The following is a 72,089-nucleotide window of genomic DNA, read 5'->3' as shown; positions in this document are numbered from 1 at the left end:
TAAAATTAAGTTTTTATCTTACTTTAATAAGCTCTATATTTTTAGCTTGTTTATTTTGTTGTATATGTTAGTAAGTGTACTTTAAACATAGTTATTTATTTATTTCATGATTTGTTTTTTTATTTTATAATTCTTTGAAAAAATATAAAATATATTTACAATTAAATAACACGCTACAAATTGATTTGTAACGCTTACGCTGCAAATTAATTTGTTAAGAGTATTGGGTAAAGAGCTCTCGCACCAAAACTTTAAATATTAAGACAAAAAAGTTTAATTCTTAAGTGTTCCTTTTTTTCTTTTTTAATATCACATACAGTTTTATGCAGTTATTTTAAAGTTCACCAATAGAGGCGATAATAATATTAGTTCATACTAATGGATAAAAATAATTGCGCACGGCAGTGTTGGTTTGCATAGTTGCATACATTTTAAAGTGTTCAAGTAAAGGTGCAAGGGAGTGTTATGTCAAACTATTGAGTATTTTTGAAAGTGTACGAATAGAAGAAAAAGGTAGTACAATATTTCACAAATGCATATTTTTTAAAGTGTAAGAATAGTTGCGAAGACCCGTATTAGTGGCGAATAAACTTAAGTAAGTTTAATGATGAATAAACAAGTAATTTTTAACTCTCAAAATAACTTACTAGACACAAAATTAAATTTGTAAAACAAGCATTTTAATTATCCTAATAAAATTTAAAGTTTTTAAAATAAATAATAATACATACATACATACATACATACATACATACATACATACATACATACATACATACATACATACATACATACATACATACATACATACATACATACATACATACATACATACATACATACATACATACATTCATTACGTATGTATGTATGTATGTATGTATGTATGTATGTATGTATGTATGTATGTATGTATGTATGTATGTAGGTAGGTAGGTAGGTAGGTAGATAGGTTGGTAGGTAGGTAGGTATATATATATGCATATATGTATGTATGTATGTATGTATGTATGTATGTATGTATGTATGTATGTATGTATGTATGTGTGTATGTATGTATGTATGTATGTATGTATGTATGTATGTATGTATGTATGTATGTATGTATGTATGCATGTATGAATGTACGTATGTATGTAAGTACGTATGTATGTATGTAGACTTATTATCCACATCTGTTTGTTTACATATTCTACTATTTCATTAACTTTTTTATTTATTTTCAAGCCTGAAATCTAATTGCTGATAGTACTTTTGTCGTTGAAGTTGCAAATCAATATGGTGTCAAACATACCCTACGAACTAAATAAGTTTAAAGAACATACAAAGTTGTTAAAACAAGTAAAAAAAGAGACTGACAAAACGTTTCGTGAAATTAAAAACTTTGTTCAGTTTTCACCTAATGCTTCTTATACAACTTCGCCTCTATTTCCGGATATTGAATACCACGAACTTGCTCAAACATGTGATAAGCCTCCTGCAATAATTGTGTTAGGTACATCATGTTACGCTAAAGTGTGCGTTATAAATGAACTTCTTGGAGAACCCATTTTACCGATTGTCGAAAATGACTCAAATGTTATGTGGCGTATGATACGTTTAAAACATGGCTTTTATTCTACGCTTAGTTTAGTTTTATTAGAAAATTTTGAATTAGCCGCTGCACTTGATGCCTACGAGGGAACATGGCGCTCAGTCCCCCGAGCTGATATCGAGCTTCGTGGTTGTGATTGCAATGATCCAGCGCATACTGCTGCTATTGCAGAGGTGTGTTTGGATCACCCATTGTTGAAAAGTGGAGCAGAAATTATTTGCTCGCCATCAAACGGCGAAAATTGTGTTGAAAGAATATTAAAAGAATTTGAAGAAGATGTCATACCAATTATTGTCTTTGCTATTGATGCCGATACTTTAGAAGATAAGGTATTTTACATTTTTTGAATAATCGAAAAGTTTCGGTTTAGTAACAAACCAGCTTAGTGGCTTGTATTAATAATAATTACAGACATCATTTTAAGGTAAAACGGACCACAAAGTCAAATTTTGTTTAATAACACAGTCGGTTTAAATAAGTTGTATAAAATTAAAAAACTTTTGCTGATATTAAAATTTAAATCTTATTGCTAAAACTTTTTTTGTTTTTGTTGCGGTAATAATAGTTTTTCTTTAGGTAAGAACGGAGAGACGGGCTACCGCTATGGGGAAAACGGTTCACTTAATAAATACCTATTAATAAATTATTATTTTTTATAAATAAATTTTAAAAAACATTTGTTTTTCAAAATTTTAAACTTATTTGGAGTACATAGTTATCTATTTTTAAATTTAGTTATTAATAACAAAGTTAAAAAAAAAATAATAAAAAAAACATGTACTCTAAATAAATTTAAAAATTGAGCTATGTACTTTAAATAAATTTAAAAATTTGAAAAATAAATGTCTTTTAAAATTTATTTATACAAAACATTGTAAAGTTTAAACTTTGACACAAATTATTTTAACTAAATATTAATCGGACCACCCCTTAAAAATCAAATTTGATTTTGAAGGGGTGGTCCGTTTCTTTGTTTTTGTAAGTCTTACATCACATTTTTCTTTTGATTTTCTAAATGTTGAATTAAAAGCCTTCAATGAATAATTTACAGGTTTTAGATGAACTCAATCAAATAAAGTCATTTGACATGCATTGTATGCCCATTTTCTTTATCAAAGTTCCATCTAGAGCAACTTCCGAGCTTACAGAATCTTTACAAGATGTTGCGAAAGAAGCAATGTATAACACGGGAGCTGAATCACCACTTCGATTGCAACTTTATAAAAGTGGTCTCTTAGAGAAAGATCCATTAGGAACAACAAACCCATTTTTATATACGACAGATTTTTGCAACTCTAAATGTATTCTCAAAAACGTAACCCCAAAAAATACTTTAATTGAAGATTTTTCATTGTTTGCGTGCTTTTTGGTATTTGTTCGTCAGGTTTTACAGTATCATCTCATAGCTGCTGCTTCAGTTTCTAATGACGCGCATACAAGATGTCTAGGACTCTTCATAAACACCGCGTTTGATGTTACTAGAGATATTACTATAACACCTAAACGATTAGCTTATGTGCGTTCCAAAGAGGAGAATCTTTTTCATTCCTTGTTGGAAGTAACTAACAATAAGCAAGATGAAATACGTGACGTAATTCGAAATGCAGTAAGTTTAATGAGTGTCAAACTCCAGGAAGAAGCAGAACAATTAAATTTAGAAGAAATTAAATTAAACGAGAATTTTGAATTAAGTAATATTAAAGACTTGGATAAATGTATTGAACAAATTGAAAAACTTGTTTTAAGCAGGTTGAATTACAAAATTGGAGGTATGTTAGTCAGCTCAATAGAATTTTTAAAAGATTGCTATGTTGGCACTTTAAAACGATGTTTAAGAAGCCTGGAAAAAGCGGACGACGAAGACTTTATAATGGAAACAGGAATTTCTTCATCAATGGCTTTGAAGCAGGTAGCTTATGTACTTAATTTTCTTTAAACTCGTGTAATCAATGTAATACTTTGTAAAGAAAAGTATATAAGTATAAGATATATAAAAAGTATATAAGTATAAGATAAGGATTGTTAAAAAAATAATTAAGTTGGTCAAAAAATTAAAATAAGAAAATATTACAAAAGATTTTCAGAAAATAACCAGGTTAATAAAACGATTATAAAACATAAAATATTTCCTTATAACTTTAATTTTATATTTATAATTTTTAATAATACTTTTATTTGCATACAAATTTGTTATTAACCACTACTTTATTAAAAACAGTTTCAATGAATTCTTTCTGAAGAAATATTTATGAAAAATTGCTCAAAATGTTTACCACTTCAAAAAACTTTTATGTATTGCACCATAATCTCTAAAGTTATTTTTGTAAATTAAAAAAAAATAATAATAAAATAAAATATTTTGTTTTGTTTTTGTTTTAATAGTTAGAATTAAAAAAAGATAAAATGCTAAAATAAAAAAACAGATAGATACGGAATTACCAATATCAAAACAGGCATTTTTTTTTTAAAGTTAAGTTCTGAACGATTTATAAACATTTTAAAAACGTCTTCTAAATGTTTTAAACTTGAAAACGTTTAGAAGACGTTATGAAGATGTTTTTTTTTTGTTTTTTTTTTGTTTTTTTTTTGTTTTTTTTGTACAACAATCATTATTAGATATTTCAAAAACAAATAATATTTACATGTCTTCAGTTTATATAAATGTCCACTACAAATATTTACAATATCTAAAGAGCGTTAACAATGCTGTTTTACGCATGCGCGTTTGACATTTTAACTCATGCGAGTTAAAATAATAAATTCGTGGTTTATAATATAAAGTGCTGGCTATTAACCCATGCATTTAAAAAATATACGCAAGTCCGTCGCACCACAGGGCCACTAGGGACTTGCTTGTCGTTGTCGTTGAAAATATATGTTATTTGTTGAAAATATATATCAACATATATTAGTAGTACTATGTAGTTGTAAGGAAACTCGCAGAAGACTAGGAAAAGTATTTTCATCGAGAACCTTTAAAATACAAAATAAACTAAAAATTTAAAGAGTAAAGACGCACATTAATTTTTTGAGGTCTACTGTTCAGAAATATTTTACTATGTATAGTTGCTAACAATTTTTATTTATTTCTTTTTTTATATTTTATGTTTTTTTCTTTTTTCTTTATTTTTATAGCTTAAATTGTTCTTTTTACATTTTATTATATTAATTGTTCTTTTATATTTTATACATATCGATAAAATTGGTTTTGTTAATTATGAGATCTTTTAGTTTTTTCTTCAGGGCAATAAGATTATCCAATTTAGTAAGCTCTATATTTTGAGGTATTGTTTTGTTGTATAAATAGGGGCCACGTTATACAATTGAAAATCTCAAAAATTTTGTTTTTTTTATGGGCAATGTAAAGTTTCCGGTTCCTCGTGTGATATATCTGTTGGCATTGGTTTGAAAAAAGTTATTAGTAAAATGAGTTGGGACAAGTCCGAGCTTATATTTGAGCATAAATAAAACATTTTGGTAGATGTTAATTTGATAGATATTTAAAGCATTCAAGTTTTTAAGTAAAGGATCGGCATGAGTGAATTTATTTTTATTATAAATCAATCTTGATGCGTGTTTTTGGTGTGTATATAGAGAACTTAATTTAGATTTATTTATACTTCCCCAGGCAATATTAGCATATGTTAGATAACTTTGTATATAAGAAAAGTAGAGAACTTTCAGATTCTCCTGGGAAATATATAGTTTTGACTTTGTAAAGTATGCCGATACTTTTTGATATTTTTGTATTTAATGTTTTTATATGGGGTTTCCAAGAAATCGTTTCGTCAATAATTATCCCAAGAAATTTAATAGTATCAGTTCTTTCGATGTTTATGTTATCAATTTTTAGTCATGGTAGCATGCTTGGTATTTTGTTTTTTTGCTGGTTGGAATGAAACAAAATGTATTTAGTTTTTTCTTGATTTAAAGATAATTTATTTACTTTAAACCAAATGTTTAGACTCTCAAGGTCATCATTTGCAGATTCAAAGAGATTTTCAATTGATGCTGATGAATAAAATAAACTTGTGTCATCAGCAAACATTATTGCATCAAGTTTTTTTAGTGATTGTGGAAGTTCGTTAATATAAATTAAAAATAAAAGAGGACCAAGACTGGAACCTTGGGGAACTCCGCATTTTATTTTTAGTAAATTAGAATATTTATTATCGTTCGAAATAACACATTGTTGTCTGTTGCACAGATAACTTTTAAACCAATCTACGCTAGTATTTTTTATTCCGTATTTTTCCATTTTTTTTAGTAAGATATCATGATTAATTGTGTCAAATGCTTTGGATAGGTCTATAAAAGTTCCTAATACAAATTGCTTTTTATTAAAAAAATCACTTATGCTATTAACTAAATCTAAAATTGCATGTTCTGTTGAGTGCTGTGCTTGAAAGCCGAATTGTTTTTTATTTAAGAACTTATTTTGAATTAGGTATTCATATAATCTATTGTAGATTATTCTTTTAAGTATTTTAGAAAAGGTTGGAAGTATTGAGATTGGTCTGTAATTGTTTATTAGAAATGTTTCACCGGTTTTAAAAATAGGTACAATTTTAGCTACTTTTATCTGGTACAGTTCCTGTTATAATTGATGATTTAAATATTTCGAAAATAGGTTTGCGTATCTCTGAAAAGACATTGACGACGATATTACTGCAAATGTCATCTATACCTGGAGACTTGTTTGTTTTAAGAGAGTTTATTGCATTTTCGAGTTCATCAATTTTTAGTTCTTTAAATATTAATTCGTTGTTGACACTAGTTAGATAAGTTTCAAATGAGTTGTTTGGACAATTGACTTTTGAAGCTAGATTTGGGCCTATGTTGACAAAAAAAACTATTAAATTTTTCTGAAATTGCATTATTATTGTCATACTCTTTATTATCTATGACAATTTGAGCAGGTAAACTATTTATTTTGCAGGTTTTTATCCCAATTATTTCTTTCATGATATCCCAAGTTTTCTTAATATCGCCATTTGTGTATTTTATTTTATTTGAGTAATAGTTTTTTTTTAAATTTTTTTTAATTTTTTCAAACAAGTTTTTATACTGTTTGCAAAGATTTAGGTTTGCCTCATTTCTATTTTTTAAGTATTTAATATAAAGTTTTTTTTTTTTTTTGAGGATTTTTTAATACCTTTGGTAATCCATGGACATTTTAAGTGTTTTTCTTTTATTAATTTTACTTTAATTGGGAAGTGCATATTATAGCTTTTTAGGAAAAAATTTTCGAAGTTATTATAAGCAGAGTTAGTGTGCCCAAGATTGCATTCATGTTGAATAGCAAATTTGTTGATTTTTCTTTTATAAGTTTTAATTTTACAACTATTATTAGATTTTATATCTTGCGTCAAGGAGAAGAAAATAGGAAAATGATCAGATATATCTGCCTTTATTATTCCTGCCTTTACAGAAGTATCAAACAATGAATTAGTTAATATATTGTTTATTGCAGTGATTGAAGTTGGAGTTACTCGAGTTGGCTCGTTAATAATTGGGAAGATGTAATGTTGAAGCATTTCGTCAAAAAAAAGTTTAGTATTGGCATGTTTATCATATTGTAAACAATCTATGTTTATGTCTCCAGTACAGAATATTTTTTTGTTTGTTTTCGTGTTCTAAACGTGTTCTAAACGTTCTAAAGTTTAGAACGTTTAGAACACGTTTAAAAACATTCAAAAGACGTTCAGAACGTAACCTAAAAAGCAAAATGCCCGTTCTGATATTGGTAATTTCGTATCCGTGTTTTTTAATATATATATATATATATATATATATATATATATATATATATATATATATATATATATATATATATATATATATATATATATATATATATATATATATATGTATATATATATATATATATATATATATATATATATATATATATATATATATATATATATATATATATATATATATATATATATGGGCAATTCCACGTTCAAATGAGTTATTTCAATACAATGAATAAATAAATGCAAACAAAAACCAAGTAATCAATGTAATCAATTTAAAAATTTTAAATTTTGATTAATAATGTTGTTTGTGTTATTTTTTTGTTTTAAATTTTAAATTAAAGTCATGCGTCATACTTTCTATATAAATGGCAGCTAAACTACATTTTGATAAAAGCGTAAAATTGTCCCCGTAAGTAACGATAACTAATTTGATTTAAGATATATAAATAAATAGCTAAAACAATCTTTTGAATAATTTTACGCAGAATAATAACTACTTAATTTAATTTGAGAAGCCAGTTTATGTAGGTTAAATATTTGGGCTTGAAATATTCAACTGAAAACAACAGGTTTAATGCAGTGTTTTTTTTTTTTTTTTTTGCGTCCTTAAAGTAACACAGCAAATAATCAACTATAATTCCTAAACTTACAACTAAACGAAATTTCAATATACAGGAAAACAAATAAATGATTCTGGAATGATTCATAAATATATAAACATCTAATCTATTAAAATAAAAAATATATATCTACAAATGTGACGTTACAAAAAACAAAATGTGCCGTAAGTAACGGCGGAATCGCCCATATAAGCTATTTTTTAAAAAATACTATTAAACATTTTTTTTTTCAAAAACAAAACAAATAATAACATTAATACATAATAAAAATAACTTAATAACAATAATAAACCATGGCCTGCTTAAATACACAGCCTTCTATTCTGCTTAAACCTGAAAAAAATAGAAGGCCAGTTAAAAAACGCATATTTTGTCGGATGGACAAACTTTCTCAAAATATTTTATTTATTGAGCTATAGATTTCAAGTAAGAAAATCTGGCACAGGATAAAAAATTTTGTGTTGGCTTAATCGAAGTATATAACTATACTTCACTAAGCTTTGTAAAATTTTAGGCTTTTTTATAGGTTTCTTTTCGGTAATAAATAGTAAGCATGATTAATAAATGTCTTTATTGAAAACAACACAACATTTATTAACCTTCATAATAATATATTACTTAAATGATTATAGAAAGACATGGGTTATATTTGTCAGTAGAATTTTTAAGATATTCAAGGACTGACAAGAAATAAGAATACACAAACTCTCAAAAGTAAGCTTTAAAAGTATTTTAAAATTTTTTACACAAACTGTTTAAAAATGTGAAACAAAAGATTCTTATTTTTTTGTCTTTTTTTAAAGGCAACAATGTTATCACTGATTCTCTTTCTGATGTTATTAAAATAAATATTTGAAATAACAGTGTGTATAATTTCCTTTCCACAATTTTGGTGATTTAAACATAAAAATGGTTGGTAACTTTCTCTACTGCCAAGAACTAACTTTGCTGCTTTACGGTGTTGAATTTGAGATCGATAAATAACATCAAATACATGATCTAACATAGCAAAACTATCACAAACATATTCTAAAAGGGCTAGCGATGGAGTTGTTAGCCCCCCTCTGGACAATTTAAATAACTATAGTCATTTGACTCCTGTTGACAATGTTGATTACAAAGCAACTTACAACATATTTTAAACTTCTGATAACATCTTTTAACTGACAAGAAACCTGCCACGACTCACTTGGGGGTACTGCCCAAATCTTCTTTCTAACGGATCACTTTAAAAACGAGCAGTCAATAAAATTTATAATTACCTTCCAATAGATCTTCTATTAAAGAAGCTTGACATAATAAAGTTCTTTGTAGTGCTGATGTTTGAGGAGATAATGTATATTTCTCAAAATTTGGGATTTTGGTGTTTTTCCATTTATTTAACCATTCAGCGAAAGCTCGAAAAAACTCAGGTTTTTTATCATTAATAATAGCAGCATTTCCAAGACAGTTATTAGAAAACTGATTTTTTGAATTTGTAATTGTCCACCATTTATCAAAAAGAGTTAGGAAAGATGCAATATCTAACTGGAAAATATGATTTTATTGCTGCTGCTGTAGTTTCATGGAAGATACCTAAAGCAACAGTGACATTTTGCTTGTAGTTTCCAGGATGGACAACTTTGCTAGTTACTTTTGGTGCTTTTTTCAAACTTGCATCCAACAGGCTGTCCTTTTCTAATAAATCATGAAATATTTTCTACGATATTTCTCCTGGTTGAACGTGAATTGCATCTTTAAAAGCTAAAAAATGAAATTCTGGAAAAATAAACCTTTTTTTTTTTAGTAAGTTGTTTCGAATGTTTTTAATCAGATGCACTGTGTCAAAGAATAGGTAAATTTTTTGTGATTGTACATTAATGAACAAATCATCTGGTTTTTTATCATGTGCATCAAGCAATTTTGTAAAAGAGGAAACATTTGAAGCATGATTGTCACAAACAACACTCGAACATTAAAACTATATTTTATTAAAGATTGCATCAAGCTGAGAATTTCAGTTTTCAACCAATCACTGTTTAATTTTATAATTGGAATTGCTTTGATGACACAAGAGGCATTTTCTTTTAAACCAACTACCATGAAAGAAACAATGCTTCTATAGCATTCATTTTCTTCACTAATCCCAATTACATCTCCACCAGAATATTCTGCACATTTTTGCAAATACATTTCATCAAAAATTATTATAAGATCATTTGATAAGCTCCCATTTTCATGTAACAATTTCAAAACTTTCATAGAATCAATTTCACCTGCTTTAAGCTTGCCTAACAGTGATATAGATGGAAGAGGGAATTCCTTCAGCAGTAAATGATAAGTTTGCAATGATGTGTAACGCAACATCAAGGCAAATTGAAGCATACTTGAAAAATAAATTTGATTTTTTTTTATTTGGTGACTTTTAAGTTCTTCAAGAATGGAAGACAACTTTTCTTTTTCAATGCTAAAATGTGAATCGAGTTTTCCAGCATACTCCTTCTCTTTAACATACATTGATGGGTTACTCTGAGCCAAGGTGGCAAAGAAACTAAAAGATTTTTATAAAAAAGTTTGACATGAAAATTTTTTTCAATACGAATACATTCAGCAACTTTAGGTATGTGTAGTTCATTTTGAATAATTTTATGGAACACAACACAATCATTGAATTTGGAAAATGAATATCCTGTTAGTGAATCGGCAACTGTGAGAGAATAAGGATCTTCAATAATATCATTTGATAAAAACTTCTGATACTCATCTTCTTGAAAAATTCTTTTAGTTGGTGATTTTCTTGGTATAAACATAGCTGGAAGTGAAGCTGTTGCAATGCTGACCGGGTATATTGTAGGAACAGACTTTAAATTATACAACAAACGAAATCGTTTTTCTGATGCACCTTTGTGTACTAAACTTTCATCAAAATGTTTTAAGCAGATCACAGATGATTTAGTGATGATTTTATCCTGTTCCAGATATACTTACTTAACATTCATAGCGCAATATTTAAAATATTTTGAGAAAGTTTGTCCATATAATGGAATATTCGTTTTTTCAACTGGCCTTCTATTTTTTTTCGATTTAAGCAGAATAGAAGGCCGTAAGTAGGCTACGTAATTTATTTTTTTTTCAAGAACAAAAGATCTGTTTAAGAACGTTTAAAAGAAATTCAAACGTAACTTTTTTTGGCCTTGGGTAAGGTCAAAAAAATGTTGCTCAAAGTACATTTTTGACTGGCTTTTTATTTTTACATGAGTTTAACAAAATCTTAAGAGCATTTAGTGACATATTAGTGACCGAGGAATTTATCGCCATTTTTAGTATATCTACAATATCTTATAAAAAGTAAAATTATTCGCATTTTTATAATTTAAAAAATGTTTATTAAAAATTTTGGAAAAAAGATAAAGTTTTCAAAGTAGACTAAATTCTTCTTATTAACCTCGGTTTTATAATTTTTCCAATTAAATCAAATCATTTTTTAATTTAATGTGTAAATGTAATTTAATTTGAACCTGAAGTCTGAAGAATTACTAACCACAAAAAATTTTGAAAACAAACTCCTCAAATCATCTTTTTCTGTATTTAATCTATATTTACATTGAATTACAAAGACCTACTTTTTTAAGAATGAAGCTCAATGATTAGAGCATACTCTTGACTTAGAACCTGGACTCCAGAGCTTTTTATCCTTCTCTCTATTTATAAGAAGTTTTCAAATTTTTCTTTTTTCAGGATTTTTTATTCTTCCAGGAAAAGGCTGAAGACTAAAAAAAAAAGTTGTTATTAGTACTAAAAATTTACATAATATCTATATAATATGTGTGTATATATATATTATGTAAATTATTAGTATTAATAGTGTTATAATACACTATATAGTGTTATATAATATAATGCATAATAATAGTGTTACAATACATTATAATTATAGTGTAATATAATACACTATAATTATAGTGTATTTTAACACTATTATTATGCATTATACTATATAACACTATATAGTGTATTATAACACTATTAATACTAATAATTTACATAATACCCATATAATATGTATGTAATACACTATAATTATAGTGTTATATAGCACTATTAGTATGAAAGAAGTAGTCTAGTTAATCTATACCTAAAAGGTTCTGTGCAATTACAGTTTTCTTCTTCTCTTCTTGTCCCGTGAACTTCGCAAATTTCCTGTCTCCGTTTAATAAGTCTATATTGACCATTTTTACAATCTTTAACAGCACAATGAGTAGACATTTATATTTTTTTTGACCTTCTCGCAGTAACTTAATTCAAATTATATAAATAAATGTTTGTTTACCTCCGCTAGGTTTGCGCATGTCATTTAACATGCGTGCGCAGCGCTTAAACTCAAATCAGAGAATCGTGTATTCATTTTATGGTCTCTCAATGATGGATATTCGATTGATAGTATTTGAATTCTGAAAAAAATATATAATTCCAAATCTATTTAACAAAGATAGTAAATTAGCGGAGAAGACTTTGTGCGAGGCTTTTTAAAACACCATCCTGATTTATCCCTAAGAAAACCAGAAGCAATTTCCATAAACAGAGTATTTGGTTTGAACGAAGATAATATTAAAATCTATTTTAGTAATTTAGAGAATTTGTTAGATAAATATCACTTTGAGCCACATCAAATTTTTAATTGTGATGAGTCTGGGTTGTCATGCGTCTATAAGCCATTAAAAGTTATCTCATCTTCAGGAAAACGGTGTGTTTCATCAGTGACAAGTGGGGAAAAAGGAGTCACAACAACAATTTTATGTGCATGTAATTGTGTTGGTCATGATGTACCACCCATGATGATATTTAAGCGCAAAAAAAAGAAATTATTACTCACAGATAATGCTCCAGTTAGAACTATTCAAGGATGCTCAGAAAATGGCTGGGTTAATACTGATTTATTTCTTGATTATATACAACATTTTGTTAAACACGTGCGATGCACCTTGATTAACAAAGTTTTACTTATATTTGACAGTCATTATTCTCATACCAAAAGTTTAAAACTTATAGACTATGCTCGTGACAATGGATTGTTTTTGCTATCGCTACCACCACACACAACTCATAAACTTCACCCATTGGATCGTGGATTTCTTAAGCCTTTGAAAACCTTTTTTAATCAAGCATGTATGAGATGGATGCGAAACCATTCAGGAAGACAAATACAAATAGAAAATCTTGGAGAAATTTTTAATGAAGCATATGTAAGAGAATATTTGCGTTTTCCATATTTGCTTTAAGCAAATATGGAAAACGCAACTCAAGTTTTAGAGCAACTGGAATTATCCCATTTAATCAGCATTAATTAGAAAATTAATATCCAAGGTTTGAGTGAAAATAATAAAATTTGGTTATCTTTTTTAATTAATATCCATCTTTGAGTGAAAATAATAAAATTTGGTTATCTATACCTCATGAAATTTACTTTGAACGCAATAACAATAAAGAAAGTGAATTTTTTTAGCAGCCAGAGTTGATTACATTAGAATTAATGAGTCATGATAAATTAAGACAATTGAAAGTTTTTTAGAGATCACTGCTACTTCATCAAGTTCTTTTGAAGACATACTTCAAATTCCAAAACTTTGTCAAAAAGAAAATTAGCTGAAAAATCTTAAATTATAACTAGTTCTCCATACAGGAAAAAAATTTACTTGAAAAAAACATTAAGAAAAAAACAATAGGAAAAAAAAAAGAACAATAAGAAAAAAAATTTAATGGAAAAGAACAATGACAATAAATTAAACAAAAAAATATACAAAAGAATAAAAAGAAAAGAAAATTAAAGAAATGCTTGATTGAAAAAGATCTAAACAATGAAGAGGAATGGTTTTGTCCAGTTTGTCAAGGGAAATGGTGCAATGGTACCCAATTTGACTGGATAGCTTGTTGTGTATGTACTGTTTGGATACACGAAGACTGCACATTAAACGATGTTTGCTTTTATATATCTTTTATATATATTTTATTTATCTTTTTAATAGATTTTATTCAAATATTTTGACTAATATGAAACTTTGCATACGCATTTTTTTATTGATAATTTTTTTTTAATTCCTATCATGTTTTTTGATTTAAAAGAAAAAATTACATCATAAAATGATACCTTGGTGTTTTTATTTGCATTCTTATATTTAATCAGATTGAATTTATTAAAAGTCTGCTTTAACTTTATTGAAATTTATATTTTTTTCTTCAAATGAAATCTGTCTCACTTCGCCACAAGTTTTGGGAAAAGTGAGACAGGGTAGTTGTTGTCATTTTGAATTTTATTATGTACCAATGCAACTACCTATCACTATTGGATGCAAATACCGGTAACTTAAATTTTCGGCTGCTTAATAATTTTTTGTAAATAATTTTTTTGAAAAATGGCATAAAACTCTTGGAAGTGAAATTTATTATGAACGAACTTAACTAAACAAAAATGCTCAATCATTCAGCAATATTGTAGTCGTAGATGGACGCTTGATGTAGGCTAACTATTGATTTGTACTTTTTTTTAATCAAAAACAATATCTTATTAATTTGCTTACCAGCACAAACGTTGAACCCACTAGATTTTGGTGTTTATTGCCTTTTCAAAAGAGTTTGGCGCAAATTATTTTTAACAGTTTTATGCAGACAAAAAGTTCAGCAGTTTGTTAAAAGAATATTTTACTTAAGTACCCAGCAAGCATTTTGACGTTGATTTAACGTTGAAACGCGTTGATTTAAAGACGTTGATTTAAGCGTTGAATTGGAAACTAAATTCGACGTTGAAATATCAACATTGATCAACGACTATAAATTAAAGTTTTTACGTTTTAATTATGTAGTGTAAATTAACGACGTTGAAAGTTTCGACGTTAAAAATTTTAACCTTGTTGTTTGCTTCCTGGGTGCAAGCAAAAAATTTCATTAAGTTTTTTACAAGCTTCCAAATAGTCACTGGATTTCAAAATACCGGTTTGTTTTCACTCGACTTCAATAAAATTGATTATTCAAAATTAAAAACTGCTGATACGTTTGAACCACCATCATGTTAATCTAAGTCTTCATTACTGCCAGTACTACTTCTAAACCTACGCAAACAATATCTAACATTAGCATATGTTGCATAGCATCTAAAGTCAACTCTAAAGTCAACTCGTCTGCAACAAACCTTTAATATTGAATTAACTTCAAGCATTCAAATGGAAAATCAAAAATAAGTTTAAAAGCAATCGCAATCAGCTAAACTGCTTGTTTGCAACGAATGTTTTACATTCAACATGTTGACAAAAAAACACACGAGAAAATATAGTCCTAATAAACTTGAAATACTTAAGAGACTGAGAAATGTTGTTAGCAAAAAAGCTAGGCAACAATGTTAGTTTAAATTTGATGATGAAAAGAAAATAAATAAAGCAACAACAGCAACCCTAATAATAACAACAACTGCGGCAAACAAAGTCAGGTGTAAAAAGTGCCGAAAAGTTTAGGGCAAACTTCAATAAGTCAAAATAATGAATTTTATTAGTGAAAAAATTCTCAACATTCATACGTTAGTGACATGGAAAAGGCACCGAGTTTCATATCACAAAAAAGTGGCAAAAAAGTGGCGTGAGTAGGGTCACGTTGGGGGAGGGGGTTTGTGCCATAACAATTTGCTGACTAAAAAAAAAATGTCATCGCTTTTTGAAATTTGCCGACTGACTGTCTGATTTTGGTTTCAATCTCCAGAACCTCTCAGAACAACTTAACATCGTCACAAGAATAAGAAAAAAATTGTTATTTATTGTTTGGTTTTTTTAAATGTTGTTATTGGTTGTTTTTATTATCTTTGGTAGCTTTTTTTAATAATTACCGATTGACATGCATATTTAATTCTCCCGAAAGCAAGGTAAGAATAAAATATTTTCTTTCATTTTGTTAAGGTTTTTTGAAAAACTAAAAAAAGCTTTTCATTTAGTTTATGTATATTTAAATACAGTTCCAAATTCAATACTTTTAACGATTTCATTGAAGGCCAATTTACTTTCTCGGATGTCGCTGAATGTTTTTAATAACTTGCATTCATGTAACAACCAAAAGCCATTACAAAATGATATGAGAAACATTGTTTTGACCCTATCGGTACTTCCATGCTTGTGTTGCAAAGGTTTGCAGATTGAGGTAAAGTAAATTGCTCTCATGAAAAGTTAAAGTAAAGGATGTAAACACTATTGTTAAAAACAATATTTTTAGAATGTTACCTTTTTTCATTTCATTTTCAAAAAGTTACTAAAAAAAATTAAAAAAAATTTTTATTCAAATAATCATAAAAATAAATTTTGATAAAAAAATATAGCTTGCTACAATTTGTATATAAATTTGTTTATCAAAACTGCATAAAACTTTTATATAAAATAAATATTTTTAAAACATATTTTAGGTATTAACTGCAGCTTATCAACTAGAAATTACACCGCAGACTAGTTTTACTTTTACAAGTTACCTTTGGAAAAAAATTAAAGAAGCTATACAGATGCTGCCTGGAAAATCATCGCCAATCATAAATTCAGCATGGAAAAAAAAAGTTGTAGTCGAAATTATTAACTGTATAAGTGAATCTCGGCTTGCTAAAAATATTTGTTCACAATTCCGGCTGCGCCTAACTCGTGCGCATGATGCTTTTACCCACTCTTTTCGTATATTAGAAATGAGGCATAACGATCGTCTTGCAACCGAAGAAAGACGTCAACTAAAATTGAAAAAAGTTTTCACGCCGTGCGTTGCGCGTTGCGTTCTAAGTAGTACTTCTTTACGTGATTTAATTTTGCATGGAATGCCACAACTTGGCCGTGAAATTGGCCGTGGTCAATACGGCGTTGTGTATGCTTGTGACAAGTGGGGTGGTAGAGGACCATGCGCAGTTAAATCTGTTGTACTACCAGACGATAAACATTGGAATGACTTGGCACTCGAATTTTACTATACAAGGTTTTTTTTTAATGCATAGTTATATTATTTTGTTATTTACAAACAGTATTATATAATTATATTATTTTAAAATTAATTTCAAGACCATTAAAATAAAATTATAAAAATTAACACCTATATAATTAAATATAGAACAAAATATTTAGGGCAATTCCAGAACATAAGAGGATCGTTAGTGTTCGGGGTTCAGTTATAGACTACAGCTATGCTGGTGGTATAACTCCAGCTGTTTTAATAGTCATGGATCGATTACAGAGAGATCTCTATGCTGGAATTAAATCTGGAATGAGTTTTCGAAGTCGGATACAAGTTGCAATTGATGTTGTCGAAGGATTGCGATATTTACATTCTCAAGGGTTAATTCATCGGGATATAAAACTCAAAAATGTTTTGGTAAGTTATAAATTCATTTTGTAATATGGCGTACTTTATAACAGGCCTATTCACCGTGAAGATGACGTCATAAACAAGAGGCGAGTTTTTCTAAACAAAAAATACAAAAAAAATAACCTGAACTGAACATAAAAATTAATTTTTTAGGAAGAAATAGAAGTAAACAAAAATGCATTAAAAATATATTTAAAAAGAAATACTACTTTTTTCTTTTATTCTATTTAGTTATATACAGTATAATTATTTAAATTTAACAGTTCAATTAACAAAAAAACAGTTGTTGTTGACCTTTGTTATTTAACGCTAAGTTTTAAAAGTTTTTGTTTTGGTTCTTTTTCAGACTTTGGAGATTATGAATTACAATAGTTCTTAAAAAAAATATTTGAAAGAGCAACACCATGGTTTCTGTTTATATTTAATCTATAGCATTCTGATACAAGCATCATTAGATTTCACAAAGAAGATATGCATGTATTATCAGCTACTACGAAACATAATATAGCAATATAATACACAATGACAAATTTAATCACCAGGTATAGTTAATCCTCCACGATTAATTTCTTCAGTAAAATCCCTAAATTTCTCATAATAAAAATATGAATCATCTGAATCTTTGTCATTTCGGACAATATAAACAGCTATGCAATTTAGAGTCATTTTGACATCTATAGATAATATATTTTCTAATTCTGGCAAGTTATCAAATATCAAACATTTTTCTTCATTTAAGTAAAAACCACATCTTTCACAAGAATGACCTAATCTAGTGAAATCAAGATCAACACCTTATTTGTCTAATTGCAAAAGTAGTTTTGTTTTTATGATTACCCACTTTCTCTAGTATTTGTTGAACAGTAATAAAATATATACCTCCTCATCCCTGTCTCAGTTTGCAAACTGCTTTTCTAAAAGATCAGCTGTAAATGTCCCAAGCAAAACATACTTATAACTTGTAGACAAGAGAAACTGTGATAATTCCACAAGACTATTACAAGTATGATAGATACTTTTAAAAGTATCTTTAGTGAAGCTTTTAAAACGGACTATTTGAGAAGAGCAAATTTGTTTAACCATGTTTCCAAATTTTAACAGCTTTTGAAGATTAAAATCATCAGAAGAGAAAATAGCAGCCCGATTCGGATCACGCATATATACATCTGCATAAAGGCTATGAACATTACCAATTCTCCAAAATTCAATTATTATTAAAAGAAAAGAAATAGTATCATCAACATCTTTTAACTCTGGGTTTATCAAAAGTTAATCTTTTAACTTTTTGCCTTTCAATTAGTTTTGGGAACACAGCAACATCTATAAGTTTAGACATTGATCATTTGATTTGATTCTAATTTATGTTTATACATTAATCATTTGATTTGATTCTAATTTATGCAATGCTACGATATGAAATCATTTGGCAACTTTTTTTTCTTTATTAACAAAAAATTCAAGTTCCTGTGACTTCTCAGCAATCCAATTATTGCGAATATTTTTTAAAAGGTGCACAAAATCATACAGAAGATATATATTATCTTTTGTTCTCCAAGGTACGCCACTTGTCTCAAATCTCTTGAAAAAGGCATACTTTACCCTGTTACCATCACAAACTATAGAAATAACATGACCACCGGCTGATTTTATCGCAGATAAAAGAAAAGTAGCTGGTTCAAAAAAATATTTGAATCGATATCACGCACAGGAAACATTTTACATAAAAATTTGGGTTCACCAAACAAAGTAATAACCATTGCACTCGTGACACAACATTTACGACCCATGTTTATTACAAAGTAAACAAAAAATTTAAAAATTGACTAAATAATTTAGCAAGCACTTCGACTTACAAAATGAATATAGGAAATACAAAATGTTCGCCTCCAGTTTATAACGTCATCCGCACGGTTATTAGTTATAAAGTACGCCGTGTTTTGTGATCATTTTGTATTGATTTTAAGTTTGAATTTGTCGTGGTGATTAAATTACTTATTTATATACTAAATCTATATACAAATAGAATAAACAGATAAAAAATAAACAAAGATAATAAAACGTTTTTTAGCGTGTTTTCTACTATTAAAACTAAAAAGAGGAAAGTAATACATACAACGTAGGTAGGTATGGATGATAACTAAAAGTACCTCATCCATAGAGAAAATATAAGTTTTAATCTATACTTAATAATGGGAGTAGTACAGTAGAATCCTGTTAACTCGGACTCTGAAGGAATATATTATACTAGCGAGTATCCGAAATAAGCGAGCTCTGGTTATGATGGACATTTTGAAAATGCCCAACTTATCGAGATTTCTAGACTTATCGAATTTTATTTAATATAACATATTATAAATATTGTGTACATATATATAAGACTGTATAATCTTTGGTGGAATTTATATTTATGTATATGTAATATATACTATATACGAAAAAAGTCCGAAATTATGTCTGCTTCAGTGACTCGCATTATATTGTTATAGATCTGTTTGCTAGATTTCTTTTAGCAACCTTTGACATTTTTAATAAATAAAATTTAATCGAAGTTTAACCGAATATCGAGAATAACTGTATTGAGGAGAGTGGGGAGAAATGGTCCACCATTTTTACTTTTTTACTAAAAATTACATAAAAACATAAATAACAACAACTCAGGGATGTTTGTTATATTTCTCTATAGAGTAACCATTTATTTCAAAATATAGCCTATAAAAAAAATAAAAATTATCATACATAAGAACAAATAAAAAACACCATCCCAATATGGGGAGAAATAGACCACCTGTGGGGAGAAATGGACCAACTTTGAAAAATGTGTTGACATTGAAATTATTGAACGCTGTAGCCCGTGCCAGTGATGTGGCTTCTGGCTGTTTGTTTGAAAGTTCTATATGGCGTCTCATAAATCCAAAAAGCCACTTTCTTCCGGCCATTGAATTTGTGATCCATGACGCAGAGCATTTTATGTTATTCACTGTATCCATTTCAAGGGCAAGAGCACAAACATTTTTTGTTGTTAGGCCATAAAACACATTTGAGCACCTGGCCAGGTATGCTGCTAAACAATTTACTTGCTCTGCAGTAAATATCAGGCTGTGCTGATAGTTGGGACACAAACTAGTTATATAGATTCTATATAGATTCAAAATGCTAATTATAAGCATATCATCCCTATAGAAATCTACTGCCAATCATGAATCAAATGAATGGGGAGAAAAGGACCTCTTGTGGACCATTTTTCCCCACTGGTACCTGGTATTGGTTAAAACAATATAAAAATTTTATTTATTAAATTTGTAAGGCAAAAGTTATAAATTATTATAAAGAAATGTTGGTTTTACAATAATACAAATTGTTGTTATTTTTCTACAATTTTTTGAACTTTTTTTTCAGCTCAATTCAAAAAATAGAGGAAAGATAACTGATCTTGGTTTTTGTAAACCTGGGGTAATGATTAATGGTTCAATTGTTGGCACTCCTATACATATGGCACCAGAACTTTTTTCTGGACATTATGACAAATCAGTAGACGTTTATGCTTTTGGTATTTTATTTTGGTATATTTGTGCTGGAACTGTCCGATTACCAGGAGCGTATGAACAATTTTCATGTAAAGATCATTTATGGGATTCTGTGCGTCGAGGAGTACGCCCTGAACGACTAGGTCATTTTGACGATGAGTGTTGGTCCGTCATGAATGAATGTTGGTTGTCTGATAACACAAAACGTCCGTTATTTGGGGAAATTCAGCCTATTTTAGAGAATATACAAGCCCGAGTAGTGGCACAGAATGGTCAATTATGTTCTCGGCGTCTCAGTGAAGTTTTTCCTAATACCAAATAAAATTTAAAACAAAAACAAAAAAACGAAAAAAAACATTTTAAAATTTCATGAAAGATTTTGTAGGAATGGTGAAAGGCAGAATTATGAGTTTATGAAGAATTTGTGCCCGTTGGAATTTGTTGCCCACGTTTTCAAAAAACAGTGAGTGTTTTCTATCGAAATAAAAAAATTGGATTTGTTTTGTATTAGTATGTTTGAAAAAGAAACTGCATTTAAACGTTTGTTTTTAAACGAATGTTCTTTTTCAAATTAGAAAGTGGTGACACAGCCGTTACCGGATTTTACTTTTCCAGATATCGAAAGTAGTTAGCCATTATCAGGTTTCACTTTTTACGTAAAAAGTTTGATATAGATTTTGATTGTTTTGAAACTTGAAAATAGACTTATATTTTATTAGAGCCAGAAAAATACTTTTATATATACAAATATAAATGTACGTATATATATATATATATATATATATATATATATATATATATATATATATATATATATATATATATATATATATATATATATATATGTATATATATATATATATATGTACGTACACACACACACACACACACACACACACACACACACACACACACACACACACACACACACACACACACACACAAACACACACACATATATATAAGGCAGAGTTGCCTAAATTGGAATGATAGAGTAGAGTTAAGGTTTTTTATAGTGAAAATCTTTTCTTTCTTAAATGATTTAGTGTAAGCAACTCTCGCGTTTATATAAGTTTATACATATATATATATATATATATATATATATATATATATATATATATATATATATACATATATATATATATATATATATATATATATATATATATATATATACATATATATATATATATATATATATATATATATATATATACATATATATATATATATATATATATATATATATATATATATATATATATATATATATATATATATATATATATATATATATATATATAAATATATATATATATATATACTTTTAAAGAGATTTATTTTTAAGGATATATTTTGAGTTTTTAGTTATTTTTTATAAATCTGCAAATATATAGCTAGATATTTGAGCATTTTTGCAATAAATTTCAAGGAAAAAATATATTTACTATTACTGTTTTGTTTTGATTGGTAAAAACTACTAGTTAATATTTTGGCTTTTTATGCACACGTTTTTTTTATCATTTTTAAATTTTATTTTATATATAAGTTAACATTTGATAAATAAAATAAGTCTTATTACCGAGTATCGCTAAAAATAAACTCGGTAACGTTTTTCTTGATCAAGAAAATAAACTTTTACATCAACTTAGAAAGTATGGCATTCAAACATAGTATATTATATTTGATAAATAAAAGTCTTTTTTCATAAATTAGTAAAAGAAAATAGTTGCAAATCAATGTCTCAATTGATTATATCGATGAAAGCATCAATATCAGAAGCGTGTATTAACTTGGGGTGATGGGGCTGTTAAGTTATTCAACAAATGATTTGTTAAACACTTAATTAGTTTGTAGAATTTGGTTTCTCAGGAGTAGTTTAAAAATTAGGCAACCTGTAGCAACTAATTAATAAGCGCGTTTTTAAAACAACTTTATTGGTTTTATTTGTTATTATTGGTTATTGTTTGTTATTATTTGTTTTCATTTGGTTCTATTTGTTATTATCAAATTTGCATTGCATGCAAAAGGCATTTTCAATATTTTTTATTAGTTTATGTATAAACTATAACTTTTAAAACTATTATGAGTGCACACTCATAATAGTTTTAAAAGTTATAGTTTACACGTCTATTAGCTTAGTTACAGCATTGACTTGGTGTCCTAATAAGAGCAGATACTTGTAATGTTACTTACTACAAAATCTCTGTGACAAGACCGTTAGGTCTTGTTGGAGTTGGTTGTTTGAGCGTTTTATTAACTTGAAGAAAAGCAAAACATCTTATTCCAGTTTCATTGTTTGTTTAATGGAAGTCAGTATTTGTGAGCAAATAAAAATAATGTGCGCTTAATAAAAAACTTATTTGTACGTTTAAAAATGTTTGAATACTTTAATTTTTGTTTGCGTAGCGCTGTAGGCGTATGAGTATTTGTCTCATTTTAAGGCGCGGTTGACAGGGTTGCCGGTTTAATTCCACCTTGGGGTAATTTTTAACTTTATTGTTTTATTTCTATTTAGTTTTATACTTTTAATTGCTATCCTTTTCTATTCCGTTTTCTGTAGTTATGTTTATTATTTACTTTTATTTTTCACGGTTTCATAGAATAAGTGCATGAATGCGTACACAAATCGACTAATATGGCCGTAGTCGTAGTGGAGTGTACATACATTGACTGACTTAAATTAACGGTTGGAGCAATGGAATGTACATATGTCGACTGACTTTTGATATTGATAGGCGCAATGAAGCGTACATACATCGACTGAAGGCTTAGGTTTGGAAAGGCATTCTTTTAAATAAAAGAAAAGTATTACAATATTTATTTAAGTAGGGTTTATAAATTAATTTAATAATATAAAAAAATTAATAAATTACATTAGATTTTTAGGTGAAATAGTCAAAAAAATTAATAAAAGTTTATGTTTAAATACGCTCCTACAAATAAGAGAAAATTAATTGTACACGCGTACAAATTATGGTTACCTTGTTTAATATTCATAAGCATGATTTTTATTAAATTTTTCTAAATTTTAACAATTTACAACAGCGACCTTTCTGAACAAAGTTGGCATAAGAATGCTGCATTACGGAGTGTTTTAGTTGGAAATAAATAGTTTTCGGAGTTGATTTACTGTTAAAAAGACGAATAAAAAGGTTTGATTTATTTTTATTGAAAGACGTTGAAATTAAATACTTTTTATAATAGTTTTTACTTTATTTTGAATAATTAAAATCTCAATTGATTTTCAACTGTATATAGCTTTTGCATCATATCGATTTCGCAAGTTCTATTACAAAGCTCCAGACTGAACAGTAATGTTCACTGTCCTTTAAATCATAAGCAACCAAATAAAAAATTCTTCTTTTTTTATGACTGCTGAATAAATACTAAAAACAATAATTAATAGCATATCTTTTACTTTTTAGGACCATGGCGGATCTTTTCGACAAGTTTACCTCTTAATAAGTTTATCTATATGTTATCTCATTGTCAATGTGGATTTAATAGCTTAAAACAGCTTTTGGGCGTTTTTGAATTCCTTTGTATTTTAGAGAAAGTTCAACTTAAGATCAGAAACTTTTAATCGAATTGAGTTCAAGTGATTGAGCTGGCATTTCATTATTTCAACTTGATTTGTTGCAACCATTATTTAACAAGTTTAGTCGTGTGCTTCGTATTGATATTTTGTTGAAACGTCCCTAAAATAGCCATATTGTTATCAGCGTTAGGAATAAAGAGTGACACTGAACAGAAATTATCCCAGTCTCTATCCCATCCTCATTTAATTTTTCCATCCCCACCTCCACCCCATCCAGTTTGTCTCCATCCCCACTTCTTTTCCTTCAATAAAGCAAATTTCACAAACCAGTAAACTAGGATTTGTAATCCTGAGCTATATTTTCAATCCCGGGATTTCAGGATTACATTTACCTAATCCCGGGATTTTTTAGTGCCTGTTCTTGAAAGATTTTATCATATTATTTAAGTAAAATTTTTTATAAAATTAAGAAGACATAAAAAATATGTTTAGAAAAAACTATTTATCAAATTACAAGGAAATTATTTGGTTTTTTAATATTATACATACTTAGTTATTAAATTATTAAGAATTCGTTATTTTTAAAGATAAATGTATATAATTGTTTTCGATTATTTTTAAAATAATTTTTAAATCAAAGTTTCATCGTCCAGACGACTTTTTTCTGCGGCGGTCTTTTTGTTGCAAAAAGACCGCCGCAGAAAAAGCACGTTCAGATTCTACACTGCTTAGCTTAATAGTCATTAAAAAATTATACGCTCTTCGCAAAAAATTACCACGTGTTCCTCACATCATTTGGTATGCTGGGCAAGTGTGCTTTTTCATAGCTTTATTAAGTTATTTTTTTGCTTTTTTCAAGAGCAAAAAAAATAAATTAAGACAGAGAGTCAGAAGAATCATAAACAATTTCGATCAATGTCTCATTTAAAACCGAGAGTTTAAATTCAGATAAAAATCATAAGCTGTTAATGATGTAGCTGGATATGAAGCATCTAGTCTTTCGAGTAAATCAACTATTAATTTGCGACATTTTATTGAATATGGAACTGTTACTAGTTTTATTTCAGATTTGGACTAAACGTTGGTTCTACTATTGTGCAGATACTGATGGATCACACTAACACTGGTACGCCTTTGTTGCATTCGAAGAACGAGAGATGAATACAACTTTTGACTTATAACGTTGTTAACATCTTTAAGTTTTTTAACATACAAGTTATGGAAACACTGGCTAAAAACAATTAGTATCCCGACAGCAAAGGTATTCAACTGTTGCTTTTACTGGGACTAGCGCATTAATGGTAGGAGATACAGTTTTAATCTCATTATTAGATAAATGCAAAGATTCACCTTTCAGTATACTTATGTCTATTAATGCCTTTTGATTACAATTTTTTAATAAATAGACGGGCTTAAGCATTTTCCTTCTAGTCTTGCAGTCTTTTAATAGAATTGTTTGCTTCCCAAATTCAGCCGCAACATACTTCTGCAAGATATCGTTTTTTTGGAGGATTGTCTGAACGTTTCTATTAATTTTCGTACCTTTTTGATCACTGGACCACAACTTACCTTAGTAACATGACATTGATTTCCTCGATCCCTATTATGATTAGCATTGAGATTGACCAAGAGTTACTCTCTGAAAAATCGTTTTCTATATCTGATTGTTCGTCTTTGTCGAATTGCTGATTTATTTCTTTTTCTATATCCTGCTTTTGATATAGTACTTCAATAACACCAAGTTGCACACCATGGTCAATAAATAACTGTTGATTTACAGGTAATAATCTCCCAGCTTTTTTAACCACACTTGCTCCGTCAGTCATATTACCAACAACATCTTTTTGCAAATCAAGTCCACCTTGGGCAAGCTTTTGTTCTAATAGCTCTATCCACTTATTTTCAGAAATTGATCCTGTTATACGAATTAAGCCTAAGCTCCAAAACTGACAATTTTGTGCATGCAAATTAATATCCATGTAGCAACGGTTACGTAGTGATGTCTATTCATCAAAAGATAAAGAAAATCTTTCCCTACACCGACATCAGGTATTTTTTTGCCGGCTATTTCAGTAATTTTTTTTTTTTTTTGCTATAATCGAAAATTATCAACATGACTGTGGAAGGAAAAGATTTTTCTTCTGGCTCTAATATTGGAAAATAATTGGTTACCGTTTTGATTTTTGTTGGTGGTTCATCTGGTGTGTTTACTTGTGTTAACTGTTGTGGGTAAACTTTTGAACCATGTAGCTATAATACCTGCACGTGTATCACTAAAACGGCATATAACGTTGAACGAAATCTTATCAAGGGCTGTTAATCGTGCAATTGTTAAAGGAAGTAACTTTTTTTGGCTCCAATATTGAAAAATAATTAGTTAACGTTTTGGTTTTTTTTTTTGTTGGTCTGGTGCGTTTGCTGAAATAGTAGCTGGTATGATGTTAATTTTATAGACGGAAAGTAAGTGCATATGGAGACCTTTTGTTGAGCCTCCGCTAGTTTTTAAAATCATTTTGCAGTCAGAATTCCAACACATCGCTGTCTGTCCTTTTTCTTCTCGTAAGAAATGTTTCCAAACCGTAGAATTACTTTTTTTTTCATATTCCACGTAAGAAGCCATTATAAGTTAAAAAAATTTACTGTTCCATCAACTATTCAATCTGTTCAATCAATGTAACCATCAGTTTTAATTAAAGCTTTATTTTTCAAATGTTTTACAGTAAATTAAGAAAAAAAACTCAAGCATAATTTTATCACATAAACTCATTACGCTGAATTCCTTTTAACACCCAAATTTTATTCTCACGCGTGTGAGAATAATAATTTTCAAAAGAGTATTCAATAAAACCTGTTAAAATCTCAGTCATAATGTTAATCATTTCTTGTGGATTATTAGGTCGTGGTTGTATCCTTCTGAATAAACTTTTTATCACACCAAAAAACTCCTTGATAGAATTAAGTTGAGGGCTGTAAGGTGGTAAAAACTGGATAGTACAATTGCTTTCTCGAAATGCCGATTCTACAGTTGATGAATGGTGGAATCGCGCATTGTTCATTATTACAACATATCTTCGATTACTTAAAGCTGGTCTTAAATCTTGTTCGATCCACTCGTTCATGCTAGCAGTATTAAAGGCCTCAAACTTTATTTTATATTTTATACAATACATCCTGTAACTGAAATGGCGCATATTAAGCTAACATTCCTTCCTCTCTGTGTGAGGACTGTAATATATGGGGTACTTCCCAACAATGCATATCCATAATGTCGTGAATCGTGCAAATTAAAACCGGTTTTATCAATATAAATCAGATCAGAATTTTGCAGAAAAGAAACATGATTGCAAAACGTGAGCCTTGTTGCTATTACATGAGCTGAACTTCTCGCAACAACGACCGATTTAAGCCTTTTACGGGTATATCCCATTTGTTTCAATTCTCTTTTAATTGTAGTTGTCGAGCATTTATGTTCTTCGGGCATTAATTCTGCAATGTCGATCGTAGTTAATGCATTATTTGTATTAATTAATATTTTAATTTCTCTCTTTTTTTCAATATTATCTCGTTCCGCTTTGCCACGCTTTTTAGGCACTGTATTTTGATCTTGTTCAAGTTTTCGTATCCAGTTTTGAATCGTCCGAATTAAAAGACCTGTTGCATTTGCAATAGATTGTTTTTTGTCTGTTCTTCTGTTTCGACATTCGAATGATTGATGTTTGTATTGTTTTCTTTTTCCATTATATATTTCGTGATAATTTGATTGCCATTATATATTTCGACAATTTTTATTACAAAAAAAATTGTGGACGCGACGAAAATAACTATGGACGCGACGAAAATAATTATGGACTGCAACGAAAATAATTACGGACGCGACGAAAATAATTGTGGACGATACTGTAAATCCAATCCAATTATCTAAAAACATAATTGCAAGAACTTCGAATTTTTATAGTGCGAATTTGATCGATCGAAATCGAACAAAAAAATAGTTTTTCTTATTGAAAATTCCAGAACTTTCAATATTAAAATAGTTAAATCTCAACCGAAGAAATTAAAAGATTTTAAAAAAATCCCATATTTAAATCCATAACCCCGGGATTTCGGGATTGTTAAAAACCTCGGGATCCCGGTATTCCAAACCCTACAGTAAACCACATCCGAAAAATAACTCATATATAAAAACTTTGTAATTTAACTATTTTTTGTTAAAGCGTGTACACGAAATAAACATGAAAGAGTATACACGCCATTTTTTTCAGTGGTTGTCCTAATATATTTTTAACTGTTATGCAACATGTGTTGACAACATGTAATAATTAAAAAAAAAAAATGCTTTAATTTTCCCATTTAATTTAAAATAAGTTTTGAAAATGACAAAAGAAGAAGACGTTAGAAAAAATACTTTGCACAAATATTTGGAAAATCCGAGTAGAAGCTACAATTCAATAGCAAAAAAAATGCAAATACATCTCTACACCGTTAGTCATGTTGTTTAACGTTTTTCCCAAACATAAATGGTCGAACACATCTGGTAGTAATAAAAGAGAAAAGGAGGTTTTTCAAGATATAAAACTGGTTAGAAAACTGGTTAACAGGTTTAGGAATAAACCAAGCCTATCATTAAGGAAACGTGCAATAAGGTAAAGATTTTCTCATAGTTTTTTTTTAAAGTTCAAAATAAACATGTTTTTCAAGCTTTCAAATCACAAAAAGTGTCTAACCGTTCTAAAATTCAGAAAAAAAGTGCAAGAACCTGCTAAAGAATGTTGTATGGCAATTATGTTTCTAAAAATTTCTGAATTATTGAAGATATTAAATTTATATGAAGTACGATCATCCAAATTCCTGGTGCTGTAAATGATAATGCAGAAATATTGAGGAAAAGCAGATGAGAAATTTAAATACACAAAACATGATAAATTTGCTTAAAAAGTCTTGATTTGACAAGCTATTTGCAGGTATAGGTATAAAGAGTGTTTACAAAAATGCCTTTTACCTATTAATAAATCACATGATCATAGACATGTATTCTGGTCTGATTTATCAACAAGTAATTATAGGAAACTGGCTATAGGATGGTATAAACAAAATGACGCGAAAATTGTGTCTTTAATAGCAAATCCTCCAAACTGCCCAGAATTAAATGTTATTGCAAAGTACTGAGTAATTATTAAACAAAAAATGAAAAAAAAAAGCCATGCAGAAACGTTAAAGATTTGAAAATGTCAATTATAAAGTCGTTACTAATGTAAAAATTGTAAAATATAATTGGTTATTGTAATATTTTTAAACGACAAAATATTAAAGAAAAAAGAAAAAATAAATAAATAAATAAATAAAGCATCAAATAGTTTTGATGAAATAACTTGATATTTCAAGCCATGCAGAAATAAATTTATAATAGTGGCCATATTTTATGCTTTTTAACTATCATTTTTAAAACCTGTTACCGATACTGTGGTGTTATAAGACCCGTGATTACCTTTACCGCAGTATTATCGTAATTTATCAAGATTTTAGCCGAAATACCGCAATTTTCGTTACGGAGTTGCTCTCAAATAAGGAACCATACTTTTCTCAAAAATATAATAATAATTCAATTCGTAATGTCATTTATTGGATGGATAGGTCAAACACGACTAAAACCAGAAAAACAACCCCAAACCAATGCACTTTTTCCATCACCATGCTTGACCGTTCTACTCGTGTATTTTGGATCTAAATTCACCTTTAGGTTTACGTAACTTAGGATCTTTCAAACTGTACCTCAATTCATTCCTCCACATTTCTCTTTCCCACTCATTATTAGTCCAGTATTTATGAGTAAATTTAGTTCTAGTTTCTTAACTTTTGCTGCTTTGAAGCTTGAAACCCTCTGCGCATTGTATTCTTAGACACCGAAAGTTTTAGTTTTTAAATGGTATCATTAGCGCTGTCAAAAATAATTTTTTTAACAGAACGAATAATTTTTCTGTCAGTGAAATGACAAGTTTTGTGTGGTTTTTTGCCCCTGTATTCCTTTTCTAAATGATTGTCTTTTATCAAATCGTTTAACTAATCAACTTGTTAATTAAGTACTTCGGAGATTTCTTTTTGTTTGACTCCTTTCGTTTAGACCTTTTATAATAAGTTCTCGAATAGCTAAATTATACTTTATACGACGGAAATCCTTTATATTATATATAAAATTATATAGTAAAGTTCTCTTATCAAAACAGTGCAAATCTGTGATCTCAATTTAAATCATTCTTACAATATGACACCAATTGCAAAAATAAACACCTAATTGTTTCTTTAGTAGTTGTAACGAGAAATGATATAATAGTTATAATGGTAATGTTTTGGAAAGAACACATTTTACAATTAAAATAGAAATACAGGCAAGACAACACGCTCTTGATTTTCATGCAGTCGTATTATGTACAAACATTTTCTTATGTTTTATTAACAATCCGTTTAAGGGTTAGACAACTAAAAAAATAATTTTTGAATCTTATATTATTTCATATAATTTTTTTACTTCAAACTTGAAAAAACGCATTTGAAAATATATTCTCTTTTTTTCCCCTCATACCTCATACAAAGTGAAATTTTATAAAAAGTTTGAAAATAATATTTGTTTCTTGTAAAAAATATTGTTGTTTTCAAAAATATTAGGGACCTTGTAAATGTTCAATTGACTTGGGGCACCTCCAAAAATATTTTTTATTCCAAAAAATTTTTAAATCCAGTAGTAATTTATTATATCGCATATATTAAGAGCCATTACAAGAAAGTTTTGAAAGATTTCTATTTTTCAATGCTAATATACAATCTTATGAACATATAAAAACATGTAAAAATCCCTCATACTTCATATACATATACTCTTCATAATTTTATTTTTTATCAAACCCTTTCCAAGTTGCTAAAAGATTGTTTCTTTGGTTTCTAACTTTGTCAGATTTTTAGTTTTAACGCCATCAGTCTTTTGGAAACCCTACTATGTAAAATGCCCTGGAACTATTCCTTAACTGTGCAGAACATCTTTCAAAACAGTTTCTTTACCATTAAATTGGGTAATAGCAAATGAAAAACGGGTTTCCTCTCATGCACACTTCTGGGGAATTTATCGTAAACATGTTATTGAGTGATTCATTTGCGTTCTGCGTTTCACCATCAAGACATCAACAATCGACAATCAACAACATTATTCTTTCAGATTATGTCATTTACGACATAAATCTAAAATAAATATGTTTTTAAGGGTCTAAACTTTAATCTTACATAAAGATGAAGTTTCATATATATATATATATATATATATATATATATATATATATATATATATATATATATATATATATATATGTATATATATATATATATTTATATATATATATATATATATATATATATATATATATATATATATATATATATATATTTATATATACGCAGGTTTGGTCAGGAAGCGGGAGCGATCAGGTTTTGTAGTCGTTTGAGAACATTTAAGTTTATGTATGTCCGTAATTTTAGTTTTCGGACATACATGAAAACATAAATAAACTTGAATGTTCACAAAACATCTTGGTGCGAATAAAAATAATTTTCGCGAACACTAATAACCCGCTAATCTACGAACATCTAATTCTATTGGTTCAAAAAATACGCTGACTAAGCGAAATAACCTTCTAGAGTTAACTGTTGAATTGTTTTAAAAATTGTGTTTTTCAAAATTTGTTGAGTTTTGATATCTCTATCATAAATTGCTTTAAGAATATAAAACGAATTATTATATGGCTCATTCTCGGAGCCACATCTGCAAAGCTTGTGCAAATGTTTTAAACTAATATTATTTGTTTACAAAAATGAATGTTTTAAATATGTATTTTTAAATTGTCAAAATTTTGAAAGTTCAATATTGATTTTTATTAGTATATTCTTATTTTTTATTTAAAAAGTATGTATTTTTTATGTAAATGTAATTTTGTGTATCTGTTTTTTATTCTTATGTAATCTTAAAGAAGTTTTAACGGTTTATTTTGTAAACAAAAAGACTTTCAACATTAATTGCGTTTTCAATGAAATTGTTAATAATCATCAAGTTTATAAAACTAACTGTGAAATAATGAAGTTTCTGGCATAGTTTATAGACTTAACTGGTTTGGAAACTCCGTAAAATCTATTGTTTAACCTTTTGACAAATGAAGCGTAAATGAAGCGTGACAGTGCACACAAACTTTTTAACGGCGTTTATTGCTAAGTGATATTGCAAACAGATTATTCCTTTATTTCACAGATTATCTGTAGTGATTATTTATAAGTGATTTTTTGTGTACATCATTGATCAGTGTTGATCAATTTATGAAGATAATATGCCAGGTGCTAATTTTAGTATAACGAACTGTGGAACATCAAGAAGAACAAAGGGGATAGGAATATTCAAGCTTCCTTATTCAAATCCTGCAGATCCTGCTCATCAAACTTGGCGATCTGAATGGTTAAATTCAATAACTAAAGGACGTGTTATTGACCAGCAGTTTAAAGAGCAGATCAACTATGGAAAAATTTATGCTTGTGAAAAGCACTTTAAGCCAGATGATTTTGAAACACGTAAGCTGTTAATAAACTCTATGTGAGTGTGTGTGTGTGTGTGTGTGTGTGTGTGTGTGTGTGTGTGTGTGTGTGTGTGTGTGTGTGTGTGTGTGTGTGTGTGTGTGTGTGTGTGTGAATGTGTGTATGTGTGTGTGTGTGTATGTGTGTGTGTGTATATGTGTGTGTGCGTGTGTGTTTGTGTGTGTGAGTGTGTGTATGTGTGTGCAAATTCCAAATGATTTTATCTTCAGATATTGGTCTCAAAATGACAAAAAAGATTATGAAAAATGGAGCTATACCAACTCTACTACTACCGACAAAAAGCTGTAACTTAACTTCATCAAAACAAAGAATGCCAAGAAAAATTATTTTATCTGAGACTAAAGAACCAATTAAGTACTATAATAAGCTTAATGACATTTCAATTCGAATTCCAAAACTAAAACTTTTAAATGGTTGGATAACAGATGTGAAAGAAAAAGAAATATCTATTTTGAAAAATGTTTTAAATCAATTTGTTCTTCCAGAATTTGAGATAACAATAGATGAAAGTTTAGGCTATAGTTTGGCAGTATATGGGTGGATGGTTCCTGAATGTCATCCTATTTACTCAGACTACAAAAGTATGCAAAATATAACTGTGACAAATTTAATTCATGTGCTTGAAAGTTATCAATTATGTATAGGTGTGCCAAATCATGAAAAGACAGCTAGTACCATACACCATTGCATACCTTTTAAAATAAATCCACATTCTTGGGACACAAAATCATCACCATTTAATCATATGTCATACTATAGAAATATTAACTACGATATTTTACTTAAAAACTCAAACAGATGCAAAAAATGTTTATTGACAAACAAATCAATAATTTATTCAAAAATAAAGAAAGTTAAGCGTCACAATGAGCCAGCCAAACTAAATGCTGCTATCTCTTTGACAACACCATCGAGGCTTAAATTAACAATGCAGCTGCACCGTCTTAAATGTGCACAATTACAAGCTAGAATTGAAGCAATGAAAGAAGAGCTTATTAGCTCAAGTGTGATGATGGATTGCGATTTTCATAGTGATTTTCTTTCAATAATTTCTAATACTAATCATAACATTAGTGATTTCATGAATTTGTTTTGGCAAGAACAAAAAAAGTTATTTAGTGTCTCTCCATCTGGAGTTAGGTATCACCCAATGATAATAAGATACTGTTTATCCATAGCATCAAAATCCGCATCTGCATATCAAGAAATAAGAGATAGCAAAGTTCTTGTGTTGCCAAGCCTGAGGACACTCCGAGATTATAAAAATTGTATTACGCCAAAAGCTGGGTTTCAGGAAGGTATTGTTGCTGAATTATGTATGCGAGCGGAACAGTATACAAAAATTGAAAGATACATTGTGCTTCTTATTGATGAGATGTCCCTAAAATCTAATCTGGTTTTTGATAAGAACAGTCATCAGCTAATTGGGTTTGTTGATTTGGGAGACCCAGACCTGAATTTTGCTACATTACAAAAATGTGAGCTTGCAACTCATGCTCTTGTTTTTATGGTTCGTGGCATTGCAACATCGCTTAAGTTTTCACTTGCATATTTTACCACCATTACTGCCACAGCAGTGCAGCTATTTAGTTTATTTTGGGATGCAGTATGCCTTTTAGAAAAAAGATGTAATCTTTATCTAGTCTCTGTAGTGGCTGATGGTGCATCATCAAACCGAACAATGATTAAACTTCACCGTTATATGTGTGGAGATATGATTACTCCTGTTATTTTTAAAACAATAAATTTGTATGCCAAATATAGATACATATACTTTGTAGCAGACCCACCACACCTGATGAAAACTGCTCGAAATTGCTTATTAAACTCTGGCGCAGGAAAATGTACACGCTACTTGTGGAACAATGGAAAATACTTACTGTGGCAGCACATTACTCAATTGTATTATGAAGATTTAGACAATGGTTTAAAACTTATGCCTAAGTTAACTAATGAGCACATACACATAAACTCTTACTCTGCTATGACTGTAAAACTAGCTACTCAAATTTTAAGTCAAACCGTAGCATCTGTTTTGAAAACCTTTGGAACTGAGGAACATAAAGAGACAGCTAGTTTTTGTGAAAAAATGGACACGTTTTTTGATTGTGTTAACAGTAGATCTCTTGAAGAACATAAAATTAATATAAAACCTTTCCTTCAAAAATACACAGACCAAAATAATTTACGATTTAATTTCCTTTTAAATGATTTTTTGGATTATTTTAAAGATTGGAAAAGATCTATAGATGAAAGAGTGGACAATACTTCTAGTGTCAATACTCTTATGAGGCTAAGGCAGAGGTTTCTGTTAAGGTTTCTGTTAGCAGAGGGTATGTCTTATGTACTTACTAATAGATTTTGTCAAGATCCATTAGAGAAATATTTCAGTGCTCAAAGACAAATAGGGCGACATTCAGATAACCCTGATGCTAAACAGTTTGGATATAATTCTAATGCAATAGGCATCCAAAGAAGTGTTTCGCTTAACACTGGAAATACTAGAGGCTCTTATAAAAAAAAAAAGTCTTGGATAAATGTGTCTGAAGATCTTATACCAAAAAGAAAGAGAAAAAAAACATGATTTACAAACTACTTTTATTATAACAACTATTTGTATTCAAAACTTTTATAAAACTACATATATATATATATATATATATATTATTTGTCTTTCAGTTTATGTGATTGTTTCATATTAGCACGTAATCCTTTTTTAGATAGTTCTCCTGTTTTTTTTTTGCTTTGTGTTTATTAACAATGTTATTGACAAATGAATGACTTCGAACTCTAAAATATAATCTCAGTATTGAACACAAAGTAGATTTGTATCTTTTTCAATTTTTAAATCACAGCTTTCAAGAATAACCCTGTAATATTCATCTATATCTTGATCATATAATGTTTTTTCTGTCAAGAAATCTATGTCGATGCTTTTAGTTAATTTTGACTGTTCTGTATATAAACAAAATGCTTTTTCTGCTATAACTAATATTTGCTCAAACTCAATTGTTATACCAGTGAGTCCTCCACGGCTAAGAGCATTGATAAGTTTTTGGTCTGGAATATTTTTTGTTTCAGATTGGCAGCTTTTTAATATTGATATTGATTGTTGTATAGCAGTGTCATTATTTGTTCGAAAACTTTGGATTTTTTTTTTATATTGTGGATGTAGTAACCTCCTAGATATTGCAAGCCATACTTTTCCCTTTCACATAATTTTTGTCTACTTGATATCTTTTTATCACTGACACTAGATATATTAGCCCTATAATAAGATGCTATGCTGTCAACAAGTTTGCTTAATAATAATGTAGCAGTATCTTCATATTCAGCATCACAATTAAAAATTTGCCTACTGTTGATTACTATTCTGCCAAAATAATCAGCATAAAACTCATTCAAACTTTTTAGAAAAATTTTACTACAAGTTTCAATTATTCTATCAAAACTGAATCTTATCTTTTATCTGGTCAATCTGAAATTTTTTAACAACTTCAATTATTTTGTCACCATAAATTGAGCTTTCTATAATCTTACAAGACACTTTTTTTAGTAGTGAGAACAAAATCTCAGTGTTAAAAACTGGATTATTAGCAGGTTCATCAACGATAATATTGTTGGGGTGCTTTTTAGAGATATGCAATTTCAGCCCTCCTTTACTTCTAAAAACTTTAACGCATACATTACATGGGAAGGATCCAGGGCTAAGCTAAAAATAGTTTTAAGTACGATATATGTTTAAAAAACAAAATATAATCAGTCACTCAATCGCTTATCTTTCGCTTAATTTGATCACTAATAAAAAAACCTAAAAACAAATGTTTGTTTATGCTACGTAAATAATTTACATAAAGAAACATTTTTCACTTTTTTATCTTACTAGGAAAAAGTACTAACATCTTCGACAATAGCTTCAGTATAATTTTAAAGTTCAATATCTTTTTCAAAACTTTCCGATAGCATTATGAGGTCACTATTACAAAAATAGTCATCGTCTTCTCTCTCTGAAGCCATAGTAAATTTTTGTGCTGTGCACCGTCAATGTCACGTGATCACAGCGTTCACCTTAATGAGTTCTTTTTTACGCAAAACACCGAATTTCCAAACCAGTTAAGTCTACAAACTATGGTTTCTGGTTACTAAACACTAACATGCATACAAAGTAACTCGCGCTATATATATATATATATATATATATATATATATATATATATATATATATATATATATATATATATATATATATATGTATATATATAAATATATATATATATATATATATATATATATATATATATATATATATATATATATATATATATATATATATATATATATATTTATTGATAAATGTTGTATATTGCTGGAAATACAACTCTTGTCTGTTTAAGAGTGATCAATATATTTTTGAAAAAAATAGATCAAATAATAATATTAAAACATTTTAAATGAGAAAATACAACTTTATAATGGAACTTGAAGTTTCATGCCATTCGGCAATCATCAGCCATATTATTTCAAAATAATATGGCTGATGATTGCCGAATGGCATGAAACTTCAAGTTCCATTATAAAGTTGTATTTTCTCATTTAAAATATTTTAATATTATATATATATATATATATATATATATATATATATATATATATATATATATATATATATATATATATATATATATATATATATATATATATATATATATATATATATATTAGGAAAGTTATTAAATATAACGAAAAATTTTTAAGTTCTAAGATATTGGTTTAAATATATTTTCGCTTCAGTTGCCATTCTTACAAACTCGTTATACTTACACGTAAAGTTACTTTTTTCTGTTTTAAATACTAATTAAAATTAATAAGCACCAGTGTTAGCTTCATTTTTGTGACCGTAACGAAACGTAACGTAGTCAGACTTCATCTTCCCAAAAACCAAAATTGAACGTAACGAAATAATAATTCAACGAAGTTGAACAAAGTTGAACGAAGTTGAACGAAGTTGAACAAAGTTGAACAAAGTTGAACGAAGTTGAACAAAGTTGAGCAGGATAACTTAAAATATTGAAAACTTCATCACCAATTTGCAATTAGTAAATATATATGAATGTTGCCTCAACTAATAGTTTCAACCTAAGATTAGCAATGGTATTAGGTCAATTTAAGATGTAAATTAATTACCTTAATGCATGAAAAACTAGGATATCAAATGTACTAAATCAAAACTGAAAAAAGATAATCAGGACTTAATACTGGCTATTGCCACATTTGGGGACCTACATTTTATTTATTTTGACTAATTTTTAGTAAAAAACAAAAAGTTTAGTACTACTATTGTAGAGTTATTTCCAATCGTGTAAGCTATTTAATAAACAAAATTGAAATAAAAATTTGACAAAGATAGTAATTCTTTATTAGTATGCTATCTTTTATTTCCCATACATTGAGTAATTTAATAAATCTTGATAAATCTTCACATCATGTTGCCAATTTACTAACAGAAGCATGCTAATTTTTGTTGCTATATGAGAAATGTTGTTAATTGAAATAAAATCATCAACATTTGTTGGCAATCTTGCATTCAGTGATCTGTGCCATAAAGTTTTAGGCATAACATTAAAAATAATTAATATTTTTACTCATAAAGAAAACTTATGTTGGTAGTTTTTAACCTATAATGATTATTTAAGAGAAAAGCATTATTTAGAACATTTACAACTTTAATATTAAAAATTATATATATATAAATATATATATATATATATATATATATATATATATATATATATATATATATATATATATATATAATTTATATATATATATATATATATATATATATATATATATATATATATATATATATATATATATATATATAAACATATTGCTATGAATGATTAAATTTTAGATAGGACCTTTTTTTGTTCCATTTTGTTTTTATTTTCAAAATGTGATTAAAATGATATATTTTACTAGTGATTTGGGAGTGCTTGTCATTAGTTAGATATTAAACATCAAACAAAAACTTTAGAAATGACAGAGACTAATGTTAGAGCATCAGAGTTATGGGAGCATTTTGAAGACTGTGAGCCAGATGCTGATGGTGTCCTAAAACCAATTAGCAAAACATTAAAATTGGAGATTATATTTTTTAAGTTTTTTTTGTAAAATCCAAGATTTTTGTACTTTTCATTCAAGATTTTATCCATGTGCCTAAAACAGCACGTCTAAATGTTTTCTTTTGTGTTTTTCTTGAATCACCCTTATCCCACATGCAGAAATTAAATTCGCATTTCAGTCCGAATTTAGTCCATACCTTGTTTTGGAACAAATTTATTATAACAGTTAGTCTTATTGCAGTTAAACAATTCTTTTGAGTAAATACTATCAGTACCTAATAGCTTTTGTAAAAAACAAGTGCAAAGAACAGAAAAGATGCAAATTTTCACCTTATTTTAAACCTTTTTAGTTGATTTCTATCAAATTAATTTAATTTCTACAGTAACTCAATGATTTAATTATTTGATTTGTTCATCTTACTAAAAAAAATTGTTTCAAGTATGTTAAAATTTTCACGCAAAACATATAATTGTTATCAAAGAAATTAACTTTTTTATTTATAAAATAATTTAGCTTAAATAAAACTAAAGCTAGCGTTAGTTTTCTTAGAATCTTGTTAGACATTTTGGGGCCAGCGGCTATTTTTATATCGGATGCCTTTTTATGTGCCACAGCGTAAAAACGATAAAAAAAAAAGTCTTCTTGACTATTTCGGGACCCCAAACATTGCGGGGCCCTGGACTATATCCCCCCTAAAACCCTAACCCTCCTTAATCCAGCACTGGAAATAAGACACGAGTATATAAATAAAAATTATATTAAACTCTTAAATAGATAAAAGAACATTTGATTCCTTATTAAACAATCGTAAGATGTTACTTTATATAAAAAATGTCGCTTAATTTTAGAAAAATTTTTAAAAGAGCGATATTTCGAAAATATTTGTTCTAAACGTAATTTATTTTGCTTTAAGTTTTTTCGCTTTAGAAGTTATTTTCTTTTTCAAGTATATAATTTTTTGTAATTGTCTCTCATCGGTCCAATTAATCTTTTTTGCGCTTTTTTTTGTTTTTTGACATGTTCTCAAAACGACTAAAAAATCTAGCCAGTTTTTCGCAACTAAATATTATTCTCGTGGTCAGTTATCGAGAGCGATCGCTCCCACTTCCCGACCAAGCCTGAATACGCGGTTATAATATGTGGTTTTTACGAGACGCAGGGAGAAAAAGCAATGTCTACTAAACTAAGTGGAAGAAATCTCATTTTTTACATTAAATAACAGTAACTGAAAGTAAATGAAAAACACTTTATTTTTAGAAGCTAACTAAAACCTTATTTTCAATAAAAAAAAAAAATTTTCAACAAACTTTTTGAAAAGCTTTTAAATATTTACAAAGCTAGATTTATTTTCAAAAGATTTCTTTTTAAGAAATTTATTTTTTTGACGATTTTCTTATTTTGGAAAATTATTCATGAGTTTAAATATACGAGTTTGAAAAAAAAAACTTGATAAAAATAATTAAGTTGTAATAAATAGGACTAATGTTTTTAATTCTTCGTCATTATTCTAACTTGTCGTCATTATTTAGCAACCGTGGTGTAAGAGTTCTGGCTTCAGAACTGGAGGTCCTTGGTTCAACGCCGGCTCTGGCTACATATGCATCATTGCTAAGGAAGAAGGCGTGAACTTTTTTGTTAAATTCTTCTAAAGGCGCCCAAATTAACCAATAATATTAATAATAAAAAAATCATTATAAACTCTGAATGAGTTAATAAAAGTATTTTCGTTGGTTTGGAAAGATTTAGATTGAGATTCCTGGTAAAAAATTAATCGGTTTCTGTAATTAAAAAAAATCTATAAAAAAATTAATATGTTGTGTTTTTCAAAATTCTTTAATTTACCACCATCCTTACCCATGTTGCATTTTGGTCAGTGCGGGCATCTAACCTAGGACCTGATATTACTTCGGAAAATGAATCTAAAATTAATTCTGAAACTAAAGAGGCTTAGGCCGAGGTTGTAGCGGTTCTGACATAAATGCTTCTAACACTGAGAGGTTGCAAGAACTTAATAAAAAGTTAATTAACTTATTTATCAACCTTAGATACATAAAAGAGAAGTTTCTGACCTTTAGCAATTTATCACTGGCAAAATAAAAGGTCCCAAAAATGTCTCAGTCTAAAATGTCAATACAAAATCACATTAAACCAGCGGTGTCATGTAGAAAATAAAAGTGCCGGAACTGTCGAATAATATATATATATATATATATATATATATATATATATATATATATATATATATATATATATATATATATATATATATATATATATATATATATATCTTGATAAAAAGTCTTGACTCTATATATAGATTCAAAAGAACCTTTATTTGAAATGTAACCGAAAACCATGCTGATTTTGCAGGAAATAATGACTTTTTGACTTGTGTAGACAGGATTATCTTATTCCATAGAGAAGGTGATCAAAAACTTATTCAAAACTAATTCAACATTATTTGGTAAAAGAATTAAATAAGTTATTATTTTTCAAAGCGTATTTACTTATAACACATAGAATAAAAAGAACTTTAATAATTGGTTTCTTTTTGCATAAATTAAAGATATATGAAACGTAAAATAAAAATATTTAGCATAATACGCAAAAGTTTTTCAATTTTTCTACTGAAATTTTTTGTCTAAATTAATGTAAACTATTTCCTATTTTTATAATTTTTAGTTAAAGTATATAATTAAAAAAAAAAGTTAAAGTATATAAATGTTACCAAGTTTCTCTAAACTGAATTTCCAACATTACGCGATAATTTGCAGTGATGTTTTGATATGCAGCGAGACAAAACAATAGTTTACGAAAAAAAACTCGCGTATTTTGTCAATTTTTCCTGTTGCTCATAAAATTTGTAAACAATAGTATATTTCTAGCACAGTGTTTAAAAGGCCCATAGTTTATGGTTCTAAAGTAAGTGTACTGATTACTATCTGTGCTTCGAGTCAAATTCTTCAACCAATTTAAAAAATGACCAAAGAATCAAAAACTATAAAAAACAAAAAAAAATCGTTATCACCAAGTTTTCTAAATCTATCATTGACTAATATTCATGGTCTTCGAAGTAACTTATTTTCTGTTGAGTCTAAACTCCTGCAAACTTCACCAGACCTGACTCTGCTTTAAATACACCTGCAGAGTCACTGACACTAAAACTAAGCTTTAACACAATAGTCACAATTTTTAACACAAATAATCAACTTTCCAACTCGCTCTCCAGACAGTTCAAATTCTTTACCTTCTCTTCTTAACTTATATCATGTTTCATTTTCTAGTCAGTGCTCAGTTTCTTCACATTCATCCTTAGGTGCTTCTGATCACGGTTTGATCTCTCTATATCTATTATCTCATTCTTCTTCTGCTCGAGAGACTTCAGGAGAATCTTTAACAGTGTCTATAATAAGAACAAATCTGCTATTCATCCTTTCTTGCATGGTTCAGATTTTGTTTCCTCGCATTAAGACAAAGCTGAATTGTTTGCTAAGAACTTTTCATCAACCTCATCTCTTGATTCCACTAATCACATCCTACCTGATGAAGCCAACAAACAGGTTGATCCATTGCTTGGCATTTGTATCACTCCAGCTTCTGTATTTAAAGTGATTTCCTGCTTAAACTCTTCTACAGCTTGTGGTCTGGACAACATACTTGTTACAGTCTTGCAGAAGTGTTCTCCAGGACTGTCGTACATACTTTCAAAACTATTTAACAAGCGCTTATCAGATTCTTTTTTTCCAGCCTGCTGGAAAGCGTCATTTGTTATTCCTATTTTCAAAAATTCTGGAGAGCGTTTGACTCGTTTGACCGAGGCAAAACCATAAGGTTTTGGGGGAGCTCTTAAGGATCCTAAATCTTAAAAATTTTTCGGTTACGTATTACTAAAAAAAAAAAGCTCCTTATATATGAAAAAGGGTCCCTAAATTTGCAAATAGGCCCCTTAAATTTGCTGGGCTCCCCCAATTGAAGGGTGTTGGGAAGCCTAGCCACGGCTCTGTTGACATCAATTCTGTCCGCCAAGTGCTAACAGTGCATACAAAAGACACCAGTCAAAAGGAAAAATTTTTTTTTTGTTATTCATATCAATCAAAATGGATTGATGATATTAAAGATCTGTTTTTATTGGTCGATCGGATGATGAGCTATAACCAAAACGTCTTTGGAATTAAACGCAAAATCAAATAAAAGAAATAATTTGAAACAAGTGCCAAAAAATAGTTTGTTGAAAAACATTAGAAATTAGAGTTTGTTCTGCAATCGTTCAATGGCACGCGCATTCTATTAGACAATGAAATTTCCTTAATCAACTAAAAGTAGCGAAATTGATTCCTATATTTAAAGGAGGAGATTTAATGTTAACAACTATCGTCCTATGTATATTTTATCCGTATTTTCAAAAATGTCGGAGATAGTTTTATATACCTGAATTTATAATCATTTATCTATAAATAATTCAATATATAGCAATCAATATGGATTAAAAAAAAATAACTCAACAAAACACGCAATTCTCCAGTTTGCTAGAGATATAACTAACTCTTTTGAAAACTCCCGATTGATTTAGCTAAAGTTTTTGATACAATAGATCCGAAAGATTTACGGAATAGGCGGTAGTGTTTTAAATTGGCTTAAAAGCTATTTAAACAAACGAAAGCAATTTGTATACGTTGATGTAGTATCAACACTAGCAGACGACACAAACTTATTTTATTTTACAATAATATTACATTTCATAATATGAATAATAAGAGAATAGAAGAATAGTAATTAAAGAAAAGTTTCTGATTGGTTTAAGAAAAATAAACAGTCTCCTAATACTAATAAAACAAAATGGATTTTTCTTTCATCCTAATCACAAAAACATGACATGCCACAAATGATCTTGTTTTTTTCAAACCTTTTTAAATTTTGAGATAAAAAGACTTGAAAAAAAAACACTTGAGGAAACAGCATTAAAAAATAATTTTATTACTTATGTTTTCTTTTTTAAGTAGGTTCCAGTATTTGTTATTTTTGAGCGGTCTCATTTATATTATCAGTTCTTAACCTTTTTGATTTTAAGAATGCATCTATGTATAGTAGAACTTTTGATTTCAAGAATACATCTATGCATGAGTAGAATTTTACTTGCTAGTAGAATCAAGCAGAAAAAAATAAAATAAAATAACACAACTGGCAAACCAAAACAAAAAAACTCAAGATAAAGTTTTATATAAAAACTTTTTCATATTTTAATGAAATATAAAATGAAATATATTTTTCATATATTTCATTTTATATTTCTTTTTCATATAATAGTACTTCCTTGTCTTATAATTTTAATATAAGCATGAATAAACTCAATTTCATAAAAATAAAAACCATAAAATTTCTTCAACAAAATAAATCAACTTTAAAATGCATCAAGAACGTTAATTTTTAAAATGCGAAGAATTACCTTTAGTTAAATTATACAACCATGTGCATTAATATCACTCTAAATTACAAACAAATATAATGAATACTTTTAAATAAATAAAAAATATGTAGATGTATATAAATCTTGATGTGTAAAACTTATCTATATGTGTAAAAACTTAATAAATTTATAAAATTTATACACAACATATCTCACATTTTTAACTATGTACGTATTAACATGCAATTTATGCATAGGAGTTTAAATTTTGTCTACTATTCATATATAATTTAAACATCTATATTCATATTATATAACTATTAAAACAAATATTCTAAATATGAAGAAGGAACAAGCCCTTCTCCATCTAAAGATTTAACTTTCAGCCATTCACCATTTTCTTCTAGCAAAACAACAATTTCTCCTTCATGGACAGTCAGTTCTAAGCACCCTTCTGATTGAAAACTATAGATAGCTTTCAAAATACGATCATTTTCAGCAACCATCATCACATATTTTGAAGGAAAGTAACCAGTAGAGTTATCAAACTTTCCTTGCCACCAGTCTAAATTTCGATGGTCAATTACTTCTATTCGTTTCCCGGCAGTAAAAGATATTTCAGAGCTACAAGTGGCTTGAAAATCATATAGAGTTACACAAAACTCTTTTATTTCACATCTAGATATTTTTTTATTTAAAGATGGTTTTTTAGATACAGGTGGCTTAACATTTGAACAAATTGGTGGCTTAATATTTGAATTAGTTGTAGACACTACCTGGTTTATCTCATGTGACACAGTTTGGCTTAATTTTAAAAGACTATTTTTTGATGAAACTTGAGGATTTTGAGTATCCTTGGTCTGACTTGAAGAACAAGATGTTAAAGACGATGCTGTTTTTGAAGGACATAAAACAGGCTGAGAAAAATTTAATAAATCCCCATCAGAATCAGACAAGCCATCATTAAACTCGTCATCTTCATAAAAGTCTTCATCAATATCAATTAAATCATACACTACAGAGTTTTCCTGGACCTTCTCCTCTGAGTTAGATTTTAATAATTTTTGATTTTTGTTTATATCTCCATTACAAAAAGGTATATTAAATGCACATTTCTTATGGACCCCAACTTTGCAAACCTTGCACATAAGTCCTTTTCCACTTAAAATAATCAATTTGCTGCAATAAATACAAAATAAATGCTTCAGAAGTTTTGGCTCCGCAAAATCGTGTGGTTTTTCACCTAATGTTGGGACACCATTCATTTGATTAAAAGATTTATTTTCATGGAGTCTTTCTTTTAAAATATTTTCAGGCATAGGTTCAAGAAAGTCTATCACTTCAGGTGTATACAACTCCATTTGCTTAAGCAAAACATTTAAATTGGCTTCTTTGTCACAAATTTTTAACAAAAAAATTAGTTCGTTTAATGCAGGGTCTTGTGTTTTGTTAGACAATTCATCATCAACATTTTTATTTGATCGCATAGCAGCTATTGTATCTACTAACTCACCAGTTTGATATTCTAGGGAAGCTAAACGTCGCTGTAAATTTGGTTGAGTGAACTTGTTTATAATAAATTCCTCCTTCATAGTTTCAAGATTGACACTTGATCTTCTTCCAAGATCTTGCATTGCAGAAGTGAAACTACGATAAGGTGGGTTTTTATCCTTTGCCTTTAATAACTTATAATATTTTTTTAAATCACTAAGTAAATCAATTTTGGTAGCTGCATGGTCAACTTTTTCAACAGATTTTATCATTTTTTTAAAGGAGTCTTTTTGCATAGAAAACATATACTTTGCATGGTGCCGCAAAGAATCGTTTAATTCATTGTGGTTTACTTCTATAAAGTGCAGAACTTGAGGTATAACATGCTTATATAACAAATTATTCATACTGTTGACAGAAGAGAGTCTGAGTAAATATGTATTATGGGAGTTATGACACATTTTTTGATACTTAACATTTTCAGATGTTTTTATTTTAGCACAACAGTCAGAATAATCTTTGTAACGTTTTGCTAAATCTTCTTCTTTTTTAACAATTTGCTGCTGAAATGAGTCAATATAGTGAAAACAAGTTGTCCATATTTCTTTTTTTTTCTCCACAACATTTTTTAGTGGCACAACTACGCAATCATTAAAGCTATTACTAAGATTTTGCATTAATTTTGCATGACTTTCGAACTGTTCCATAAATTTGTTTATAAATTTAATATAAGATTCATTTTGTCCTTGAATTTTTGTTTTATCAATATCTGCAATTTTTTTTGTAAATATATCAAGGGAAGATAACATAGAACAAGCAGTTTCATTATAAATAGAAGAGATTTTACTAGTAAACTCTACCATAACTTTATGTATTTTTGAAAAGTGTACTAGACTTTGATTTACACCTTCTGCAAACAATGGTGATGCACGTTCATAAATGGAATCAGGTAAATCAGATAACATTTTCAAAACTAAATATAATCAAACTAAAATAAAAATGCACAAAAATAACAAACTATAAATATATACATATACATATGTGTGTGTGTGTGTGTGTGTGTGTGTGTGTGTGTGTGTGTGTGTGTGTGTGTGTGTGCGTGTGTGTGTGTTTGTGTGTGTGTGTGTGTGTGTGTGTGTGTGTGTGTGTGTGTGTATATATATATATATATATATATATATATATATATATATGTATATATATATATATATATGTATATATATATATATATATATATATATATATATGTATATATATATATATATATGTGTGTATATATATATATATATATATATATATATATATATATATATATATATATATATATATATATATATATATTTATCCAATATTTATTATATTTATTACACTATAATATTATAATTAATATTATTAGTATTAAATATAATATTAAAGAGTTGTGATAAAATTTTTTAAGCGCTTTCCAAAAACCATTTTATATTATTAGAAGTTTTGTCACCTCAAAAAAAGTGATTAAAAATTATTTGAAACGCATTGTTTAGAAAACAGCTGTTTGATTTAACATACAAAATGAATGCTAGAGCATATCTATACATTTTTTTTTTCTTTCGGCAAATCTGCACAAGCACAGTAAATCGTAAATACGTAAATAAATGTAAATAAACGGCAAAAATTTTATAACCATCGCACGGATGGTTAAGCGCCAAACCAGCCAATACAACAAAGTTGAAAAAAATTAGTTTATATTAAAAAATGATTTACGCCGAGTTTCTTTGCAAACACCAAAATACAAAATTAAAATTTTTAAGTGCGCTGAACTGCAATTACTTATAATTTTTTCGGTTTAGTGGCTTTAGTTAAAGACTTTGCGTCAAATTATCTCATTTCAACATAATCGTTGTATAGGCTGGTTTGGCGTTAAGTCATCCATATATAAACCTGAGAATACATCAATCCCATGGTTTTTTGGATCAAAATTTAAAATTGCTATTAAAAGCAAAAATACAGACGCGTACAATGCGCGTAATCGTGTTAATTTTGTTACGCGAATACACGTATTACACACAATATACGCGTGTGTAATACGCGTATTTGTGTTAGAGTTGTTAACGCGTACAAAAACTAAAAATAAATTTGGGTTCTTTGAACTAAAACGGGCGCTATACAAAGTGTAATAAAAAATTTGGTGTCAAAAAATCAAAATACAATAACAATTGACTTATCTAACTTTTCTATAAACAAAACAAAAAATGTAAAACACTAGAACAAAAAAGCTTTATTTTTTGTCATGGCATTAACAACGACAAAATTTCTGGGGTAGTGGTTTTGCATTTTCAAATTTGTATTTTTTGAAACTAATGTTTGGTATTAGTGGATCACTTCTGATCAAAAAATATTTGTCCTGGTTCATCATAACATTCTTCTAGTTATTTTTATTGTATGGTTCAACCTGGCTTTTCTTATCCAGAGCTTCTAGTGGCACCTCAGAGAAGTAACCGATAGGAAGTTCTAGTGTCTCAGAAATCTGCACCTCTTGTTCCAAGAGGTGCAGATATCTGAGACACTAGAACTTATAAACTCTTGGAACAAGTTTATGAACAGTTGGGGGAACTATATACCAGGAGTAACTTTTGAGTATAAAAGGTGTAGTTTCATAGCAATGTTGGCCAAACCTTTTAGAGTTCAATTTATAACAGGAGCATATTGATCTTAGAATTGTCCTAAATTTGATAATTACATCTAATACCACTCCCGTTATATCAGCAAAATTGTCAGCATTTTCAAACGCTCTTTTGAAAGTGCTCCCATCATATACAGTTGTGTTACAGAGCTATAGTTGTGTTACAGAGCTATAGTTGTGTTACAGTGCTATAGTTGTGTTACAGTGCTATAGTTGTATTACAGTGCTATAGTTGTGTTACAGAGCTATAGTTGTGTTACAGAGCTATAGTTGTGTTACAGTGCTATAGTTGTGTTACTGTGCTATAGTTGTGATACAGTGCTATAGTTGTATTACAGTGCTATAGTTGTGTTACAGTGCTATAGTTGTGTTACAGTGCTATAGTTGTATTACAGTGCTATAGTTGTATTACAGTGCTATAGTTGTGTTACTGTGCTATTGTTGTGTTACTGTGCTATAGTTGTGTTACTGTGCTATAGTTGTGTTACTGTGCTATAGTTGTGTTACTGTGCTATAGTTGTATTACAGTGCTATAGTTGTGTTACAGTGCTATAGTTGTATTACAGTGCTATAGTTGTGTTACAGTGCTATAGTTGTGTTACTGTGCTATTGTTGTGTTACTGTGCTATAGTTGTGTTACTGTGCTATAGTTGTGTTACTGTGCTATAGTTGTGTTACTGTGCTATAGTTGTATTACAGTGCTATAGTTGTGTTACAGTGCTATAGTTGTGTTACAGTGCTATAGTTGTGTTACAGTGCTATAGTTGTGTTACTGTGCTATTGTTGTGTTACTGTGCTATAGTTGTGTTACTGTGCTATAGTTTAAAAAACGTGGGAAGAAGTTTTTAAGTTTAAGTTTAGGAAGTTTTTAATTTTAATTTGAAATTATTAATAATACGTTATAAATCTCAAATTATAGTTAAAAAAACGCGGTACTTTTCGCCTTAATTATATTTAAAAAATGCAATGCTACATAATGTATAATGAAATTCATTCATAATACATTATGCAGATATTTATCCTTCACTTCATAATATTAAGAATAAAAGACAAATATGTTATCTTTAGGGTGTAACTGTGAGAGAATCATCTGCTTTAGCGCCTCTGCAGAGTTATAAAGCTATACCAAAGTCTGGAAAAAATGCTTGAGCCTCTATGAGAATGTTCTTGTATCCATTTATTTTATATTATATTCATTTTAACTTTTTTTTATAACAGTTGTCTAAAATTTAATAATGTAAAAACATTAATGCTACACGGCGGTTCTCGTTTTAGAATTCAACCAAAAAATAATTATCGTCTATTGGTGGTATTAGTTACATTATAATTTAATTTAAAAGTTCTTTGCGGTTATTTTATTTTGGGGGTTTATTGCAGATTATTTTGGATTTTGACTCACTCTGATAATTTCAATTTTGCTACAATTTTATAAATTTCGCGACGTAATAAAATCAACAAAGTGGAGCGCGAGTAAAAATTGTTTAAAAATTAATTCTATTTTAATTTTGAACTAGATTACCACTAATGAGCAGGTAAAACTTACCTTAAAGAGTAAAGTCGCGGTGCAGTCGTTTCAGTGCTTGCTTCCGAATCAAGAAACTTGAGGTTTGATACCTGGCCACTTTTGCAATATCGATAAGGAAGACGGTGTGAACTTTTCATTAAAATGCTTTTCCGCGTTTCTCTTTAAAAAAAACTGTAAGTCTTTTTGGAGCGCCTTAACAATCAAATAAAAAAAGGAAAATGTTTCCTTGCCGCAACTAAGGCCAAAATATTAAGATATGACGTATAAATAAACTTTCAAAACTTTAAAATTTACTATATACTTGAAAGTTAACTTGAATGTGCTATGTTCAAGGCATAATATTATGAAGTCTTTTTTAAAGTTGCGCAACAAAATTTAAACTGTATAACATTTTTTGTAGTAGTACTAACAAATCAATTTTTGCAAAAATTCAACAAAATAAATCAGCTGTTGTCTGACATTTCTACAGCGATTAGAAAGCAACCATACTATGACAAAAAGTTGTTGCGCAACTATTGTATGACATCATTGCCATTATTGAAAACGAGCCTTAACGTAACAATTGTTCATGATCGTTAGTTAAACATTTTTACTTTTTTTAATATCAAAGTTTTTTTATGATGATCTTTAATATGTCATGTTTAATAATAAGTAAAGCTTAGAAAGTCAAAGAAATCGTCATTACCAGTCGTTTAGTCTTTGAATTAAAAACAATCTTAAAGTTAACGGGGCCAAACCACTAAGAAGTTTACACTAATCCGTTGATCTCTAGCAAACACATGACGTTTAATGGCATCTTTTAGACCCGAATTTTGTCTAAAAAATACCTTTTAGAGTTACATGTTTGCTGGGTAAAATAGCAACTATTAATCTAAAAATATTAAATCGACAACAACACAATACTGTCAACATCTAGGTATATTCTTTGGATAAAGTATCAATCAAGGCTAACGTTTTAATTTTAAACAATATAAAAAGCAAGCTGAGTAAATTTGTGTGTATAAAACATTAGTTAGCAAGCCAATATTTTTCTGAAGCATAATAAGGCTAGAGGTGTATTATCGGTTGTAATGAATGTCTTTTGTTGATGGGACTTCTTCTAAATAAAAAACGTTCTACAAAAAATGGTTACCAATCGGCATTGGCAAATGGTTAACCGTTTGCCAATGCCAATTGTTTTAAGAACTTCAATTTTTTTAGTTTGCGTTTCTATATTGTATTCAAACATATAATTACGTCATAAACGTGAATACCATGTGTTAAGTTAATGTATAGACATATCTAGAACCGCTAAATCTTTTCAAGCCTTTGGCCAGAGCAGGTATTAAACCAAACTCTATTGATTCTGAAATAAGAATGGTAACCACTGCGCCACGACAACTTTAAATAACTAATTGACTGCGGGGACTATGCGTTACTCAGTTTCCATTGACATGAAGGCATGAAGACACGAAGACAAATTTTGAAACTTTATTGTGTGAAAATCATAGCAATTTACTCGATTCAAAACAATGCTTAATATTTATAAGTATTGTTTTGAATATTGAAAAACAAAGACCTTAAAAAATAACTTTAGTAAAAAAGTTGAAGAAAGAGTCTGAAGAGAAAAAGATCGGAGTATGGCGTAGGCGTAAAGAAGGGAGTCTAGATGCAAAGTGTACGAGTAAATGCTATGATTATTACACAATAAAGTTTCACAATTTGGAATGTTTAATAAATGGAATGGTATTAACGGGTGATGCGGAAGTTATTGGACAAAATAAAAACGTCAATAACTTATTTATAAATAGAAAAAACAAACTACTGTTATATTTTTTTTAAATAAAGCATTTATCTTTTAATAAAAATATATTATTTTTTATATGAAAAAACACCACCATCTGCAATTGATCTCAATTTCGCTCTGACGCCTTTTATATGCGACTGTAAAAAGTTTAAATCAATTTCTTGTAGTTTTAGTTTAATGCGATCAATCAAAATTTGCTCTGTTGAAGCTTGCCAATCACCCTCGTAAACCTTCTGTGCCAAATATCCCTAAAAATTTTCAATTGGTCGTGCTTGAGGCACATTTGGGGGATTGGATTCTTTATCAACGTAATAGACATATTGGTCCATCCAATTTAGAGAATCTTTAGAATAATGAGAACGTGCTAAATCTGGCCAAAATAAATAGTTAAAGTCTCCATGATACTTGTGAATAAATGGAAGAAGTCGTTTTTCTAAACATTCATTAATATAGATTGATGAATTGATCGCTACAGCCTTAGAAGTTCGAAACAATGGCTTGGACGTACCACGGTCAGATATGGCTATCCACATTAATAATTATTTTGGAAATTTCTCTTTTCCTATAAAACGAACACTTTCTGGGCATGTCTTTTTGTTGTTTGTGTAGTATCCAGAATTTCCAGGCATGTTGTCCCCTGCAAAACAAAAGTATTTTTCGTCATCGATGACTTAAAGCGATTTTGTGTTATAGAATTGGTTAACTAGTTTCCAGCTTCTTTTCTTTGCCTTTATTTGTTGTTCTATAGTGTATTTTGGAGTCTTTTCACGTTTTCTATATTTAATATTCATTTTTTTTAACTGACGACCAATTGTCGATTAATTTACACCGAATTTAATACCTATTTTTCTCTGACTGACCCCATTTCGATTGTTGACAAGTCTCGTTAATTCGGCTTTCTTTTCTCTAGTCCAGGATGTCGGACGACCAGGGTGCTTTCTATCAGAAAACGGTTGAACAGTTTCAAGTCTTTTTAGGTTATCATATATTGTACTTCGAACAAATCCTTCCTTTTCCAAAATGATTTACGATTTTTTTTTTTTTATATATTAGGTTTATTTACAAAAAACATTTTTAGTCGCTTTCGAAAAGATTCTTGTTCAGCTGCATTTAACCTCATTTTAAATAATTGTGTTTCAAATAATAAAGTTTATATTTTATAGAACGTTTATGCCTACGCATAAAACCACACAAAATTGAATTATTATGCTTAAATAATGAAATTAGGATTTGTCCGATAACTTCCGCATCACCTGTTATAGGCAGCTAAAATTTTAACGTTTCATCTTAAAATTGTTTAAACTTATTATTATCTATGGTTCCTTACATTATGAAGTAAGAAATACCGTAAAATTACTTCTTATTTTAATATCAAATATAAATATATAAAATACTATCGGTTTATAAAACAAAAATAATAAAGAAATTATTAGGAAAAAAATGTTGGGTGAACAAAAAAATACTATTTAAAGGAGACTGAAAAACTTCTTAAAAAACAGGAATTAAATTTTTCGAAGATTACAAGCGCAAATATGAAAATTATAACTAGGGTCGAAGATTTCCGGAATTTTTTCCGGAAAATTTCAGGAAATATTCTGGGAAATTTCGCTCAAAATTGTTGGAAATTTTCATTATTTTTTTATTCCAATAAACTTATATAATTTTATGAAATTTTTTTTTTTGTTTCAAAAATATCCGTTTTATCATCGTAGTATTTAGGTATTCTTTGAATATTTCAAACAAAAATATAAAATAATGGACCCACAAGTTTAATGGCAAAAACAAGGACTCACAAGCGAAAAATACACATTTAATTAAATTTTTATTACTATATTAATCAAAGGCCTAAGTTGTTACACATTACTTTACTACGTGCATTACTTTTGTGAAGCAACAAAAAGTAGATGTTTTCCGAGTTAACTTGTCTTTTGAGCTTATGCATAACATATATAACTACGATGTAAAATATTTACAAAAAATAAAATCTTTTTTAAACTAAAAAATTTTATAGTAAATTATTTTTGTAGAATGTTTTAAAGAAATAAAGATTTTTATGTATAAAGATTACATTTGAAATATTTTTATGATACATTTATGTTTTAAAATTTATCACGTTATAAATGGACTAGTTGTGTTAAATTATAATAATTAATCTAAAAATGACTTTTAAAATCACATTTGATCTGAATATTCAGTAAAATAAAAATAAATTAATTTGTATGGTATGATACTTATAAAATACACACAAACGCAAATCGTCTTCTTGGCAGTATTGGTTTGAAAATATGGTGTACATTTAAATCATTTTAAATTATAGCAATAATTTATTGATTTATTAAGTCAAAAGTGCCCTAGAAAGGTTTTAACGCGTGAGACTTAAGTCTTAAAAGGACTTATTTAAACATAGCGGCGGAACTTATGACATAGAAATCATTATTTCTTTATTTTTATTGCTTACTATATTTTTAAATAAATAAAATTTTGCAAAAATGTTTCTTTAATTTATGCCTTCCATAAATTAATAACGTCATTAAATCAAGAAAAAGTTGTAAAATACAGTAAATATTCAATCAAGTCTTTTTATATACAATTTTACAGTTTTCAGTACTTATGGGCTAATTTAATAGACATTGAAAAATGCCGCTTTCCCTTCAAGGATTGGAGTGCAAACTATATTTAGTCTCAAACAAAGCTGCCTACGGTACTGAACGTCAATATATGCTAAGCATATAAAAGGAGAATTTAAAAAAATGTTGAAAACAAATTATTACAGATGCTGCTTGTAGTTACAATAAAAAAAACAAAAAAAAATTGTTTTATCATAGAGGACTTTTTAAAATTCTTATAATCTGCTTTACGATATTTTACCATAAAACTGTTCACGACAACTACCTAAATAAGACATGAAATTTTACCCAGTATTTATAAAATAACTTATCTTTTTTTGAAAATTTCCAAAATTTCCGGAAAATTTCCCGAGTTGAAAATTTCCGGGACACTTTTATCCCTAATTATAACTAATAGATTGGATAATTTGGAATATGAATTGACCACCAACAGAACAAAAATATATAATATTGAAAAAATATTATATATAAAAATATTGAAAAAATTGAAGGGTTAAAAGAAAGTTTAAGCTTGCAAGGAGAGATAAAGATAGAAAAGATAGCAGAAATAAACAAATGGATTAAAATGTCACAACCAACAGAAACATTTTAAATTAATCAATGATGGAAGTGCCATTAAAAGTATAAATAACAAATGGATTGACCTCGAAAAGTGATAACGAAGGAATAATATGAGAATTGAAGGTATAAACGAGTTGCCCGCTGAAACTTGCAATTATTGTGAAAGAATAGTGAAAGAAATTTTCTCAAAGAAGTTAAAAATTACCAGCGAGTTAATTCTTGAACATGCTCGTAGATCAGTTCAAAAAAAAAGTAGAAAAACAACGAACAATCGTCACAAAATTATTTAATAATGATTTTATGATCTTTATTTCAAAATTATTAATGTGATGAATAATCACATTAATAATTTTGGAAATAACATTCACTCTTTCTGAAATAGTTTGCATGTCACCAAATGAAAACTCAGACCTAGAAAATAACTACTACTGTGATTTGCATACTAACCGCTCTTGTTCTTGCACAAAACTGAGAGTTATGTTTTAAACAAACTGAATTTGTAACTATTAAATTATTTAAAATATTATTAAGTCTACATTTGCACTCACTACCAGAAAATATTGAGACTTTTCTTTTTAATGTTTGTAAAACGAAAGAAATTTTGAATAAGATAATAGAAAATATTGAATATATATTTACTTAAGAAATTTGTTTAAGTTTGTTATATGCATAGTATATAACTTAATTAGAGTTCTTGGTATGCAAAATCTTGCTTTTTTGAAACACATGAGAAACTGAAAACTGCTGTTAACGAAATTTGTGGAATTTCTAGCTTTGTTTGACCCACTTATGAATGAGTGGGTATATTAAAGCCATATGAAGGGGTTTGGATTGCATGAAAATTTTAATTTAATTTTTAATTAGAAGATTGTATGTATGTACGTTAACTTTTAAGTCGAAAATTTTTCATATATGTTCTCGTATGTTGTATTTGCAAATAAAAATATGTTGTTTGTTTTTACTCATTAAATTATTAGAACTTAAGGCTCCGAAAAGAATAGAAAGATTTGAAAAAGTTAAGCTTAATGTTAAAGCTTAAAATTAAGTTTAATGACAATAAAAATACTAAGGAAGCTAAAAAAAAACCGCGTATATGCTTTTTGTAAATGCGAAAACTTCTAATGTATTATATAATTTTTTATATATAAATGGATAAGTAACGTATTGAGAATCAAAATAACTGTAGTAAATCTCAAGTTTGGATAATTTTTCGCATACAAATGGACATATTTGTATATGGGAAAGCTTCTTGATTTATTAGAAGAATCTAAAAATATTTTTAATATAGTTTAACTGAGACATGAATAACCTCGAACAATTTGAAAAAAGTTTTAAATTTTGAAACTCCTTTTTTTGAATTAATATCTCAGGAAAGACAAATAAATAAATGTGGCTGTAGAATTTTTATCTGCACGAAAGAGAATATAGCGCATTATATTAAGAATGATTTGAATGCTTTCGACGACGACAAATAAATTTTAACTTTTAAAATTGTTAACAATCAAACAAAAAACATACTCTTAACTTACACGCAATCAGGTGGTCGATAACAACAGCTTAAGACTCTTAAGCTGTTGTTATCGATCACCAGATTGCGTGAGCGAGAACTTGAACAGATTTTTTGAACAAATACCTTCAAAAAAGACATCAAAAAAAAATTTATATTCTGATTTAACTTTAGTGCTTTTTTCTCATATGATATTTATAAAGTTAATAAAATTTCTTGACCTCAATTTTTGAATTTTTGTTAATTACTAAACTTTTGTAAAATAGGCCGACAAGAGTAACAATTAATACAGCTACTCTAGTTTTAAAAAACATGAGACGTCGTCTCATGTTTTTTAAAACTTTTTGTACCGATGGCAATTAATTAACACGTTTAAAGCAGATATTTTAAATATTATTTAGACGGGTACTAATATCCAATGCGTTGATAAATAGTGATTCGATAAAGATTTTTAAAAATAAATATAAAATATTTTTTCTTTTTTTTCTTCGCTTTAAAAAGTAAAAAAAATAGTATAATTTTTCAATATGCATACTGTAAAATCGCCTATAGGCAATTTTACGGTATATTTGCTTATAAGCTTGGTCACTTAAGCTTTGAACATTTATTTATCAAACATAAATAAAAAAATTTCAATTTTTTTCCCACATATTGCTTATAAGCTGGATCACTTAAGCTTTGAACATTTATTTATCACGCATAAATAAAAAAATTTCAATTTTTTTTCCTGAAACATACAGAAAATTATATTGATAACTGATATTGTAAAAATAAAAAAATGAAAAATAAAAACTAGTACTCGATATTTAATTTAAAATGAAAACATCTACTTTGACCGAATTTTTAATACCATCTCATAAGTTCGGCCGCTAAGTAAATGCTAATCACAAACTTAACGTCACAAATAATGAAAACTAATTTTTAAATTTTGTTTTATTGTAAAATTATGATATAAATTCAGGTAATACCAGTAACTAAGGAGGGCGTCGCCCCGGGCTTAAAAAAAAAAGTCTTTTGGGGCACCAAAGATAAGTACATAAAGAGGAGTACATAAAAAAAAAAGCCTTTTTAAAAATCAGTAGTTGTATTTTTAATTTTTATTGTAATTAGTCAACTATTTTATTACTTTGGCCATTATCACATTTGCTTCGCCACTGGTTAGTAAAATTGAAAATATATTTTACAATTAATATAAAAAGGTCCTTTCAATTAACATAAAAATACCAAATTGATTTAAATGAGTTTTGTATGTTTATTGGCAATTCTTGCACATGAAGTTGACCATAGTAGAACAGCAAGATTCACACAACCAATCGTCACAGGACTCGCAACGCATACATAATTGTCGTTGAGCTGTAGTTTTATCTCCAAAAAAATATCACAAGCTTGAAATTTTTTAAAACTCAAAGAACCGTCAGTTAGTTTTGAAATTATGAACAAATGTTTCATTCAAATAAAACACCATGGTGTGTATCCATTATAAAAATGTCAAGATTTACTGGTAAATTTATAGGTAAAGTTACCGGTAAATTTTACTTTCGCAACACTTATCAACATTTCACAATATTACTGCTAATTGTCTCCTTCGTTGTTTATCCGTGAATGAACAAAGTTAGAGTATTTAAAAATTTCACTAAATTTTATAAAAAAGATAGTTAATTTTCAAAAATTGATAATTTTTTTTTGTAAATATAATTAATTTGGTGATTCTTAATAATACTAAGATTAAATATAATTATTTATTTTTTTCAAACTGTTGTTTTGCTAAAGAATTATTTCAGCAGGTTGCATATAACACTATTATTTTTTTTATAGGTTCGTATTTACGAACTAATTATAAATATTATTTGAAAAAAAAAATTTGCAAAACTTGAGTTTTGCATACTTTTTTATATTTTTTCTTAAATGACTGAAGTTACATGGTGACCGAACTTAGGCGATTTTACGGTATAGTTATTTTTTTACAGCTTACTAAATTATATTGAAGTACGGAATTAGTATAGAAAAGCTTGGTGTGCAATAGATGTACCAAGACACGTATTTTACGGGTCATGACAGGTAGTATATATAATAAAGCAGGTATGTATAATATAATAAAACAGCAGGTATATATAATAAAACAGCAAAAAATATAATAAAACAGCAGGTATATATAATAAAAATATAATAAAAAATATAATAAAACAGCAGGTATATATAATAAAACAGGTAGTATATATAATAAAGCAGGTAGGTATAATATAATAAAACAGCAGGTATATATAATAAAACAGCAAAAAATATAATAAAACAGCAGGTATATATAATAAAAATATAATAAAAATATAATAAAAAATATAATAAAACAGCAGGTATATATAATAAAACAGGTAGTATATATAATAGAGGTAGTATATATAATAAAATATAATAAAAAATTAAAAGTTATTATTAAGTTTTGTAATAATTGCGTCAATTTTACCTAAGAAACTTTATCATTAAAGTAATTTTATTTAAAAGCAATTTTTAAAAATTATTAAATTATATATAATTTAAAACTAGTTTTTGTAAAAAAAAAATCTTACGTTACATTATTATTATTATTTTTTTGCAAAATTAAATAAAATGTTACCTTAAGATTAAATGAAAATATTACATTTTCGTAAATATTTACTGAATAGCTTCCGGTTGTAACGACGAGGTGATAATTGCTTAAAATGTTTAAACTTTTATTATAATGTTACAGGTGGGTTTTTTCTTAGAACTTCAAAGTTCTCGGAAATGAAAGAACATTCTCAAGTATTCTTTTTCTTTTTTTTTTTTCATTGTTAAAAAAATTCCAAAATAGTTGTAAATATATGTTTCCTTTAAGTTTTTTTTAATAATATTGTCCTTGAGATATTTATGATAAAGCGCACATTTTGTATTCAATTTTTTTTTAGTTTTTATTTTATTTTTACTTATGAATTTTTAATATCACGTTAATCTCACAGAAAACTTATTGTAAAGCTGCAAATGAAAGGGACTTGATGATAAGACTGCAGTCTGTCATTATTTTAATTTTTATGTTATTTGTATTTGTATACATATATATTTATTTGCATTTATAAGTGTATTAAAGTTAAATGTATGTAAAATATATAGTAACGAAATAAATTACAAAAAAAAAAAAAAAAGCATTTTCAGAAAATAAAACAAATAGCGAAAAAATATAATTAGAATACAAAAAGTAAGAAACAGAATAAGCAGACTGAAAAATGTTTTAAGATAATAACAAATCAAATCAAATATTTTCTGAATAAAGTATTTATTATTATTTGTAAATATCCTTGATATAAATCAAGAATATTTACAAATTCATGCAATATACAGTGGGCCAGAATTCACTTTTACTGGACAAAATTCATAACTAATTTAATATTAGGCTATATTCACTAAAATTAACATGAATATTAATATCAAGTCTGCGCTTTTTATGAAGATAATTTACTTCGTTGTTATGGATACCTTTATTTTGCTTAGCAACAACCTATTTTTGGTATTTGCATATATTTTACGAGTGCTATATTCACTAAAATCGTCATGAGTTCCAATTTGAGATCACACTTCTTATAAAAGTGATTTTTAAAAATTTTTCTAATTTAGTTGCTATGGATACTTATATTGCTTAGTTATTTTTTTTATTTTTTTATTTTATTTATTATTTTATTTTATTTTGCCGTTTAACAAATTTGACAGTTTCCATAAATTTACAATTAAGTTAATCGCCGGAGCAAGAAGAAGGCATAATTTGCCTTATCGCCAAGCACCGTGTTACAATTTATAATTTTTACAAAGTTGCTTCAAGAATATATAACATAAAAGAAAAATTAAATGAATGTTTACAAAAGATATATAATAAATAAAGTAAAATATCGTTTAATACATAATATCATAAATAGATTGAGTAAAAGTAAGAGTTAATATTTAAAACTTTATTTTAAGTAAAATTTATAAAAGATAAAGTAAAATATCATAACTAGATTAGGTAAAAGTAAAAGCGAATATATAATAACTTTATATATATAAATACGCACAAAAAATAAAATAAAAAGCGAGAAAATGTGATTTTTGATAATGATTATTGTCAAAAAATTTTAACCTTTTTTTTTTTTTTTTTTTTTTTTTTTGGAATAATTACGAAAATACGAATAATTAACTTGTTTTTCAGTTTTTAAATTATATATCTGTTCTATTTTTAAAAGAAAGACTTATAATAATATAAATCAAAATCTGCGTTTAAAAAAAACTGCTTTGAATCAGTTTTAAACTGATGAAGAGATTTTTTTTTTCCGGCAACAATGTTTGGAAATCTTTTCCACAAAAGTGGTCCGCGATTCTGAATAAGAAACTTGTTTAGAATAAGATTTTGGTATAAAAAAGTTGTTAGCGGAAAATCTTGTAGCATATTTATGGTGTATTACTTTAAAATAAGTTTCAAATATTTTGGGGGACAGTCCATATTTTGTTTTATACATGAACAGTAGAACAAGATGGATATTAAGTTTGAAAATATTTTTATTACACGTAACCAATTACACGTAAAAGAGGTTCACAAGGAACCGCTCTACCAGATCCAAATATGATTCTAACAGCATGTTTTTGCTTGCTATAAAGTTTTTTTAGCTTAGTGTAATTAGTACTTGCCCACATGATGTTGCCGTAAGTTAAGTAACTATGTATAAAGGAAAAATATAAACTTTTTAAGGACTTAAAATTTAAAAGTGGCTTAACTCTATAGATCATGCCAATGCTTCTTGAAATTTTTTTTTCTATAGAATTTATATGCACTTTCCAAGATAGCTTTTCATCAAAGTTCACATCTAAAAAATTTATTTGCCTTTTGATGTTAGTTTTATTCATCAAAAGATTGGGAAGAATAAATGGTATTTCCTTTGTTTTGCTTGGTTTGTGGAAAAGTTACCAGATACTTTCCTTAGTTACAAAGGGGTAAATTGATTTTTGAATAAATTTTATCGGATTTTAGACCACCTGTATTGAATAACAATTAATTAATTAGGTAAATAATGGTTTAGCAATAATAAAAACAAAAAATAGTGGAAGAAAATATTGTCAATACAAAATTATACAGAAAATTATAAAAAACTTATATCGCTTGAAGATTGTTTAAATAATTGTAAAACATGTGAAGGAAATGTTTTATGATTTGTTGTTGTTGAAGTGTGATGTTGATTAACGCAGTGATGAAATAGCAAGGTCACTGGAAACTAGGAGTCTATTAATTTGATCAGTATTTGTTGTTCTCTTCTGTCTGTTTTTCGGCTGAAATTTTCGCGATAAGATTTGAAGTGTTTATTTCTAGCCTCTTGAGCTTCCTCTGGCATAAGTTCGATGGATAATGTACGGCTTTTAATTATGTGATGCTCATGTATCAATGCTTTATGAACTGATTGACCCAAGTCATACCATGGATAAAGAAACACATATAGTCTAACAGTGTTAAAACAATAATCAGTCTATTTCATGTCCTGAGTGAGTGTTACCAAGATAATGTAATATCTGAATAAAAATTTTTGATAATTTAAGGTTTTGTTAATTTTTATAAATGCTTTGGCCAGTAGCATCATCAAAACCTTACACGCGAGTGTCATTGCTTTTATTGCTTTGTCATTCAATATAAAGTGCCTCAGCACAGGTTCCTGAAGTGCACAGATTCTTTGCAAAGTATGAATCAATAAATCTTTTAAATGAACTGAAGTTGAATAGTACTCCACTGTTATATTTTCAGGATAATATTTCAATTTTGCATCCCTGACATTATTGTAAGCGGGGTAGATGTTATATTCTTATTCCAAGGCTCCGCTTTTAATCAATTGATATGAAGCTTTTGTCAGGCTGGCATCAATTACTAAAGCCAGTGCTTTGTCTGCTGAATAATTACTTGCTTTATTTGTTTTAGAAATATTTAAAACGTCCTTGGCAGCAATAACTATAGATTTATCTCTTAGTTTTTACTAGCAGCAAAAATTAATTTATTGGATGAATGAGGTTCAAGTATACCAGATGCATACCATTTTTTAGTTTTAGTATAACTATTATCAAATGTAACTGGTTTTTGACCACGTCTACTTGCACTTGGTTCATTGTCTTTTACTGACAACTAAGTATTCGTTAAACCAGTTCACAAACTTCTTTTCAAAAATTTTGACAGTATAGTTTGCAGATTTCCACTTTCTTTTTATTCAAGTTAAAAATCGTTGAACAGCATGCCTAAAATCAACGTCTTTAAATTCAGCAATTTTTGGCTGAATAAATTTCTTCAGTAATATTTTGTTTTGAAATACTAAGATAGTTTTTTTGGAGAAAATTATGAATGTCAAAGTTTAATAAAACCATATCTAAATAATTCTTCTAATAAATATTTATTATTTAAAAGTTTAATATTATAATATATATGCTGCGTAGAGTACTAACTCTTGTTAGTAATTAAGTTACTACAAATGTTAGTAAATAAAATTAAAAGTAATTAAATTACCATCAGTGTTAGTAATTAAATTACAAACAATTATTTAATAAGTAATTAAATTACAAACAATTAATTAAAACATAAATAAAATCTGAACGGGGATTTAAGGGAACCAGCAATCAGTGGAAAATTGATTAAAGCATCATATAGTTCAAATGAATATAAGACAGCACACGGCAAATTGTGGTAATTATTAGTTATGGTGCGGCAAAAAATACATTTTTTAAAGGTTTTTGTTTTTTAATCAGTGATTTTCAAAGTATAACTGAGATAACATGCTATGATAAACTTTATTTCACACAATTGATTTTCTTATATCTAAATACTCCAAAATAACATGTAGGGGAGATGGGGGCGCATTGATCGCCGTAGCAGTGTTTTGAAAATTGCGCAGAACCTGAAAGAGATGTAAAAACTTATTAACTACGAAACACATGTAGAACTATCTGGCTTTTGGAATATATAAATATTTTGATTTAAAAAAATGATAAACATGAATAATTTTAACTTTTAAACAACCCTCTCAAAAGATCAATGTACCCCAAACTATGGGGTACTATGATCTCCGACTTGGGGCACATTGATCTTATATGCGTAATATTATCTAAACGTTTAACACTTCTATAACTAAATCTTGTAAATAATTTAGTCAAAGGGTAATATTGTATAACATATAATACATCTAAATTTTTTAATTGTTTTTTAAATATAGCAGTTAAACCCACTAGTCTAATTTTTAATTAAAAAATGTATAAATCACAGCAGCTATAAGCTACCCGCTTTATATACGTTTAAAACTTTACAACAACTTGAAATTTATAAGAACTGAAATATAAAGACTGAAATAAGAATACAACTTTTAAGTTTACAAAACTTGTTAAAAGTACAATATTTTGATTAAGAATATTTCATCATTTGTGAAAGTCAAGTTGTGAAGCAGCTTTTGGTTTACATTGTTTTTTATTCCTAAGCAAGTAATTCTTAGTTTCTTTCTTATCTTTTGTGGAGACTTTTTGTTGATTTTTGGTTTGCTTCAAAATTTTCTTTTCTTTTGACAAACGAATTTCATTTCTGACAGGAGTATCAGTCAAGATCCTTGTTTTTAACTGCCTACTTTTAACATTTTTTTTTCTGGCAGATGCTTTTGGGTAAGGTTTTAAAACCTCAGGTGAGATTATAGAAGCAACACTTGTTGACACTTTGTTTAAAATACTTGTTTCAATATTTACTATAGTTATTTCAGACTCTATGTGATTAACATGTGCTGGTATCATTTCAGATTCCATGTTGTTGACAGGAGTGATAGTAACTGTATCTGGAGCAGCTCTATCTGTAACTGATGATGGTAAATATTCGTCATCTTTGAAAATTTCATAATTGAATGGCTCAATGCCAGCTACTCTAAATCCTGTCTGTATATTAGATGGTGAGAAAGCTTTTGTATACGGTTCTCGAACTATTGAAACAATATCATAGATGGTCATTGGTCTTGGGTTTGAAACCATCCAATTATCACATGCAGAATTGTAAAACCTTTTCAATGGTCCAAAAACAGTTCTATCTAATGGCTGCAATTTATGGCTGCAATGGGGAGGAAAACTTATCATTGTAATTCTGTGTTGAATTGCAAGCTCCAAGCCTTTAACAGAAATATGACTTTCATGACTGTCGAGAAGTAACAAAACTGGAGATTCCTGAGAACGGTTTGAATATTTAACAAAATGTTTAATCCATTCTATGAAAATTTCTGAGTTCATCCAACCAGAAGGATTTGCAAATCCCACACATCCAGGCGGTCCTTCCTTAATCATGTAATCATGAAACTTTACCCTAGGAAAAATAAATAATGGAGGAATGGAATTTCCAATAGCATTAGAGGCATAACATGCAGTTGCCAATGTTCCTCGTTCTGCAGATGTGATTCTTCCAACTTGTTTGCTTCCCCTACCAGCTAAAACCTTTACCGGCTTTTGAACGGTTGTTAAACCAGTTTCATTAACATTATATATACAGTTAGGATTATATTTATATCGATTTCTTACCGTTTCAAGATTTTGAAAAAACTCTCTTACAGTGTGTTTGTTAAAAGCTGTTGATCGAGCGAAGCTCGTTGCTTCAGGTGTTCGTAGAGACAACTCTGGTTGTCTTTTCATAAAACCTTGCAACCAATCAATGCCTGCAATTTTAATTTTGACCCATGATGATGGGCATATCTTATTGTTTTTTAAAGCAAACTCATGTGCCAATAATCGCGTTGACCTAGTTGAAAGGCCATAGTTCATTTTTGATGCAATTAGTAAATAACTTGATAAACTTTTTTCATCTTCTGCTGTAAAAACTTGTCTATTGTTGTAGTTAGGCTTGAAAGCTTCATTTGGATTAAGCCTCTTTTTACGACAATATCTTTTTAAAGTCATTCTATCTATGTTAAACTGACGTGCTACAACATTCAGTTGTGTTCCTTCTAAAACTTTATTAACAGCTACTTTCATTGTTTCACTTGGTATAGCAACTTTATTTGTTTTTTTAATTCTATTTCTAACCATTTTAAGATCTGTAAAAAAATATATCAATAAAAACATATGTTTTTAATAAATGCTAATATTTAACATAATAATATTATGTTAAATATTTTTTAATTATTATGTTAAATATTATTCTTTTGATATTATAAAATAATAGTATTATTATTACTAGCTTATAACATAAGTAGATTTAAAAAATGAAATGCTAAAAGCTATTGTTTGTTTATATATAGTTTTTTTCTAAATTATAAATACAATTCCATTCGTTTAACTGTATTGCTTATAAACAAAAACATGGGGCACTTCGTCTTCTATGGGGCACTTTGATCCTCCGATCAATGGGCCCCGCATAGTCAAAGATCAATGTACCCCAATAGGTATAGGTAACATATTGATAGCAATATCTACTGTATAAATTGCAGCCAAATAAAAATTATATTTTATATTATACACCTAACACTTACAAATTTAAAATAAAATTGTTGTTAACCCATACAGACATCTAAATAAAAATATATTTGAATTATAGTACGATTTAAAAAAATCACTTTTTATGACGAAAACAATATTTTCTTTATTTTTTTTGACGCTGATAACCTTATGAAAAAATATTACGAATAATCAATTAGGGAAGCATAATGGTTAATTAAATTGCAACCTCACTTCTAGTAAGGCAAAAATGAACGAGTAAAAGCCAAAAGATCATACTGCCCCGGCGATCAATGCGCCCCCATCTCCCCTACTAATTTTTATTCTAAAATTATAAAAGTTTTTAAGATTAGACAACTAAAATTTTTCCTGAATTGTCGACCTGCTGGCCCAATGTGCAATATAATATTTACAGTATTCATATGAAGTTAACACCAGTTAACAGCTATTAACTGTCCAATTACATTAGCTATATCAAGGTTCTATCGTAAAGTTTATGGCCACTGACATTTTTTCACCTAGTCCAAATGGCTGTTACGCCCAGTGGTGAACTGGCTAAATATATTTTATTGGCCAGGCAAATAATTAAGAAATAATTTTATTTCGTTGATTAAACAATATTACAATTTTTCATATAAAATAAACAACATCGTAAACATAAAAAACCTTTATAAAAAACGTTTTTAATCTTTTTTTATTTATAATATATATATACTGTTATAATCAGTCAGGGACTCAAAGAAGGTAAAGATGATGTGTTTATCATCACAACCTTTTCATAGAGCCCCTTTAGTGACTCATTAAAATAAAAAATTAAAAAACACTTTAATTTTTAAAGTAAAATAAAAATTTAATAAAGTAAAACTCATTTTTTTTTTTTTTTAGTGTAAAAAATTTAAAAAAAAAAAAAAAAAAAATTAAAACACATAAGAAGAAAAAAAGAAAAATAAATAAAAAGAAAAAATACAAAAACATCTGAAAACAAATACTGTAAACTATAATATATATGTCAGGATTTGAGGAGATGCATTTTAGTTTGTTGTTTAAACGATGAAATGCTTTTTAGGTCTTTAAAATTTTTATTTTGGAAACGATTCCATATTGATGGACCACGGTTTGTTATTAGAAAACTTGACTGCTGTGATTTAATTTTTCCTAGTTGATAGTCGTTCCTGGTATTTGAACGTAGACTATATTTTTCAGAAAATGATATTAGGAAGTTATCTGAAAAAAACGCTTGGTAGAAGATTGTTTTTATATTTATACATAAAAAAATAATATATATAATGTGTTAAGTTTCTCAATATCTATTTAAATAATTAATTGCTTTCCATGCATGGTTTTGTAGACTTTGCAATTTTAACAATTTGGTTTTATTGGTGGCTTTTATTTTGCTGGCTTATACAATATTTGCGTACAAAAGCTGACTATGTACAAGACTAAAGTAAAGCATATAACGTGATTTACGACTGAGAAAAGGTCTTGACTTACACAAAACACCTATTACAGAGGACACCTTTGATTCAAGAAGACCAATATGGTTTCTCCATGACAAATGTTCATCAAAAAGTACTCCCAAAAATTTTGTGTTTATTTCACGTTTAATTTGATTTTTATTAATAAACAGTTTAGGCAGCTTTAACGGAAGATTAATTGACTTTTTTTTTTTTATGAAAAAGAGTAAAGCTAGTTTTTTTACAATTTAGTGATAATTTATTTGCTATAAACCAGAGGTTGAAATTTTTGAGTTCAATATTTATAGTTTCAAACAAAGTCTTTGCATCAGGATGAATAAAAAATAAATTTGTATTGTCAGCATACATAATTGTAGATATTTTTTGGGAAGTTTTATGCATATCGTTAATATATATTAAAAACAATAATGGACCTAGGATTGAACCCTAGGATTGAACCCACACGTAATATCAAGGGCTACTGACTTTTCTAGTAGCACAAATTGCTTTCTGTTAGACAAGTAGCTTTGAATCCAGTTAAATGTTGAGCCTATTATGCCGTAATATTTTAGCTTGGAAAATAAAATACTGTGATCAACTGTATCAAAGGCCTTGGAAAGATCAATAAAAACTCCTCATACCAGTTCATCACTATCAAACGACTTATATATTTTGTCAGCAAGTTTAATAATAGCTTGTTCAGTAGAGCAATTGCTTTGAAATCCAAACTAATTTTTGTATAATAAATTGTTTAATGTAAAGTACCTATTAACTCTATTATAAATTACTCTCTCATATACTGTTAAAAAAGCTGGGAGTAGAGAAATAGGTCGGTAGTTAGAAACATTATTGCAATTACCTTTTTTGAGTATGGGATTAATTTTGGCTAATTTAAGTTTGTTGGGGAATATACTATTTTCAAATGAAGATGATATTAAATAAAATACTAGTTTACAAATGCTGTCCATAACATAAATAGCTACATTACTGGAAATACCATTATATCCACATGACTTGTTGTGTTTAAGTTCAATAATTGCTTTATCAAATCCAAGTTTAGTTATCTTTTTATTATTTATACTAATGTTGGGTTTTTCTCCCAAAAAAATATTAAATGTTTTATTTGGTTACACGATGTTAGAAGCAAGAGAGGGGCCTACATTAACAAAATATTTGTTAAATTCTTGACATATATTTTTTTCACTTGTTATAATTTTTTTTATCGGAACTTAATTTTTGTGGTAAGCAAGTATGCTTCTTTTTTTCTCTTCCTGTTACTTGGTTTATAACATGGTCCTTTTTATATCGAATTTATGCTTATGAAGCTGATTAGAAAAGTATCTTATTTTTGCTTCTTTTATATTATGTTGAAAAAGCTTTTTATAATTTTTTTAGATTTTTTCATCATCTTTATTTTTTGATTTTAAAAATTTTACGTAAAGTTTTTGTTTTCTTTTTGATGCTTTATTTAAAGTTATTGTCATCCGTGGATTCATAAATCCTTTGTTTTTTATTTATGTAGTTATTTTTGGGCATATATTATCAAGGATATTTTGAAATGTGCTTGAGAAATTATCAAACGCAATATTAGGATCTGTTGATGAGTAAATAACTTTTACTCATCAACCCGTCGTTCTATTTGAAGTTTTTTTTCAAATTATTCAGGTTTTTTATAGAAAGATTTCTGTAAGTCACAAAGATTTTTTTATTGTCAATATTAGATAGTACTTCGCATGTTATATGGAAAACCAGGAAATGATCAGAAAAGTCTGCAATAAAAAGGCCTAATTCAAATTTAGTATTTAGGGAACTGTTTGTTAAAATATTGTCAATCACAGAAGATGATTGGTTAGTAATGCGTGTGGGTTTTCAAGATGGTGGGTATTACATTAAATTCAAATAGTATATTGAAAAAGTTTTTTATGTTTGCAAACTTTTTATAACATTATGCGTCCATATTTGTATCTCCCGCGAAGAAAACGTGCTTGTTTTGTTTACTCATTTGAGACATAAAATTTCTTAAGATATTAAGGAAGTTAACTTGTTTACCACGTGGCGGTCGATACAATGAGGAGATTAAAAATGATTTACCAGAAGTATTTAACACTTTAATGCACAAAGTATCAATATGTTTATTTGTTTTTGAAAATGTATTGTTTTTTTTAAATTCAAATTTATCAAGAATATATACTGCAACGCCACCTCCCTTGCTGATTACATGCGGTTAACTTATCATTTTATATGAATCTAAATTGTATAGGGAATTTTCGGGCATGGGCGAATTTGCATCTTCCCAAGTTTCTGGTATACATACTACGTCAAAAAGACAGTTTAAAGAATAATAAAAATGTTTAAATGATTCAAAATTTTCGTTCATTGACCGTATATTAATACTAGGAATGCGCCGAACGTTCGGCAAAACCGAACGTTCGGTTCGGCCGAATCTTAGCAAATGTTCGGCCAATAATGCAAATTTGGAATTCATCATAAATTTATCTAAATATAAATAAAATTTAAATCGTACCATAGCTGCGGTTTAAATGGATAAAGTTTTTATTTAAAAAAGCGTACCAATTGAACACAGAAGGACATAAGATTTTATAAATGAATTTCAATACAGTTTTGGTTTAAATTTTATTATGTATTTTCAATACAGAATAAATTTAATCTGACCAAATGGAATAACAGGTTTACCAAAATCATTACTCAACTAAAATAATTGTAAAATAAATACCCCCTCTGCATCAATTGAGTATTATTTTAGTTCATCACAAAAATCTAATATTATAAAATCACTGTTTTTTAATCTTAAAATAACAAATACGAATTTAAAGGAATAAGATTTTTTATTGAACTTAAGTTTGTTAAACGTGATGCCTATTGTTGCAAAAATAAAGCATTTTAAATTTAAACTGTGTAAATATATCTTAAAATATAACCAACATGTTACATATTATGTTATTTTATCCAATACGTTACAGGTTATACATTTATTTATATTACCTAACTTTAATAATTGTATTATTTTTCAAAAAAAATCGTTAACATTTTTATTTACACTACAAATAAAAATGTTGACATTTATTTTCTTTACACCACAAACAATCATCCAATAAAAAATTAACTTTTCAAAGTTATAAAATTTATAAACCCTTACTAACGTTTTAACAAATTTTTAATAACACAATAAAATGTTAAATGTTTGGTAACACAATTTTTCAAAACTTGTGTTTTTTTTTTTCAAAAATAGTAAAGGTTCGGTTGCCGAACCGTTCGGTGTTCGGTAAAATTTCATGACCGAACGTTCGGACTCGGTGTTCGGCCAAAAACCGGGTTCGGCGCATCCTTAATTAATACTTAGAATGTTTAAATCTTTGTTACGTTTTTCTCTCTTAAATTCTTCTGGTTTATAATATTCATTATTTAAGCAGTTAATATCTATTGCAGTCAAAAAATTATAATCATTTTTGTTATATTTCAAAATTTCAAAAATAGGTGATATTAATTTTGTTAAATTAGCTTCATTGTTATGCATTGTTTTAGATATATAAATAATAGTTTAACTAAATAGAATTAAAATAGTAGAAGGTGACATGCAAAGTAAAGCAACACCTATTTTTTAAGCAGTTTACTCAATTCAAAGGACAAAAATGCATACCTTTAAATGATTGTTTTACACAAAGACAATCAAGTAGACTTTTCTCGACAGACATCAACATATACGACTCCAAAAAAATCATCCCATCACCACCCCATTCCCATATAAATTTTTCCATCCCCATCAAATTTTTTCCCATTCCATCCCCATCCAGTTTGTCCCCATTCCCACTCCACTCCCATTAATAAAGCAAAGTTTACGAACCACTAAACCATATCCGAATAATGACTGTTATGCGAAAATCTTGTTTTAACCATTTTTTGTTAATTCCTAAATTAAACTATCTATGGTTCAATTATATAATTACGCATACTTTTTTTTGTTCAAACCATGCAGAAATAACATAAAATTTCAACCCATGCAGAAATATCTTTATAATGGTGGTTATATTTCCTGTTTCTTAACTATCATATTTAACACCTGTTACCGCTACCACGGCGTTACCTAGCTTTTTATTACCTTTACCACCAAAATACCTTAATTTATATAACAATCCAACGGTAATTATCACGGTGATTGCGATAATACCGTGTCGCTCTCTTTGGTGTTGATTGTATTTTGAATTCTCAAAATAACAAAATCACCAAAGTATGATGTATCAAAACATGTCATAATCATATATTATTGCCGATGTGATGTGAAACGTAACTCAAGACTTTGGAGTACCTGATCCATAATTGCATAGTAAGTCAGATTCTTCAAGTTTGTCCGCATTATGTTCATTTAACACAGGGGTGGCCATACTTTTTAGGATACGGGCAAAAAAAAGGTAATAAACAATTTTGCGGGCACAAAAAAAATTATTTCTGCGA

At 28.1% G+C, this 72,089-nt stretch overlaps 2 protein-coding genes across 10 annotated transcripts in view; one reads left to right on the top strand and one right to left on the bottom strand.

Annotated features, from left to right (window-relative positions):
* Window positions 1-21,404, top strand: part of LOC100205253 (dual serine/threonine and tyrosine protein kinase) — a 39,270-nt gene extending 17,866 nt beyond the window's left edge. For all 5 annotated transcript variants that reach the window (XM_065814298.1, XM_065814301.1, XM_065814302.1 and 2 more), the window contains 5 exons: window positions 1,228-1,923; window positions 2,646-3,503; window positions 16,393-16,940; window positions 17,087-17,333; window positions 20,724-21,404. In XM_065814298.1, coding sequence (XP_065670370.1) covers window positions 1,279-1,923; window positions 2,646-3,503; window positions 16,393-16,940; window positions 17,087-17,333; window positions 20,724-21,173 — 2,748 coding nt within the window. In that variant the 5' untranslated portion in view covers window positions 1,228-1,278 and the 3' untranslated portion in view covers window positions 21,174-21,404. The remainder of the gene's footprint in view (window positions 1-1,227; window positions 1,924-2,645; window positions 3,504-16,392; window positions 16,941-17,086; window positions 17,334-20,723) is intronic.
* Window positions 21,405-37,805: 16,401 nt separating this feature from the next.
* On the bottom strand, window positions 37,806-59,488 carry LOC105846925 (uncharacterized). Of its 5 annotated transcripts, none has more exons than XR_010642679.1 (3): window positions 59,318-59,482; window positions 44,587-44,625; window positions 37,806-38,153 (listed from the first exon to the last, which is right to left on the bottom strand). XR_010642679.1 is itself a non-coding variant. In XM_065814296.1 (3 exons), the coding sequence occupies exon 3, from the start codon at window positions 47,001-47,003 to the stop codon at window positions 44,868-44,870; it is 2,136 nt and encodes a 711-aa protein (XP_065670368.1). In that variant the 5' UTR covers window positions 47,004-47,011; window positions 50,244-50,417; window positions 59,318-59,386; the 3' UTR covers window positions 44,493-44,867. The 5 variants fall into 5 exon arrangements, 4 of the variants coding, with proteins under 4 accessions (XP_065670368.1, XP_065670369.1, XP_065670366.1 ...); XM_065814296.1 differs by lacking the exon at window positions 37,806-38,153 and adding an exon at window positions 50,244-50,417 and having other exon boundaries at window positions 44,493-47,011; window positions 59,318-59,386; XM_065814297.1 differs by lacking the exon at window positions 37,806-38,153 and adding an exon at window positions 50,244-50,384 and having other exon boundaries at window positions 44,493-47,011; window positions 59,318-59,386.
* Window positions 59,489-72,089: the final 12,601 nt, after the last annotated feature.

Source organism: Hydra vulgaris, chromosome 12 (assembly GCF_038396675.1).
Source record: "Hydra vulgaris chromosome 12, alternate assembly HydraT2T_AEP".
NCBI lineage: Eukaryota > Metazoa > Cnidaria > Hydrozoa > Anthoathecata > Hydridae > Hydra > Hydra vulgaris.
This window is presented reverse-complemented; position numbering and strand designations above follow the sequence as displayed.

Bases quoted from the DNA above. Each gene is read 5' to 3' on its own strand.
- LOC105846925 (XM_065814294.1), bottom strand. From the start codon at position 47,003: ATGTTATCTGATTTACCTGATTCCATTTATGAACGTGCATCACCATTG.